Source organism: Macaca fascicularis, chromosome 1, assembly GCF_037993035.2.
Source record: "Macaca fascicularis isolate 582-1 chromosome 1, T2T-MFA8v1.1".
Taxonomy (NCBI): domain Eukaryota; kingdom Metazoa; phylum Chordata; class Mammalia; order Primates; family Cercopithecidae; genus Macaca; species Macaca fascicularis.
This window is the reverse complement of record NC_088375.1, coordinates 77,690,655-77,756,257: the sequence shown is the minus strand read 5'-3', so window position 1 is coordinate 77,756,257 and position 65,603 is coordinate 77,690,655. Positions and strand designations below refer to the sequence as shown.

The following is a 65,603-nucleotide window of genomic DNA, read 5'->3' as shown; positions in this document are numbered from 1 at the left end:
TAGATAATTCCCTTTCAAAATGTTCCTGAACTTCAGTTGTCTGTGAAAGTGTTTGCTGGTAATCTGTTTAGAAAATTGACTTGGCTATTCTTGAATCTTTATACTATCAAATACATTTTTGTATCTGTTTACAGGTTTTCATACGCAAAGATATCCTGTGGGATTTTGATAGAAATGGCATTGAATTTTCATGTGAGTGGGAGATGGAAGATTGGCTTTCTGAAAACATGGCGGAGACAGAGATCGCTTTGTAGCAAGGTTCTATGCTGCAGTTTTGGTAGATTTTCATGGAAGCCCAGTCTAGGGCTGTTTCTTGAGCCCTTCTATTGATTCTATGAACAGCTTTCACTGTTTTTTGTTTTGCATATTTGTATATTTACCTTTTATTCCTATGAAATAAGAAAGAAATAAAAATTATTTAAATTACCATATCAATTTAGATTAAAAATTCTTATCTGTTAGTATAAATACATGTCACCCAACTATTATTGCTTATGTGGAAATCATTTTAATTTTTCAAATTGTAGTAAGAATACTTAACATGACATCTACCCTCTCAACAAATATTTAAGTGTACAATACCGTATAGATAACTATAGGCATGATGCTGTACAACAGATATCCAGAACTCAATCATCTTGCATAACAAACTTTATACCTGTTACAGAGCAACTCTATTTCTCTCTCACCCAGTCCTTGAGAACTACCATTCTATTCTCTGTTTCGATGTGTTTGACTATTTTTAGATACCTCATGTTAGTGGAATCATGAAGTATTTGTTCTACTGTGACTGGTTTATTTCACTTAGCATATATAATGTCCTCAAGGTTCATCCATGTTGTTGCACATGGCAGAATTTCTTTCCTTTTTAAGGGTGAATACTATGACCTTGTATGTCTATACCACATTTAAAAAACCCACATTCATTCATCCATTTACATTTAGGTTGTTTCCACATCTTGACCATTCTGAATAATGCTGCGATAAACATGGGAGTGCAAATATCTCTTCAAGATCTTGATTTCATTTCTTTTGGATAAATACCCAGAAATGATTGCTGAATCATATAGTAGTTGTATTTTTATTTTTTTTGAGAAACCTCTATACTATTTTCCATGGCAGCAGCATCATTTTGTATTCCCACCAACAAAATGCAAGGGTCCCAGTTTCTCTATGCCCTCATCAATGCATGTTATTTATTTATTTTTAAATAGCCATTCTAATGGATGTGAGGAGATACCTGCTGTGCTTTGAATTTGCCTGATGATTAGTGGTGTTGAGTGCCCTTTCATATACATATTGGTCATTTGTATGTCTTTTTTTGGAGAAATGTTCATTTTTAAATTGTTTTTTTTTTTTTTTTTTTTGCTAGAATTGAAGGAGTTCCTTATATATTTTGAAATTAAACCCTCATCGGATATATAGCTTACAGATATTTTCTCCCATTCCGTAGACTGTATTTCACTCTGTTAAATTGTCCCCTTTGCTGTGCAGAAACTTTTTAGTTCAATACGACTCATCTTGTCCATTCTTGCTTTTGTTGTGTGTACTTTTAATGTCACATCCAAGAAATCATTGCCAAGATCACTGTCATAAGGTTTTCGCCTATATTTTCTTATAGGGGTTTTACATTTTTAGATATTACATGTAATTTTTTAGTCTACTTTGAATTGATTCTTGTGTATGGTATAAATTAAGGTTCCAATTTTATTCTTTTGCATGTGGATATCCAGTTTTCCCAACACTATTTATTTATTTATTTATTTGAGACAGGCTCTTGCTCTATCACCCAGGCTGAAGTGCGGTGGTGCAAACATGGCTCACTGCAGCCTTTACTTCCCAGGCTCAAGTCAATCCTCCCACCTCAGCCTCCTCGGTAGCTTGGATCACTGGCCTGGGCCACCACATCCGGCTAACTTCTGCATTTTTTGTAGAGACAGGGTCTCATCATGTTGCCTAGGCTGGTCTTGAACTCATGGGCTCAAGTGATCCATCAGTCTCAGTCTCCCAAAGTCCTGGGAATACAGGCATGAGCCATTGTGCCTGGCCCCAATACCATTTGTTGAAGATACTGTTCTTTCCCCATTGTGTATTCTTGGCATGGTCAATTGATCATAAATGAATGGATTTTTTCTAGGCTTTGTATTTATTTCTAGGCTCTGTATTCTGTTTCATTATTCTATGTGCCTGTGTTTATGCCACTATTATCTCTTTTAAATTACTGTAGCTTTATAATATATTTTTGGGAAAAAAAAGCATGATGCTTCCAGCTTTGCTCTTTTTCAAGATTGTTTTGGCTATCTGGAGTCCTTTGTGGTTCCGTAGGAGTTAGGATTGTTTTTTCTATTTCAAAATGCCACTGGCATTTTGATAGGGATTGCATTGAATCTGTAGGTCAGTTTGGATAGTATGGCCATTTTAACAACAAGTTTCCAGTCCATGAACTAGGCATGTTTTTCCATTTATTTGTGTCTTCTCTAATTTCTTTTATTATTGTTTTGTGGTTTTCAGTGTACAAATCTTTCACTTTGTTAAGCTGTTAAGCATTTTTTTCCCTTTTGATGCTATTATAAATAGGATTATTTTCTTAATTTCCTTTTTACATAGTTCATTATTAGTGTGTAGAATGCAACTGACTTTTATATATTGATATTGTATCTTGCAACTTTACTGAATTTGTCTTAGTTCTAACAGTTTCTGTGTGTGTGTGTCTATATTCTTTAGAGTTTTCTATGTATAAGATCAAGTCATCAGCAAACAGAGATAATTTTACTTCTTTCTCTCTGATTTGGATGCTTGTTTCTTTCTCTTGTCCAATTTCTCTGGCTGGAACTTCCAGTACTGTGTTGAAAAGAAATAGTTAGACTGGGCATCCTTGTCTTGTTCCTAATCTTAGGGGGAAAATTTTTCAATTTTTCACCATTGAGTGTAAGGTTAACTGACTTTTCATATATAATTTTTTTTTATGTTGAAGTCTCCTTCTATTCTAGTTTGTTGAGAGTTTTTATCATGAAAGGGTGTTGAATTTTGCAGAATGCTCTTTCTATATCTATTGACATGATCGTGTGGTTTTTACCCCTCATTCTGTTTATGTGGTATATTACACTAATTTTTGTATGTTGAAATACTTTGCATTTCAGGGAAAAATTGGAATTGATTATGGTGTAGGATCCTTTTAATGTGCTGTTTAGTGTAGTTTGCTAATATTTTGTTTTGTTTCCTTTTGTTTGAGACAGGGTCTTGCCTGTTGCCCAGGCTGGAGCATAGGGGTGTGATCATAGCTCACTGTCACCTCAAACTTCTGGGCTCAAGTGATCCTCCTGCCTCAGCCTCCTCAGTAGCTGGGACTACAGGTACATGCCACCAAGACTTGCTAATTTTTAATTTTTTTGTGTGGAGACAGGGTCTTGTTATGTTGCCAGGGCTGGTTTCAAATTCCTGGTCTCAAGCAATCCTTCAGCTTCAGCCTCCCAAAGTGCTGGGATTACAAGCATGAGCCACCACAACTGGCCTTTGCTAATATTTTGTTGAGGATTTTTGTATTTATGTTTATCAGGGGTATTGGTCTGTAGGTTCCTTTTTTTTTTTTTGTAATATCTTTGGCTGGCTTTGGCATTAGGGTAATACTGACTTCAAAAGAGTTCGAAAGTTTTCTCCCCTCTTCAATTTTTTTACAAGAGATTGAGAAGAATTGGTGTTAAATTTTCTTTAAATGTCTGGTACAATTTACCAGTGAAGTCATCTGGTCTTGGACTTTCCTTTGTTGAGAGGTTTTTGATTATTGATTCAATCTCCTGACTGGTTATAGGTCTGTTCAAATTTTCAGTTTCTTCGTTATTCAGTCTTGTTAGGGTGTATGTTTCTAAGAATTTATCAATTTCTTGTAAGTTATCCAATTTGTTGGTGTATAATTGCTCATAGTAGTCTCTTACTCTTTTTAATTCTGTGGCATTAGTTGTAATGACTGCTCTTCCATTTTTTATCTGAGTTTTCTCTTTTTTTTTTCTTAGCCTAGCTAAAGGTTTGTCAATTTTATTGATGTTTTTCAAAAAAGTGTTGCTGATTTTTAAAAATTATCTATTTTATTTATGCTCTAATCTTTATTTTTCCCTTTCTTCTGCTGAAATTGAGCTTAGTCTGTTCTCCTAGTTCTTTGAGGTTGGTTTGTTAGTTTGAGACTTTTCCTCTTTATTAATGTAGGGGTTTATTGCCAAAACTTTCCTCTTGGTAATGCGTTTTTTGCTGCATCCTGTAAGTTTTGGTACATTTTGTTTTATGTCCATTTGTTTCAAGATGTTTTCTAATTTCCCTTTGATTTCTCTTTTGACCCACTGGATATTCAAGAATGTGTTGCTTAATTTCCACATATCTGTGGAGCTTCTAGCTTTCCTTTTGCTGTTGTTTCTAGTTTCATTCATTGTGGTTGAAGAAGATACTTGGTATGATTACAGTCTTCTTAAGTTTGTTCTACATATGTCTGTTAGGTCCATTTTATCTATAATGTTCTTCAAATTTGCTGTTTCCTTATTGTTTTTCTGCCTGGATGCTCTATCCATTATTGAAAGTGGGGTATTTAAGTCTCCTATTATTACTGCATTTGTGTCTATTTCTCTTTCAGTTCTGTCAATGTTTGCTTTATATATTTAGGTGCTGTGATGTTGGGGATGGATATAGTTATAATTGTCATATCTTCCTGGGTCAATTGACCCTTTTATGATGAAATAATGTCTTTCTATATCTCTTGTGATAGTTTTTGACATTATGTAATAATAAATGTCAACTGACCAGGAAGACATGACAATTATAAATTATAGTTTATGAAATATCGGTTGCTTGAGTTTGGTTAGATTCATTTGTAAAATTGTCTAGGGCCTATACCCTTTTGGTGTGGGATAGGAGCAGATTTTTGAATGACTTTTTAGTTTCCTTAATGGCTATTGGTATGTTCAGGTTTTCTATTTATTTTTACTTTTCAGTCAATTATGGTAATTTATATTTTTTAGGCATTTGTATATTTCATTTTCCAAATTTATTTTAGTAAACTTGTTCATAGTGTACTCATGTTTTTAAATCTCTACCGATGTATAGTTACCAGCGCCTTTGTTCTCATATTGCTTATTTTGCCTTTTCTTTTTTGCTGTTGTGATTTGGTGCAGATTGTTTTATGAGACTTTTCAAAGAATAAACTTCTATTTTTATTGTTTGACTCTTCTTTTTTGTTTATTTAATAGTTCTGCTTTGGCCATGTTAAGGTTTGTATGCCTGCTTGACATCCAAGTGGAGATTTTAAGTAGGCAGTTGGATATCCAAGTCTGGAGCTTACAGAAGAGGTCAGAGATGGTGACATAAATTATGAGAATGATCAGCATAGAAATATTATTAAAAACTATTGGGCTAGATGAGATCACCCAGGAAATAATGTGGATCAGTGCTTCTCAAAACTGTCTGTGGGGAAGGACCAGTTTTATTTTTCTAATCCAATCTGATGCAAACCAATACTTTGTAAAATACAATGGTATAAATCATTATAAAAATGAAATATAAACTATTAAAAAAACTATCAAATTCAAGCCTAATTTTTTATTCTTAGATACAAGACTATAAACATATACTGTCAAATTGTGATTAGAACTTTCTAAAGGCTTAGTCAGTTTCTGTATTTCTGTCATTGCAGTCTGGTAACAAACAGTTAATGGACTGACACTGGCATGCATACCAAGGCTTTGAGTGACACTGTGTGCATGGAAAAGAGAAGAGAATCAAGGACGGAGCCCTGGGGCACTCTGACCTTTGGCGATCTGGTAGTTGGGGGAGGAGCCAACAAAAAAGCTGGAGGAAGAGCAGCCATGAGGTAGGAGGAGAACCAGGCAAGTTTACAGTCAGGGAGGGATGGAGAGCATAGTGTTTCTAGGAGGAGGCAGTGGTCAGACGTTTCAAATGCTACTGAGTGGATTGGGTTGGGTAATACAAGGACAAAGCATTGATCATTGACTTTGTCAATATTTGACAAATATTAGGGATGAAAGTCCCTTTAGAATGACTTGGAGAGAGGATGAGAAGGGAGAAAGTAGAGCCAAGTACAGACAGCTTTTTCTAAAAGTTTTACTCTGGTGGAGATTAGAAAAATAGGGCTACGATTGGAAGAAGATATGGGGTCAAGAGAAGGCATTTTGTTTAAAAAACACAAGGGATAAATATTGTATGATTCCATTTATGTGAGGTCCTTAGATTGGTGAAATTCATAGAGGCAGAAAGTAGTATGGTGGTTGCCAGGGGCTGGGAAAGGAGGGAATGAAGAGTTAGTGTTTAAAGGGTCTTCAGTTTTGGTTTAGGAAGATGAAAAACAAAATGGATAGTGGTGGTGATTGTGCAACAATGTGAATGTGCTTAATGCCACAGAACTGTGCATCTAAAAATGGTTAAAGGGTTAAAATGGTAATATCGTAAATTTTATGTTACATATACTTTACTACAATAAAAGACATATTATATATGAAATATTAAGTGATACTTTTATGTGGATGGAAATAATTCAGTAGAAAAGAAACTGATGGTGCAGGTGACCCCCATTCAGAAGCAGTTTTACTTCAGTGGCTTTCATGTTGGGAAATTACAGTCTGAGTCCCAGTCTGTGAGCAGGGTCTGGTGGTGGGTGCGTCCTCATCTGTTTTCCAAAAAAGCAGCTTGTTTCTCGTGGTAACTCCGGCCTTCATTCTTGTGTGTGCAAACAAGGCTGGTGGCTTTGTGTAAAAAACCTGGTTTGGGTTAGTTCCTTTCTTCCTGAGAAAGTTGAAATTCCACTACCCATTGTCTGCTGTGTGTATTGAATTGAGGCTTGAGTCTTTGCAGACTTATTATGCAGAGCTAAAGGTAATAAAAGGTAATAATTAATATTAGTTGAGTAAACTGTATACCAGGTACCTTACACTTACCCCCCATAAGCTTCACAAGAGCCCTATGAAGTAGGTGTTTTTATTAGTATGACCAGTTTACAGATGTGGAAACTGAGGCACAGCGATGTTAAGTAATTTGCCTATCGTCATACATTCAGAACATAGGAAGTGGCAGCTTTGGGATTTGAACTAAGGCAGCCTTACTTCAGAACTCCAGTTTACATAGAGGGTAGATACAGAAGTGTGAATTCATCATAACATCAGCACTATGTTTACATTGTGGGTAGTGGATTTTGTTTTAGCAAAATATGATTTATCACATTAAAGTAATGTCATTCACTTAATTTTTTTGTTGGCATTACATTTCTATATGTGTTTCTTTTTAGAGCTATAAATGATCTAAAATATATAACCTAATTTTATGTTTTTGCATATTTGCTTAATATTATAATAAAATATTATTTTAACCAACAATGGAAGTCTTAAAAACTTTTTGTCCTTAGAGTTTAAGTTAAAAAACCATAATGGTGTAGTTTTTTTAAGAAAAAAATTTTTCTGGAAGAAAGAGGATCTTTGTTTTTTTTTCTTAGTTCCCTGAGAATTAACCAGACTTCTGTTTGTAGAGAGGAATTAGTGTATGACTTAACAGAACTGTTCTCATTTGACCTGAAAAGACTGTATTTGAGGGACTTTCTGAGACCTGTTCAAAGGCTTCAGCTGCCTGGGTAACCGAGCAATGTAGAAGCAGAATTCCAGTTTTGAATTGCTTCCCAAGGCAGGCTTTATTTAGTTCAGGGAGAGATGGAATGCACTGTGATTCTTAAAGAAACTTGGTGTGATCTTGCATTGCGATAACAGATTTGTGAGACACTTTTCCATGGGCATTTTCTTAGAGGAAAAAAACCCACCAACAACAAACAAACCAGTAGATTGCGATGATCTGTTCTGTTTCACGAAGGTTGCAGAAGATGTTAAAAACAGGAGCAACTAGATGACAGACTGTGAAGTTGACCAGGGACCTTTGTATTGCTCCATTATGTATTCATTCCTATTCCTAACCAACTTAGTGCAACAATGTGCCTTACTTTTTGGTGTGGGGGTCAGGAGTCATAGCTGTTACTGTAGCCCTATAACAACCTTGTAAGTGTTGAATACAAAATGAACATCATTTTCACAGGCTTTTAGGTTGACTCCTTGGTGACAATGAAAAGGTTTAATCTGAGCTCACAAAATTTCTCCTAGACACTATAATAAAGTTTTACCACTCCTATAAGGTCTGCTTTGAATTCCAGTTTACCCTGTCAAATAATGGGAAATCATTAAATATTTCCTGAATGAATTAACGAATGATACTTTCATTCCTATCTGATACTTTCCAATATTATTTTGGAATATTATTTGACAGGGGAGTATATACTTTTTAATTTTGATCCTTTACTGTCAGATATTTCATGCCTTGAAAAACCCTAATTCTGAGCTAGAATTCTTCATAGCATGTGAATAAGATAATAGAAAAAAAAAATATTACATGTCTTAACAGTAACCACATTTGTTAATAACATGTCTGGGTTAAGCACTTTTTTTTTTTTTAAATCGTAAATCATGGTCATCTTATCTCCAACCCAGCTGCTAAAAGCAAAAGCACAAGTGAGTTATTACTTGCTGGTTTTTCACAATAAGACTTAAACAGGTAATCAGTTGCAAAGGAAAGAGGAAAATCTGAAAGAAAAGTTGGAGTTCCTGCTTATTGCCTTTTGCTGTGATAAAGTATTAAAGACTAGTGATAACAAAGGCAGAGTGATGACACCCAGCATCTGCAAGATTGGGATAATAAAACTACCGCTCTGATAAGATTAAGTGCAAATTCACAAAAAGCATATAATTATTTAAAAACCAGTAAACACATACAGAGTGCTTAGTACATTCCAGACATTCCTTGTCTTAAGGTGTTCACAGTTTAAACTCATTCAGTTCCTACAATGATTCAGTGAGGCAGGTCATTGAATGATGAGGTCATCATCATTTATTCCTCTTTGATAGATGAGGATGACTGAACCATAGGGAAATGAATTTGCCTGAATTAATCAGCTAGTAGGTGACAGAGCCAGGACTTGAACCTAGGTGGTCTTGCTCCAGAGCTCACACTCTTGACTATGAGGCTAACACTGCTTCTCAAAAGATGGCAGCAAATGTATGAAATGTTGGTTATCCTCAAATATCATTGATGACCCAGATCTCACAATCTATGCTTTGGAAAAAATTGAAACACTTTTATTGTGATAAAGTCCTTCTTATTATCCTTAATCCCAAGGAGTTAGAAAGGATGCAGGCATTAATGCCAGTAAATTACCTTTAGATTTCTGTTTGGAATTTGCCATTTAAATGTGGAAAGGCAATCATTATCTATAAATTTTAGCAGCTAATATTTACTGTAAGTGCACATAGAAAAGTGCACATAATAAGTCAGATAAAAATCTGGCATCAGACAGAGAGAAAAGCAAAATAACTTAAAAGAGACCTAGAGTTCATCATGCACTTTTTGCTACATTATTTAATCTTAGGGCATTGTTTCATTCATGTTTTCTTCTGTTAAAGATCAGCTAGAGCAATAGCTATAAAGAATTTCGAATATTAAGGTAATAATTTTTATGGTACTTTTATTCTAGAAAGACTACAAAAAGTTTCCAAGAGATAGACTGAAATCTTGAGTATTAAGATCTCTTCATGTTTCAGAATATAGAAAATTTGCATTCAGCTTTAACTAGTCCCTGAACAAATATAATTTTGTTTGGGAGACATAATTTAATTCACAGACAAAACAGGGTGAAGATGCAGATGCCATTAAAAAAATCACCCAAATAATGAACATGGTAAATAAGGCAGGTATTTCATTATATAAGAGAAAAATGAATTCATTTTATGTGGTTATTGGTTTCCCAGTAACAGCATTGAGATAAATGTAATGCTATATAGATATTTACTTTTGATTTGCAAGGCAGCTGAGAACATCATCCAAACATTTTGCTGCAGTGGCTAAAAGAAAATAAATCATTGATAGTGGTTATTGCTTGTAGGAGTATTATGTTAGGCAAATAAACTTTTAATTACAATTTTTTTACGGACATCATAATCTCATTACATTTCTCAAAACTTTTAGATTAGTCATGGTTGCCTGATGCTACTTAAAGGAGGCAATTTTCAATTTGTAGTTAATAAATAAGAGACTCACTACTCAATTTCAAACTTGAAATATATTTAAAAGAAAACATTTCATTGCCAAACTGTCAATGTACTTTTTCAGTGATTTAACTTTCTCTTGTAGAACCAGTAACATATTTGGTATAATATTAATGAGAATGTTACAGATTAAATATTTAACTTGAGCACATTTATTTACTTTCATAGTATCAATTTTGTGTCATATAACATACATCAAATTATACATCAAATTAACATGAAAGTGACGTGGAATTTGTGAGTTCAATAATTTTTTTCTAAATGTATAAAATGAATTAGAAACAAATTAAAGAATATAAAATTCAATGTCTTCTTAAACACCTGTTTATTTCCTTAGAAATCTAGTATTTCTCATGAGAAATATCGTATCATCTGGAATAGGTTAGCATGACATTAAAAGCTAAAAATATGTAATCCTCAGAACAATTTTCTCTTAGTTCAGGAATGGTCAGTTGTAATAGCCTTGTCAACATCTCTCCATTTACGCTTTTCAGGATAATTTTCTATGTATTCTCTTTATTCCTGAAGTCCTGAATTTATACATTCTACAAAACTGAATAGAGTCCTTTAAAATTTTTTGAACATATTCCTCATTTTCTCATCTAATGCCCTTAAGCTGAATAGTGGAGTTATACTTAGTTTTGTTTTGAATATCCTTAGCTAGAGCGAAATGTCTTTACAATGACTATGACTGAATGGCTCAACATTTTAAATTGTGAACAACTCATCAGCTTACCTAATTAGTTGTATTGTAATTCAATATTTATATTCCCTTAATATTTTTCCCTTTAGTTGTCTTCCAAAAATCGGAATAGTTATTTGATAATTTTTATACATAAATAAAATAATCTTTCTGATTATAGTTTAGATTGTAAGTTATAAAAACATATTTATAACATAATACATTAGTATGTTAATGGATTCAGTCACAAGGAGTTAACTTTTTAATTCTTGCAGGAAAAAAAATGAAGACTTTTTAATATCAAATGTTAACTTTTCAAACTCTAGTCGTTAGTAATTAGAATACTTCTGTTTTTATAAGTGGCACAAGAACTTTGTAAATTCTCAAGATGCAGAGAAACATTTCTGGAAAAGATCGATTTGGAAGGTATTTTTGAAGAGCCTATTCCTTAATTAAGTGCCAACATAGTGACTACAGACTCTGAAATTTGGTCTAGAATTATGTCCCATGTGAGCTAATGTCATGTTTTCTATTTTACAGGTTTGTCAAAGGAATAATCTAAGCAAAACTGGCATTTCCAAGGTTGAATTTAAAAGGAGTGGGCTATTTTACACATATATAAGTGTGGAGCTTGAATTTGTCTGAGCAGTCATTCACGTTTATTAACGTATAGTGTAAGAACAAAGAAAGGAAGCATTTGAATGAACAACTGATTAGCAATTATCTTAGTAATTTTTTGACATGAAAATGTTTAGTATATGGCAATATGAAACCAGCTAAGTTGCTGACATAAAGAAAGCATAAGAGATGATCTAAAAATCAACAAAAAAATTGTCCAAGGTCTTCTCAAATTTTGAATTTCATAGTGCTTATCCCCCTCCATTAAATAATTTCTAGGAAATTCTTTTCCTGGAGTTTTGACAGCCTATAATTTTTAAAAGAGTTTGCCTATTAGTGTATTACATTTATTGATATTTGTTAAGCACCTTAATTTCATCTTCATCAGCCTGAAACATCCTCTTCATTTCACGTAATTTCTACTGTAAGAAAAGTATATATTATATACACATACATGTTGCCTCTATTTCCTTAAGGACACCAAAGTCAAAACATGGATGTGTAAATTAATTTCTCTCAACATAGATAGGGACACTCATCAATCCTTTTATCTCTTGAATTTGTTTTCATATTTTGTTCTGCATCATTTTATGTTTTTATATGAAGTCTTATATCATATGCAAATCATATTGTGTCTAAAAGTTTAGTTTTGTAGGATTGTAAATGATCAGTATGAGCTCTTCTTTCCTTGATGTATGGTCATGGATTGCATTCCTACTGGCATGACCTGACCTTACTCATTTCACTTTGGGGATAGTCTACGAATTTTCCAGAGTTGAGTTAAACATTTATCTCTCTCCTAGGAAAATAGCTTTGCTTCCATTTAAGCATCAAAGCTTAAAATTAGCCTTAACTTTCAGATGATCTGTATTTAATATGTTCTTTGTAAATTTCTTTTGTAGGATCAGGAAAAATAAAAACAGAAAAGGTTAAGAAACGAACACCACGTTCATTCATCTTTAGACACTTTGAAAGGAGAAAAATCTCCAGTCAAGAGATTATTTGATATTTTTAACATATAAACTTGTACTGAATTTAATTTAAAAATAAACAATCTTTTTTTTTGTTTGTTTGAGGGAGAGAGAATATGTCTTTAGAGATAGAAGAGGAAATCTCATTGAAGCAACAGAGATGATTTTTATAAAAAACATTTTTGAACAAAATTTATTAAAAAAATTTTTATTTGTTGTACAATTTTTGGTATTGGTGGTCTGAGTCACTGCTTACAATTGCTTTTAAAAGTAATCTATTGGATGTTTAAAATAAGCATGTTTATCATTTTAAGGAACTGCAGATTCAGATAAAATACTATAACTCATCCAATAAATTATGAAGTTGTTTGCAAGTGATAGCCATGGCGAAAAATAACTGGTAGCCTTATTATTATCATCATCATATTTTTTTATGACTGCATAGTCTTCACCTTGTAGTGCAATGAAAGTTTTTGTAGGTCCTCTTGAATTGGATGCGTTTTTACAAATCCTCCACAGTTAGATAAATACACGGCAGCTGCCAAACCTATAAGGGCTGAATATATCTGCTGAGAAAAATTCTACGCTTTTCTCCTTGGGGCTGCAACAGAGTCTAATGACTTTTGGAAGTTAAAAAAGCAGAAATTCATTCCAAACCTTATCTGTGGCCTGGAGGCCCCCCCATATGTCCAGGATCTAGAATATACAGCAAATGAAATCTTGTTTGAGTATGAAACAGCAATGGTGCCTTTATTCTTGGACAAATCAGCAACAGAAAGGGCTTTAACTTGCTGCTGCCCCATTTGTTGTACCCCAAAGACAGAGAACCAGTAATCCCTTGTTTTTTTCCAGCCCCCCAATATCTGTTTTCTAGAAGGCACTTGGTAGGCTAATAAACACTAGCATATAATGTTATAATATATTATATTGTTTATAATTTGCTGAGATTTAATACGCTGCTTCCTCTCAGAAATTTGCAGGCTCATTATAGACAATGATGTAAAAAGAGGGGCTTCTGAAGTGTGAAATTTCTGGGATCACTGGGTCAGTCCAGAAGGGCCAGCGTTAGGTGAGGAGAGTGAGGCTGAATCATGCAAGTGCAGGCTCTAATTCAGTTTTTATTAAAATTTTTGATATTTCCCTCATCATGATTTCTCTGTTAATTTTTTATTTTTGAAAAGATTGCATCAAAATGTTATTTATCTTGATTACTAAGTTTTTGGACACATCCTTAAATTCTGCACGCCAACCCCGCTACCCCCAAGTTCAGTGCCTTACTTGCTTCACCCCAGTCCTTGCCCATTCAGGAGGAAGTGATCTTTTTTGGGGGTGGTGGAAGGGAGGTATCCACCATTCCCAGTATTCTAGATATCACAGTGCAAAGTTGCCACCCAGTCCACCTTCCCAACTGAACTCGATGGTCACCGATAAATAGTTTCACCAAGTCTATCACAAGTACGCTGCGTAGGGCAACTGAACTGGAAACTTGCCACGAGTCCAGTGATGTTGGAAAGGTTTAATGGGTTCATGTAACAAGGGAGGAGGAGGTCCACGGGTTCAAAGGATCATAAAATAATAAAGTCATGTAACATTTTTGAATTACTCTAATAAAAAAATAAAAGACTTACCATATTGCCATGATATCTGTAGCCCCGGAATGATATTTCACTTTACATAGCTAAGTGCTCAGTAGTCATTATTTTTAACATTTTAATTCGCTGGCTTTTTCTGGTAGGATGAAATAGATGTAACCAGGTTGGAGATAATATGTCCTAAAAAGCATAGGATTTAATATTCACTTTCCAGAGAGACAAATGAGGGCTTCCAGTGTGTGCCTCAGTTGCCTTGGGTGAGAGCTGAAGGCTCAGTACTCCCAAGCCTGGAGTGTGATCAGATTTCAGCCTTCAAAGGTCAGCATCTGAGGCTTCTGAAGTGCAGTATTTGGAGTGCTTTTGAAGCTTATGACAGGCAAGAAGAATAGTTTACTTGTGTTCAGCAACCCTGAGGATTCATAAGCAGTGCTGTTTTGAGTTGAACCTATAATGTGTTTTGGTGGAGTTTGTTTTCCTTCTGTAGATCAGTTTCCTGGTTTTAACAAAATAGGAAACCTAAATAGGGAAGCTCTTAACTGCAGCTGGGCAAGAAGACAGGACTACAGAGGGGATAATCTGGGTAAAAACCAAAAGTTTAAATTCATTGATAACTTTGCTTTTATATATGAAAATAGATCCCCAACTAATATAGGCTTTTAGTTTCGTTTCAGTATGACTGAGACATCTTCATCATTGTGTTTATGAAGGATTAAAATCTTGAGGGGGAAGGGTCTAATAGATTCATTTAAGAGCTGCCTAGAACTCATTGTGGAAGGAACCTGGCTACAAATAATTAGCCAGTTTCATAGTGATTCGTGCTTGATTAACAATGGTGACGGCAGCCATGCATACTCTTTATTTTTCTACTTCCACAAAAGTCAGAGAAAAGGAATAAACTAACCCTATATTAGGAGATAACTTTCTGTCATGTTTATAAAAAGCATTAGGATATATTAGAAATAAAACTATGATAAATGTAGCTTTTCTTGATATCCTTTTCATGGGAAATTTTGTGTTTGTGTGTTTAAAGATTTCCCCCCGATACATAGGGTTTTAAAACAGATTTCATAATGACTTTTGAACCTTGAGTATACTGAAATTGGATAGAAATTCAGCTAAAATCCTCGTACTTTATTTAATAAGACCTTCAAATTCGTATTTTAAAATTAAGAAAATTATTTGTTTTAATACATATTAGCTGCCAAACACATAAATAAGAGTAACTGATATAATTGGAGTGTTTTCTTTTAATTGTGTCATTTAAGCAGCACTATTAGGCAACACTTCTGTCTAGGAAAAGCAAAGTCAAAACGCCTAGAGTTAATATGTGCAATGGAGAAACGTTCATTAATCTTGTAATCCCTTGCAAGTGTCCATAAGGTTGTAAAAATGTTTATACAAAAACTCCCCATTTGTTTTTTTATTTTTCTATATTTGAACTTTTCATTATTCCATACTGATTTGTTTGCTTTTTTCAAGATGGAGTCTCACTTTGTCTTTCAGGCTGCAGTGCAGTGGTATGATCTCGGTTCATTGCAACCTCTGCATCCCAGGTTCAAGTGATTCTTCTACCTCAGTCTCCCAAGTAGCTGGAATTACAGGTGCGTGCCACCATGCCTGGCTAATTTTTGTGTTTTTAGTAGAGATGAGGTTTCACCATGTTGCCCAGGCTGATCTTGAACTCCTGTCCTCACGTGATCTGCCTACCTTGGCCTCCCAAAGTGCTGGGACTACAGGAGTGAGACACCGTGCCCAGCCATGATGTTTAAGATGAATAGACATTTAAAAATGAAGTTTTATCCTTCTCAATATATTTAAGTACTAATATCAAAATAACAATACTTCTTTTTATGGCATGTACACTTTCCTTTTTTGGGCTTGTTTTCCATTAGGTAGGTTTTTGTGATTTAGCCTTGGAAACTAGCCACCACTACTATGGGAAGATGAAGCAAACTTTTAGAACGTAACATTTGCATTAGGAATGACTCTATTTGTTATAAGGAATCATGGACCCCAGGATAGTCAGGTTTTCTCACTGAAGTTGCAAAATGAGCTCAGTTTAAGGCCATTTTCCCCATGAGATGGTGGTACCTTGGTTGGTTGGACCTAGATGACATAGTTTGAGTGTATTAAATTCTCTGTCATTAACCATTAAGATACAGCAGAACGATTGATACACAGAACAGTTTTAAAATAGCTCAGAGAAACAGGGAAGTAGGGCAATAATCAGAATTTTAAAAGTCAACATTACGAATGGGATTAACTTTAATCATGTTAGGCTAGATGGTCAATTGATTTACAAAATGCAGTGACTCACTTAAGGTGTTAATTCAATATGTCAAATGGATTAAGCTGGCCTGAGATCCTGGGAGTCACAAAGGAAACTATGTTTTGAACAAGTTTAGTTTCACGAACTTTGTTTGCCTTTTGTTTTAAATAATTGAAAGGGTTAGTTAGAAATAGCTCTGTTTATTAGCCATTATTCATGATTAGTCATTAATGTCTTTACCTCATATACATATTGGGCATCGATATATTTGAGTTATGATGAATTATAGTATCAACCCCAAATGAGATTAGGGAGACTATAATTTTTAAGTTTTAGTAACACAGATTAATTTGGTATTGGTCATCCATAGGTTGATTAGAAAGCAGAGTCAACTGTATGTTATCTATAAGAAATACACTTTAAGATACAGATAGGGTGAAAATACAAGATGGAAGAAGATATACCATGCAGACACTTCTAAGAAAGCTAGAGTGGCTGCATTAGCACCAGACATATAGATTTCAAATAAAGAATATAACCAGGAATAAAAAAGAGACTTTGCATAATAGTATAGGGGGCAATTAATCAAAAAGACGTCACAATTCTAAATGTGTATGTGGCAAATAACAGAACTTCAAAATACACAGAGGAAAAACTGACAGAACTGAAAAAGTAAATAAATTCACACTGTAGTTGGAAACCTCAACATTTACTTTTTGACAAGTGATAGAAGAAATTGTCAGAAAGTCACCAAGTATATAGAAGACCTAAACAACACTGTCAGCCAACTTGACCTAATTGACATTTGTGGAACATTTCATCCCTTCAAAAATTTTATCTTATTTTCAACCACACGTAAATGTTGATCAAGATAAACCATATACTGGGCAAGAGAGCAAGTTTCTTTAAATTTAAAAAGCTTGATTTCATACGCAGTATGTTATCTGACTACTATGAGATTAAATTAGATAGTAGTAGTAGAAAATTATGTGAAAAACCTCTCCATATTTGAAAATTAAGCAACGCGGTTCTAACTAACCCAGGGAGGGAAAAAACCACATTGTTTTGTAACCTGCTGTATTTACTTAACAGTATGTTTTAATGTGTTGATGATTCTGTTGTATAGAGGTACCATAATTTACTTAGCTGATTCACAGAGGCTGCCCATTGAGGTTGTTTCTTAGTTTTTGCTTTTGTAAAGAAATGTTGCTATGAACATTATTTACACTATTGACTCCTTTCTTGATTATTTATTTAGGAAAAATTCTTAGGAGTCAACTTTTTTTTTTTTTTTTTGCCAGAGTCTCACTCTGTCGCCCAGGCTGGACTGCAGTGGCACGATCACACTTCATTGTAATCTCCACCTTGCAGGCTCAAGCGATCCTCTTACCTCAGACCCCCAAGTAGCTAGGAATCCAGGCACATGCCACCATACCAGCTAATTTTTTTTTTTTTTTTTGGAGAGACAGGGGTAGGGTTTTGCCATTGTTGCTTAGACTGGTCTGGAACTCCTGAGCTCAAGGTATCCTCCTGCCTCAGCCTCCCAAAGTGTTAGGATTACAGGCATGCGCCACTGCGCCCAGCCAAGTCAATTATTTTGACCAATTTCTGATCTAAGTGTCTTTGATACATATTGCCAAATATCTTTGGAAATTGTACCAATTTCCTCTCTCAGCGGCAGTTTATTAGCATTCTTGTTTCCCTGTATCCTGAATAACACTAAACATTATCTGTTTAGATGTAAGGTGTGAGGTAGCAATCTAACTAGTTAGCCAGTTCACTTACTGCATTTCAGGAAATACCTTTTTTATTTGAAAGAACGATTGACAGACAAACTATGGTTACTCATACTTCGGTATTTCACAGATACGTTCTTGAAATAAAAAAAGTGAGTATGTCACTTCAAGGAAAATAACTGACAGTATTTATTAGCAAAGATAAAATTCAACCTTTCAACTAAAAATTAATATTCTGAAGAACTTGTTTCGCCCATCTTGATCCCATATTTCTGTATTTTCCTAAGAGTGCTGGGGATATTAATGAATTTGATTTGTTGATATTGCATATTGAAATACATCAATATTTGAAATACCTGCATAGCTCAAAGAATCAATCTTTCCCAGTTTATTGGTATTCATAACATAAGTTTCCTTGATTCTCAGACCTTAGAATTCAGACTGGAATTATACCACTGGCTTTCCTGGCTCTTCGACTTGCAGACAGCAGACCGTGGGACTTCTCAGCCTCTACAATGGCATTAGCTAATTCCTCATAATAAATCTGTTTATATCTATCTATATCTATATCTATATCTATATATTGGTTCTGTTTCTCTAGAGAGCCCTGATTAATGCAACCAAGGTTATCACAAAATTTTACGTGGGTAAAAGGTTCGTTTAAAGTGCAAGATGGGCAAATGATTTTTAATATTTCAGAATATGGAAAGCTTGTTGTTTATGGTTTCAGATTCTGCATTGCAACTAACCATACAGAAATGATCATTTATTGTGTTTTGGTATGTTTTACCAATGAAGAATATTGACGATTGTCTGAAAAGTCTATTAAAAATCTCCTCCTCTTTCCAACTGCAAATCTGTGTGAGGCCACGTGTTTTTCATACACTTCAGACTTCAATCAAAACAACATATTGAATGCAGAAGCAGATAAAAGCGGTTTTCTATTAAGCCAGATATTAAATAGATTTCCAAAATGTAAAACAATGACACTTTCTTACAAATATTTTTTGGGTGTAAATATGGTCATCGCTCTTAAAATATGTTACTTACGCTAACATACATAGAGTTTATTATATCTAAAGAATTTAAAAACTATTTTAAAATACCTTAATTTAATTTCTAATATGGCAAATACCCACAAAAATAGAAAATCTTTGGTGTTTTTAGTCATTTTGTGTGTAAAGAGAGTTCTGATACCTGAAAAGTTTGAGACAACTGAAAATGATACTTTAGTATCTTTGTGCCAACTGTCTACCGTGAAGCAGGTCCAGTTGGTATAACATTATACATGTACTGGGTCAGGGCAAGGTTCTGTGAAGTGTTAAGAAGATCAAGATCCCTGTAGACTATATTATCACAGAAAGCAGGACAATTAACTTTACCCTGAAACAAGCTATGTAAAGATAAACTGATTTTGATCCTTGCTTTTGGCTATTGGTAAGTTTTCATCACATTGACAAATACATTCAAAGTGACAGGGTCTGTGTTGATTGTTCCTGTAAAGATGCAGATTCAACATGGCAGCCATGGTTTGGGCTATCATCTAGTTATGTTTATGGTAGTCCACCATTATCTGTCACCAGCCATCTCCTTTTTTACAGAGGTCAGATAGGTGAATTGAATGAGGCTATAATGAGGCTCACCACTCTTGCATCATTCGGGTTTTCGATGGTGATGACAATCTTGGCTGTCCCTCCAATAATTCAACATAGCTTCTGATTTGCTGCCTTTCAGTTTCAGGGGCTCTCATGTTGTTCCTCCTGCCATAATAACTCTTACTCTCTAGGTCAGGGAACCAGTGTGAGGATTCTGCCAGCTGAAAATTGCATAGTCCCAGTGGAGTCACTGTGAGACAGACTTGGGCCAGAACTCCATTTATTACTTGGCTTTCATTAAGTGTATGTTTTTTTGTTTTTGTTTTTTTTTCTGTGTGTGTATGTGTACATGTGTGTGTGCGTGTGTGTTTGAGATGGAGTCTCGCTCTGTCTCCCAGGCTGGAGCGCAGTGGCGCTATCTCAGCTCACTGCAACCCCCGGTCTCCCAGGTTCAAGTGATTCTCCTGCCTCAGCCTCCTGAGTAGCTGAAACTACAGGTGCGTGCCACCACATCTGGCTAATTTTTTTGTATTTTCAGTAGAGATGGAGTTTCAGCATGTTAGCCAGGCTGGTCTTGATCTCCTGACCTTGTGATACACCCTCCTTGGCCTCCCAAAGTGCTGGGATTACAGGCATGAGCTACCGAGCCTGGCCCCATAAGCCTATGTTATAACCAGAGGACCATAGTGCTCAAAGCAGCTGGTAGAAAAAACAACTGAGATCCTATGTATACTTGTCCTTAAAAAAATTCTGGCCTTTCCACTTTGTTTGGAAGTTTGTAGTTACTCTGTCAAATCATTACAGGTCTTCCTGGGGGAAGGATGGAAAGAATATTTAGAACATATCTGTGCAGTAGTTACAGGGTTGTTCTTCAAGGGCACCTGACTTTGTGCTCAATCAGTGGGCTCTAGGCCTGTGAAGAGATTTAGATCAGGACACTGGATGAGCAACTGTGATATTTCATTGTGAGCAACTGCTGTGAGCCTGTAGGTTGTCATCTCTTCATTTTTTCCTATTATATTACCAGAAATTTTCCAATGTCTTAGGAGCTGTCAGTCTTGTCCCTAAGAATACTGTGATCTATTCCTTTTACTCTAAATCCCTATGTCTTATGGAACTTGACTGCTGCTCTGAGCTTGCTGACCAATAAGGTACAATTATATCTATCTTGCTTCAGTGGTTAAGTGCTGCTACCTGGGATCCACTATTCTGAAATTTCATCTTCTTATTGGATACTAGGGAATCTTAGTTCACGTCAGTATGTCCTACCACCAATTCTGGCTTGCAGAGTCACTGCTGAACTTCTCACCAGTATACTCCTTACGGTGTTAGCAAGGGAAGTGTCTTTTGGGTTCTCCAAGAGAATGTGGAAATATGGTAGGTTCTCAGGTTTTAAATAACATTTCTACCTCTCCAAGGCTTCTAATCTCTCTATTTCAGTGCCCAAGAAATTCTCACATTTCAACTTCATTTACTGTCAGCTATTGTCAAATTCAGTCTTTAAAGAGCCATTCCAGCAAGCTCTCAGGACCAACTATTGTTCCCTGCTGAAGCTTTGAATCCTGAAGAACAGATGGGTGGTGCTTTATCAGAGAATTATCCCCAAACCACATTTATATTCTTCTTACCCAGTCCCCTCTTCTCCAGAATAACACCCTCAGTATCCGCTTCTATGTATGTTCCCTTCATTTCTGCTGATGCATTTTAACACTAGGATCAGTTATTTCCCCAATAATTCTACATAATGAACCACCAAAAAACCTCAGTGATAAACAATAATAAACATGTATTTTTTCCAACATGATTATGGTTGGCTAAGCAGTTCTGCTTATCTGGGCTCACTGGGGGCTTGCTCATGCACTGAGAGTCAGCAGCAAGTCAGTGCTGACTCTCAGTGCTGATAGCTTTGCTGATCTTAGCTGGGCTTGCTGACATATCTGGGGACTTAGTTGCTTGGCTGTGGTCCACATAGCCCCTCATCCTCCAGCAAGCCATCCTAGGATTATTCTCCTGGCAGAAGAGAGGTGCAAGAGTAGAAGTATAGATGGGTGCAAGAGTAGAAGTATAGATGTTGAGGCCTAGGCTCGGAACTGGCACGTGTCACTTATGCTGCATTCTGTTGGCCAAAGCAAGGCATGAGACAAGCCCAGTTTCAACGTCTGTGGGAGTAGACCACATTTTATGATGCGAGGGTCCTCAAAGTCACATGCAAAGGAGGTAGATACAGGAAAGGGAGAATGAGGGCCAATTTGGCAATCAATCATAGTATATCCTCTAGTCAGAATTATTTACATCTTATCCACATTTCTTGCCCTTTCAAGATTCCTCAAAGTCTTATATAATCATCCCCATCCAGGATGTTATGATCAATATCAGGTCTATGGTGGTTTCTTGGATGCATCTCCTTTTGGTCTGAAGCCCTTGGAATAAAAAGACATGTTATCTTCCCCTACATACCCAATGTGCAATGATGAATAGAAACAAAACAACCACAATAAACACTCCCATTCTATAAGAGGAGGCACATAGCAGCCACTGTTTCATGACAGTTCTCAAATCCCAATGGAAAAATGTTTACAGATTCTCTTGGAGTGAGGAGTGTGCCTTGATTTGGCCTTGCTTCTGCTCTTCAGAGTGGTTCGTGGCTGTACCCTCTGTCCCTTCATTCTGCACTCTGAGACATCCTTACTTTTCAATATTACTTGGTCACTTCTAATGAGGGCAGTGGAAATTACATCCTTGATATCCCTAATTGGTCTGAGGCTTCTTTCTGTCTAGGGGAGAAGGAATATTCAACTTCTGGCGTAATAATGATATTTCTAAATTCTTTTATAACTGATTAATTTGTCAAGGCCCAGGCTCCTAGGATTAATGTATTATAAAGAAGAGACAGTTTCCCCCTATGGCCACTGGCCTTGCTCTAATGATAATAGAGGACTTTCAGGTTCTGGGGGCTGTGGAAAGAGGGAAGGGAAGAGAGCAAGGAGAGGAGTTAGATTTGTGGGTTTTTATTCATCCTTTCTGGATGATGCTCTGGAAAGGAGAGGTGTGTAAGATAAGCTAAAGGGAACACCAGTAAACGAGGGGGTTCCTTCCTCACTCTCTGAAAGAAGAAAGTCTCATGGGCTGCTCCTGCATCAAACTTTGGAAAGGCAACATCAGCTTAGTAGCTCAGTGTTGTGAGACAGAGGAGCAGCCTTAAGTCATAGCTTTCTGGAGATTCCCTTGCTTATAGAGGCATGAATTGGACCCACATGTAGCTGAGGTGTGCTGGGCACTTGGGCTAGAGGGGCTTAGTGTACCAGGGCAAGGGGTTCTGTAGCAATGAACTGCAGGGTAGATGGTTCAGGCTAGGGCAGAGTGGGAGTCACAGCTAGACCTCCAGAGGGCCTGTAGTGCCAGGGAGCATGTAGGTGTAACTAAATCATGAAGGGAAGATGGCCCTGGCTTCCAGAGAGCAGTGCCTGTCTCTAAACCAATGGAATGATTATGAGTTCATCTGTTGCAAATGCCAGCATTGTGTCCAACAGGGCTTCTGGCAACTGAGCAGAAGACAAATCTCCCTGGAGGTGGGAAGAGGTGGAGAACATCATGCCTTAGGACTCTGATTCTTTCTCTCTGTCACCAGGCTCCGTGAGCCACACTCCTTCACGATGTTGCCTTGGAGAAGAAAGGTGGGAATGGTATGGAAGACTAAAATCTGAGTGACTGGTCAGTTTTTTCCAAAGAGATTGACATGTACTTAAAGTGTTTTTGAATCATATGGACATTAAGTTATTTTATTCCCATTAACTAGTAGAAGAGGAGTCAGAAGGAAAGTGTGGATTACATAAAGAATAATAACGATGCTTACTAACAGTTACTGAACACTTACTATGCATGAGGAATGTGCCAGACTGAATCACAGTAACCCTCTGCAGTAGTCACTATGGCTGTCCCTATTTTGGTTATGAGGAAATTAAGGCACAGAAAGGCTAGGAAATTTCCCCCAAAGCACACAGATATGAAATGATAGAACCAGAATTCAAAACCAGGCAGTTTGAAACTCAAGCCTATGTTCTTAAATATTTCGTTTGCACCATCAAATTGTAGAATGAGATAAATTTGCAATTCCACTTCATAAATGATCAGTAAGTATTTTGGGATAAATGAATGGTGTGTTGACTACTGGAGGTGGTAGTGGGGATGTGTGTGTGGACATTACAATGAACCCCAGTTATTACCTTCCTGGGTCTTAAAGTAGGGATGAACTTTAACTGTGAATAGTGAATTCAGCCTTGCTTAATATATATAAAACGTATATTTTGATTGTGTGTAAGTAGTTTAGCCTTACAACCAAGGTATTGCCAAAGCAAATACTGAGGATAATAAGAGACAGACTCGTTGACCTTAGGTGTGAGACTCCAATGTAATAACAGCCCATAAAAGCTGCTGAATTGGAATTACCCAGGAGATAGAGCTGTCAGCCAATTTACTCAGCTTAAAGTGATCCCTAAAAGCAATTCTCCAAGGAAGGAGGGGTCAACCTGGGATACTGAGGTGGAAGGGACTGATGAAAAAGACATACTTTGTGTGTGAATTTAGTTTTTGTTGGAAGACTCTCAAATACTTTCAAAGAGCAATCTATATGTGAACAGCTTCCTGCGTAAAACCCATATAACAGCTGAGCCAATTTGAAGAAGGTCCAAGTTTCCTCTTATATTTATTGGGAATTGGAGGAATGAAGTTTGCAAACCCAGCCTTTGCTCCTTAGGATCCCTCATTTCAGGCATATGTCAGCAGTGGGAAGTTTGTGATTTCCTGGAGACCTCCTCAAGGCCTCTGCTCCTAGGAGTGCATGGCAGTGTAGGATAGCAGGACTCCAGTTGAAAACCATGGCGTGAGAACTTCGTGACACATTCACAAGCTTCAATAGCTGATTTGATCAAGTGAAAGAAAGGGTATCAGTGATTGAAGATCAAATTAATGAAATAAAGTGAGAAGACAAGGTTAGAGAAAAAAGAGTAAAAAGAAATGAACAAAGCCTCCAAGAAATATGGGACTATGTGAAAAGACCATATGTACATTTGCTTGGTGTACATGAAAGTGATGGAGAATGGAACCACATTGGAAAACACTCTTCAGGATACTATCCAGGAGAACTTTCCCAACCTAGCAAGGCAGGCCAAGATTCAAATTTAGGAAATACAGAGAACACCACAAAGATGCTCCTTTAGAAGGGCAACCCCAAGACACATACTTGTCAGATTCACCAAAGTTGAAATGAAGGAAAAAGTGTTAAGGGCAGCCAGAGAGAAAGGTTGAGTTGCCCACAAAGGGAAGCCCATGAGACTAACAGTGGATCTCTCGGCAGAAACTCTACAAGCCAGAAGAGAGTGGGGGCCAATATTCAACATTCTTAAAGAAAAGAATTTTCAATCCAGAATTTCATATCCAGCCAAACTAACCTTCATAAGTGAAGGAGAAATAAAATCCTTTACAGATAAGCAAATGCTAAGAGATTTGGTCACCACCAGGCCTGCCTTACAAGAGCTCCTGAAGGAAGCACTAAACATGGAAAGAATCAACTGGTACCAGTCACTGCAAAAAACATGCCAAATTGTAAAGACTATCGATACAATGAAGGAACTGCATAAATTAATGGGCAAAATAACCCGCAAACATCATAATGCCAGGATCAAATTCACACATAACAATATTAACCTTAAATGTAAATTGGCTAAATGCCCCAAATTAAAAGACACAGACTGGCAAATTGGATAAAGAGTCAAGACCCATCAGTGTGTTGTGTTCAGGAGACCCATCTCAAGTGCAAACATGCACATAGGGATGCATAAAGGGATAGAGGAAGATCTACCAAGCAAATGGAAAGCAAAAAAAGGCAGGGGTTGCAATCCTAGTCTCTGATCAAACAAACTTTAAACCAACAAAGATCAAAAGAAACAAAGAAGGCCATTACATAATGGTAAAGGGATCAATTAATCAAGAGGAGCTAACTATCTTAAACATGCACCCAATACAGGAGCACCCAGATTCATAAAGCAAGTCCTTACAGACCTACCAAGAGACTTAGACTCCCACACAATAATAATGGGAGACTTTAACACCCCACTGTCAACATTAGACAGATCAACGAGACAGAAGGTTAACAAGAGTATCCAGGACCTGCATTCAGCTCTGCAACAAGCAGAACTAATAGAAATCTACAGAACTCTCCATCCCAAATCAATAGAATACCAATTCTTCTCAGCACCACATTGCACTTATTCTAAAATTGACCACGTAATTGGAAGTAAAGCATTCCAAAGCAAATGTAAAACAAGAGAAATCACAACAAACTGTCTCTCAGACCATGGTGCAATCAAATTAGAACCATGAAGAACAGAAAACCAAACACCACATGTTCTCACTCATAGGTGGGAACCGAACAATGAGATCACTTGGACTTGGGAAGGGGAACATCACACACCAGGGCCTATTATGGGGAGGGGGGGAGGAGGGAGAGATTGCATTGGGAGTTATATCTGATGTAAAGGATGAGTTGATGGGTGCTGACGAGTTGATGGGTGCAGCACACCAACATGGCACAAGTATACATATGTAACAAACCTGCACGTTATGCACATGTACCCTAGAACTTAAAGCATTAAAAAAAAAAAAAAAGGAAACTCACTCAAAACCACACAACTACATGGAAACTGAACAACTTGCTCCTGAATGACTACTAGGTAAATAACGAAATGAAGGCAGAAATTTCTTTGGTTCAAAAGAAACCAGTGAGAACAAAGACACAATGTACCAGAATCTCTGGAACACATTTAAAGCAGTGTGTAGAGGGAAATTTGTAGCACTGAATACCCATAAGAGAAAAGCAAGAAAGATCTAAAATTGACACCCTAACATCACAATAAAAAAACTAGAGAAGCAAGAGCAAACACATTCAAAAGCTAGCAGAAGGCAAGAAATAACTAAGATCAGAGCAGAACGGAAGGGGATGGAGACACAAAAAGACCTTCAAAAAATCAATGAATCCAGGAGCTGTTTTTTTGAAAAGATCAACTAAATTGATAGACTGCTAGCAAGACTAATAAACAAGAAAAGAGAGAAGAATCAAATAGATGCAATAAAAAATGATAAAGGGGATATCACCATCATTCCCACAGAAATGCAAACTACCATCAGAGAATACTGTAAACACCTCTACACAAATAAACTAGAAAATCTAGAAGAAATGGATAAATTCTTGAACATGTACACTCTCCTAAGACTAAACCAGGAAGAAGCTGAATCTCTGAATAGACCACTAACAGGCTCGCTCTGAAATTGAGGCAATAATTAATAGCTTATAAACCCAAAAAAAGTCCAGGACCAGAAGGATTCACAACTGAATTCTACCAGAGGTACAAAGAGGAGCTGGTACCATTCCTTCTGAAACTATTCTAGTCAACAGAAAAGGAGGGAATCCTCCCTAACTCATTTGATGAGGCCAACATAATTGTGATACCAAAGCCTGGCAGAGACACAACAAAAAAAGAGAATTTTAGACCGCTGATGTGAAAATCCTCAATAAAATACTGGGAAACTGAATCCAGCAGCACATCAAAAAGTTTATCCATCATGATCAAGTCAGCTTCATCCCTAGGGTGCAAGGCTGGTTCAACATATGCAAATCAATAAACGTAATCCATCACGTAAACAGAACCAACGACAAAAACCTCATGATTATCTCAACAGATGCAGAAAAGGCCTTTGACAAAATTCAAGAGCCCTTCATGCTAAAAACTCTCAATAAACTAGGTATTAGGTATTGATGGAAAGTATCTTGAAATAACAAGAGCTATTTATGAAAAACCCACAGCCAATATTATACTGTACAAGCAAAAAATGGAAGCATTTCCTTTGAAAACTGGCACAAGACGAGGATACCCTCTATCACCACTCCTGTTCAACATAGTGTTGGAAGTTCTGGCCAGGGTAATCAGGCAAGAGAAAGAAATAAAGGGTGTTCAATTAGTAAGTGAAGAAGTCAAATTGTCCCTGTTTGCAGATGACATGATTGTATATTTAGAAAACCCCATCGTGTCAGCCAAAAATTTCCTTAAGCTGATAAGCAACTTCAGCAAAGTCTCAGGATACAAAATCAATGTGCAAAAATCACAAGCATTCCAATATACCATTAACAGGCAAACAGAGAGCCAAATCATGAGTGAACTCCTATTCACAATTGCTACAAAGAGAATAAAATACCTAGGAATCCAACTTAAAAGGGATGTGAAGGACCTCTTCAAGGAGAACTACAAACCACTCCTCAACGAAATAAAGGAGGACACAAACAAATGGAAGAATATTCCATGCTCATAGATAGGAAGAATTAATATCATGCAAATGGCCATACTGCCCAAGGTAATTTATAGATTCAATGCTATCCCCATCAAGTTACCAATGACTTTCCTCACAGAATTGGAAAAAAACTACTTTAAAGTTCATACGGAACCAAAAAAGAGCCTGCATTGCCAAGACAATCCTAAGTCAAAAGAACAAAGCTGGAGGCATCACCCTACCTGACTTCAAACTATACTACAAGGCTACAGTAACCAAAACAGTGGGTTACTGCTACCAAAACAGATATATAGACCAACGGAATAGAACAGAGGCCTCAGAAATAATGCTACACATCTACAGCCATCTGATCCTTGGCAAACCTGACAAAAACAAGCAATGGAGAAAGGATTCCTTATTTAATAAATGGGGCTGGGAAAACTGGCTAGCCATAAGTAGAAAGCTGAAACTGGATCACTTCCTTACACCTTTTACAAAAATTAATTCAAGATGGATTAAAGACTTAAATGTTAGGCCTAAAATCATAAAAACCCTAGAAGAAAACCTATGCAATACCATTCGGGACATAGGCATGGGCAAGGACTTCATGACTAAAACACCAAAAGCAATGGCAACAAAAGCCAAAATTGACAAATGGGATCTCATTAAACTAAAGAGCTTCTGCACAGCAAAAGAAACTACCATCAGAGTGAACAGGCAACCTACAGAATGGGAGAAAAATTTTGCAATCTACCCATCTGACAAAGGGCTAAGATCCAGAATCTGCAAATAACTCAAACAAATTTACAAGAAAAAAACAAACAACCCCATCATAAAGTGGGCAAAGGATATGAACAGACACTTCTCAAAAGAAGACATTTATGCAGCCAACAGACACATGAAAAAATGCTCATCATTACTGGTCATCAGAGAAATGCAAATCAAAACCATAGTTAGATACCATCTCATGCCTGTTAGAATGGCAATCATTAAAAAGTCAGAGAACAACAGATGCTGGAGAGGATGTGGAGAAATAGGAACACTTTTACACTGTTGGTGGGAGTGTAAATTGGTTCAACCATTGTGGAAGACAGTGTGGCGATTCCTCGAGGATCTAGAACTAGAATCACCATTTGACCCAGCCATCCCATTACTGGGTATATACCCTAAGGATTATAAATCATGCTACTATACAGACACATGTACACGTATGTTTATTGGGGCACTATTCACAATAGCAAAGACTTGGAACCAACCCAAATGTGCATCAGTGATAGGCTGGATTAAGAAAATGTGGCACATAGAAAAAAAGCAGCAGAAACCTCTGCAGACGCAAACGACTCTGTCTGACAGCTTTGAAGAGAGCAGTGGATCTCCAAACACGGAGGTTGAGATCTGAGAAGGGACAGACTGCCTGCTCAAGTGGGTCCCTGACTCCTGAGTAGCCTAACTGGGAGATATCCCCTACTAGGGGCAGTCTGACACCCCACACTTCACAAGGTGGAGTACACCCCTGAGAGGAAGCTTCCAAAGTAAGAATCAGACAGGTACACTCGCTGTTCAGCAATATTCTATCTTCTGCAGCCTCTGCTGCTGATACCCAGGCAAACAGGGTCTGGAGTGGACCTCAAGCAATCTCCAACAGACCTACAGCTGAGGGTCCTGACTGTTACAAGGAAAACTATCAAACAGGAAGGACACCTACACCAAAACCCCATCAGTACGTCACCATCATCATCAAAGACCAGAGGCAGATGAAACCACAAAGATGGGGAAAAAGCAGGGCAGAAAAGCTGGAAATTCAAAAAATAAGAGTGCATCTCCCCCCGGCAATGGTGTGCAACTCATCGCCAGCAACGGATCAAAGCTGGATGGAGAATGACTTTGACGAGATGAGAGAAGAAGGCTTCAGTCCATCAAACTTCTCAGAGCTAAAGGAGGAATTACGTACCGAGCGCAAAGAAACTAAATATCTTGAAAAAAAAGTGGAAGAATTGATGGCTAGAGTAACTAATGCAGAGAAGTTCATAAACGAAATGAAAGAGATGAAAACCATGACACGAGAAATACGTGACAAATGCACAAGCTTCAGTAACCGACTCGATCAACTGGAAGAAAGAGTATCAGCGATTGAGGATCAAATGAACGAAATGAAGCGAGAAGAGAAACCAAAAGAAAAAAGAAGAAAAAGAAATGAACAAAGCCTGCAAGAAGTATGGGATTATGTAAAAAGACCAAATCTACGTCTGATTGGGGTGCCTGAAAGTGAGGGGGAAAATGGAACCAAGTTGGAAAACACTCTTCAGGATATCATCCAGGAGAACTTTCCCAACCTAGTAGGGCAGGCCAACATTCAAATCCAGGAAATACAGAGAAGGCCACAAAGATACTCCTCAAGAAGAGCAACTCCAAGACACATAATTGCCAGATTCTCCAAAGTTGAAATGAAGGGAAAAATCTTAAGGGCAGCCAGAGAGAAAGGTCAGGTTACCCACAAAGGGGAGCCCATCAGACTAACAGCAGATCTCTCGGCAGAAACTCTACAAGCCAGAAGAGAGTGGGGGCCAATATTCAACATTCTTAAAGAAAAGAATTTTAAACCCAGAATTTCATATCCAGCCAAAGTAAGTTTCATAAGTGAAGGAGAAATAAAATCCTTTACAGATAAGCAAATGCTTAGAGATTTTGTCACCACCAGACCTGCCTTACAAGAGACCCTGAAGGAAGCACTCAACATGGAAAGGAACAACCGGTACCAGCCATTGCAAAAACATGCCAAAATGTAAAGACCATCGAGGCTAGGAAGAAACTGCATTAACTAACGAGCAAAATAACCAGTTAATATCATAATGGCAGGATCAAGTTCATGCATAACAATGTTAACCTTAAATGTAAATTGACTAAATGCTCCAATTAAAAGACACAGAATGGCAAACTGGATGAAGAGTCAAGACCCATCAGTCTGCTGTATTCAGGACACCCATCTCACATGCAGAGACATACACAGGCTCAAAATAAAGGGATGGAGGAAGATCTACCAAGCAAAAGGAGAACAAAAAAAAGCAGGGGTTGCAATACTAGTCTCTGATAAAACAGACTTTAAACCATCAAAGATCAAAAGAGACAAAGAAGGCCATTACATATTGGTAAAGGGATCAATTCAACAGGAAGAGCTAACTATCCTAAATATATATGCACCCAATACAGGAGCACCCAGATTCATAAAGCAAGTCCTTAGAGACTTAAAAGGAGACTTAGACTCCCATACAATATTAATGGAAGACTTCAACACCCCACTGTCAATATTAGACAGATCAACGAGACAGAAAGTTAACAAGGATATCCAGGAATTGAACTCATCTCTGCAGCAAGCAGACCTAATAGACATCTATAGAACTCTCCACCCCAAATCAACAGAATATACATTTTCTCAGCACCACATCACACTTATTCCAAAATTGACCACATAATTGGAAGTAAAGCACTCCTCAGCAAATGTACAAGAACAGAAATTATAACAAACTGTCTCTCAGACCACAGTGCAATCAAACTAGAACCCAGGACTAAGAAACTCAATCAAAACTGCTCAACTACATGGAAACTGAACAACCTGCTCCTGAATGACTACTGGGCACATAATGAAATGAAGGCAGAAATAAAGATGTTCTTTGAAACCAATGAGAACAAAGATACAACATACCAGAATCTCTGGGACACATTTAAAGCAGTGTGTAGAGGGAAATTTATAGCACTAAATGCCCACAAGAGAAAGCTGGAAATCAAAAATTGACACTCTAACATCACAATTAAAAGAACTAGAGAAGCAAGAGCAAACACATTCAAAAACTAGCAGAAGGCAAGAAATAACTAAGATCAGAGCAGAACTGAAGGAGATAGAGACATAAAAAAACCTCCAAAAAATCAATGAATCCAGGAGTTGGTTTTTTGAAAAGATCAACAAAATTGATAGACCGCTAGCAAGACTAATAAAGAAGAAAAGAGAGAAGAATCAAACAGGTGCAATAAAAAATGATAAAGGGGATATCACCACCGACCCCACAGAAATACAAACTACCATCAGAGAATGCTATAAACACCTCTATGCAAATAAACTAGAAAATCTAGAAGAAATGGATAATTTCCTGGACACTTACACTCTTCCAAGACTAAACCAGGAAGAAGTTAATTCCCTGAATAGACCAATAGCAGGCTCTGAAATTGAGGCAATAATTAATAGCCTACCAACCAAAAAAAGTACAGGACCAGGTGGATTCACAGCTGAATTCTACCAGAGGTACAAGGAGGAGCTGGTACCATTCCTTCTGAAACTATTCCAATCAATAGAAAAAGAGGGAATCCTCCCTAACTCATTTTATGAGGCCAACATCATCCTGATACCAAAGCCTGGCAGAGACACAACAAAAAAAGAGATTTTTAGACCAATATCCCTGATGAACATCGATGCAAAAATCCTCAATAAAATACTGGCAAACCGGATTCAGCAGCACATCAAAAAGCTTATCCACTATGATCAAGTGGGCTTCATCCCTGGGATGCAAAGCTGGTTCAACATTCGCAAATCAATAAACATAATCCAGCATATAAACAGAACCAAAGACAAGAACCACATGATTGTCTCAATAGATGCAGAAAAGGCTTTTGACAACATTCAACAGCCCTTTATGCTAAAAACGCTCAATAAATTCGGTATTGATGGAACGTACCTCAAAATAATAAGAGCTGTTTATGACAAACCCACAGCCAATATCATTCTGAATGGGCAAAAACTGGAAAAATTCCCTTTGAAAACTGGCACAAGACAGGGATGTCCTCTCTCACCACTCCTATTCAACATAGTGTTGGAAGTTCTGGCTAGGGCAATCAGGCAAGAGAAAGAAATCAAGGGTATTCAGTTAGGAAAAGAAGAAGTCAAATTGTCCCTGTTTGCAGATGACATGATTGTATATTTAGAAAACCCCATTGTCTCACCCCAAAATCTCCTTAAGCTGATAAGCAACTTCAGCAAAGTCTCAGGATACAAAATTAATGTGCAAAAATCACAAGCATTCTTATACACCAGTAACAGACAAACAGAGTGCCAAATCAGGAATGAACTTCCATTCACAATTGCTTCAAAGAGAATAAAATACCCAGGAATCCAACTTACAAGGGATGTAAAGGACCTCTTCAAGGAGAACTACAAACCACTGCTCAGTGAAATAAAAGAGGACACAAACAAATGGAAGAACATACCATGCTCATGGATAGGAAGAATCAATATCGTGAAAATGGCCATACTGCCCAAGGTTATTTATAGATTCAATGCCATCCCCATCAAGCTACCAATGAGTTTCTTCACAGAATTGGAAAAAACTGCTTTAAAGTTCATATGGAACCAAAAAAGACCCCGCATTGCCAAGACAATCCTAAGTCAAAAGAACAAAGCTGGAGGCATCACGCTACCTGACTTCAAACTATACTACAAGGCTACAGTAACCAAAACAACATGGTACTGGTACCAAAACAGATATAGACCAATGGAACAGCACAGAGTCCTCAGAAATAATACCACACATCTACAGCCATCTGATCTTTGACAAACCTGAGAGAAACAAGAAATGGGAACAGGATTCCCTATTTAATAAATGGTGCTGGGAAAATTGGCTAGCCATAAGTAGAAAGCTGAAACTGGATCCTTTCCTTACTCCTTATACGAAAATTAATTCAAGATGGATTAGAGAATTAAATGTTAGACCTAATACCATAAAAACCCTAGAAGAAAACCTAGGGAATACCATTCAGGACATAGGCATGGGCAAAGACTTCATGTCTAAAACACCAAAAGCAACGGCAGCAAAAGCCAAAATTGACAAATGGGATCTCATTAAACTAAAGAGCTTCTGCACAGCAAAAGAGACTACCATCAGAGTGAACAGGCAACCTACAGAACGGGACAAAATTTTTGCAAATACTCATCTGACAAAGGGCTAATATCCAGAACCTACAAAGAACTCAAACAAATTTACAAGAAAAAAACAAACAATCCCATCAAAAAGTGGGCAAAGGATATGAACAGACATTTCTCAAAAGAAGACATTCATACAGCCAACAGACACATGAAAAAATGCTCATCATCACTGGCCATCAGAGAAATGCAAATCAAAACCACAATGAGATACAATCTCACACCAGTTAGAATGGCAATCATTAAAAAGTCAGGAAACAACAGGTGCTGGAGAGGATGTGGAGAAATAGGAAAACTTTTACACTGTTGGTGGGAGTGTAAACTAGTTCAACCATTATGGAAAACAGTATGGCGATTCCTCAAGGATCTAGAACTAGATGTACCATATGACCTAGCCATCCCATTACTGGGTATATACCCAAAGGATTATAAATTATGCTGCTATAAAGACACATGCACACATATGTTTATTGGGGCACTATTCACAATAGCAAAGACTTGGAATCAACCCAAATGTCCATCAGTGGCAGACTGGATTAAGAAAATGTGGCACATATACACCATGGAATACTATGCAGCCATAAAAAAGGATGAGTTTGTGTCCTTTGTAGGGACATGGATGCAGCTGGAAACCATCATTCTTAGCAAACTATCACAAGAACAGAAAACCAAACACCGCATGTTCTCGCTCATAGGTGGGAACTGAACAATGAGATCACTTGGACTCGGGAAGGGGAACATCATACACCGGGTCTATCATGGGGAAGGGATTGCATTGGGAGTTATACCTGATGTAAATGACGAGTTGATGGGTGCTGACGAGTTGATGGGTGCAGCACTGCAACATGGCACAAGTATACATATGTAACAAACCTGCAAGTTATGCACATGTACCCTAGAACTTAAAGTATAAGAATAAAAAAAAGAAAAAAAAACCACAATATTTTACAAATCAGCACATTTTAAATAAATAACTTGCACTGCATTTAAATACAGTTGTACCCTAAATGGAAAAAAAAAAAAAAAAAGAAAGAAAATGTGGCACATATACACCATGGAATACTATGCAGCCATAAAAATGGATGAGTTCATGTCCTTTGCAGGGACATGGATGAAGCCGGAAACCATCATTCTCAGCAAACTATCACAAGGACAGAAAACCAAACACTACATGTTCTCACTCATAGGTGGGAATTGAGCAATGAGATCACTTGGACATAGGGCGAGGAACATCACACACTGGGGCCTGTTGGGGGGTGGGATGGCTGGGGAGAAGTACCTAATGTAAATGATGAATTAATGGATGCAGGAAACCAACATGGCACATGTATGCCTATGTATCAAACCTGCACTTTGCTCACATGTACCCTAGAACTTAAAACATATATATAAAAAAAGATAATAAGGAGGGGGTCCAGTTTCAGTTTTCTGCATAAGGGTAGCCAGTTTTCCCAGCACCATTTATTAAATAGGGAATCCTTTCCCCATTGCTTGTTCTTGTAGGGTTTGTCAAAGATCCAATGGTTGTAGATGTGTGGTGTTATTTCTGAGGCCTCTGTTCTGCTCCATTGGTCTAAATATCTATTTTGGTACCAGTATCATGCTGTTTTGGTAGCCTTGTAGTATAGTTTGAAGTCAGGTTGCATGATGCCTCCAGCTTTGTTCTTTTTGCTTAGGATTGTCTTTGCTATTCAGGCTCTTTGTTGGTTCCGTATGACATTTAAAGTAGTTTTTTTTTTTTTTTTTCTTAATTCTGTAAAGAAAGTTCATAGTAGCTTGATGGGGATAGCACTGAATCTACACATTACTTTGGGCAGTGTGGCCATTTGCATGATATTGATTCTTCCTATCCATGAGCATGGAATTTTTTTCCATTTGTTTGTGTCTTCTCTTAGTTCCTTGAGCAGTGGTTTGTAGTTCTCCTTGAAGAGGTCCTTCCTGTCCCTTGTAAGTTGGATTCCTAGGTATTTTATTCTCTTTGTAGCAATTATGAATGGGATTTCACTCATGATTTGGCTATTATTGGTGTAAAGGAATGTTTGTGAGTTTTGTACATTGATTTTGTATCCTGATACTTTCCAGTTTTATTAATTTCTTCCCATCACTTCTTTCTTCCACACTCTCCTCACCCCTTAACATTAATTTTTCCAATCCATCAACACCCAAAAGGATGTAACTTAAAACAAACAAACAAACCCATGCATTACTTATCAGTATGAATGTTTTTGGTCTGCTTCTGAAAGTGTAGAGAAAAAATATGCATTGCCTCTAAATAAGAAACAAAAATATAAAGTTAATCCGAGGTCTGAGTATGAGTTTTTATATTATTTTAATGGGTTTTTGGAAACAGGTGGTTTTTAGTTACGTGGATAAGTTTTTAGCGGCAATATCTGAGATATTGGTGGTCCCCATCACCCAAGCAGTGTATACTGTACCAAATATGTAGTCTTTTATCCCTCATCCACCCTCCACCCTTCTCCCTGAGTCCCCAAAATCCATTATATTATTCTTATGCTTTTGTGTCCTTACAGCTTAGCTCCCACTTACAAATGAGAACATACGATATTTGGTTTTACATTCCTGGGTTGCTTTACTTAGAATAATGGTCTCTGACTCCATCCAGGTTGCTGCAAATGCCATTATGTCATTTCTTTTTATGGCTGAGTAGTTTTTCATGGTGCGTATATATATATTATATATGTATATATTATATATGTGTATGTATGTATATATTATATGTGTATATATGTCTATATTATATATGTATATATATTATATATGTGTATATATATATATCACATTTTCTTTATCTACTTGTTGGTTGATGGGCATTTAGGCTGAGTCTATATTTGTGAATTATGCTGCTATAAACATGCATATCCATGTGTCTTTTTCATATAACGACTTCTTCTCTGGGTAGATACTCAGTAGTGGTATTGCTGGATCAAATGGTAATTCTACTTTTAGTTCTTTAAGGAATCTCCATACTGTTTTCCATAGTGATTATATTAGTTTACATTCCTACCAGCAGTGTAAAAGTGTTCCCTTTTCACCACATCCACACCAACATCTATTATTTTTTGATTTTTAAATTATGGCCATTCTTGCAGGAGTAAGGTGGTATCTCAATGTGATTTTAATTTGCATTTCCTGATAATTAGTGATGTTGAGTATTTTTTCTTATTTTGCTGGCTACTTGTATATTTTCTTTTGAGAATTGTCTTTTCATGTCATTTGCCCACATTTTGATGAGATTTTTTTTTTAAATGCTGATTTGTTTGAGTTCCTTATAGGTTATTGATATTAGTCCTTTGTCCGGTGCATAGTTTGTGAATATTTTCTCCCAGTCTGTGGATTGTCTTTTTACTCTGCTGATTATTTCTTTTGCTGTACAGAAGCTTTTTAGTTTAATTAGGTGCCATCTATTTATTTGTTTTTGTTGCATTTGCCTTTTGGTTCTTGGTCATAAACTCTTTGCCTAAGCCAATGTCTACAAGAGTTTTTCTGATATTATCTCTGGAATTTTTATGGTTTCAGGTCTTAGATTTAAGTCTTTGATCCATCTTGAGTTGATTTTTGCATTAGGTGAAAGATGAGGATCCAGTTTCATTCTTTTACATGTGGCTTGCCAATTATCCCAGTACCATTTGTTGTATAGGATGTTCTTTCCCCACTTTATGTTTGTGTTTGCTTTGTTGAAGATCAGTTGGTTGTAAGTATTTGGCTTTATTTCTGGGTTCTCTATTATGTTCCATTGGTCTACATTCCTATTTTTATACCCTTGTAGTATAGTTTGAAATGGGGTAATGTGATGCCTCCAGATTTGTTCTTTTTGCTTAGTCTTGCTTTGGCTATGTAGGCTCTTTTTTTGTTCCATAGGAATTTTATGATTGTTTTTTTCTAGTTCTCTGAAGAATGATGATGGTATTTTGATGGGAATTGCACTGAATCTGTAGGTTGCTTTGGGCAGTATAGTCATTTTCACAATACTGAGTCTACCCATCCATGAATGTGGTATGTGTTTCCATTTGTTTGTGTTGACTATGATTTCTTTCAGCAGCATTTTGTAGTTTTCCATGTAGAGATGTTTCATCTCCTTGGTTAGGTATATTCCCAAATATTTTATTTTATTTTCACAGCTGTTGTAATGGGGATTGAGTTCTTGATTTGATTCTCAGCTTGGTTGATGTTGGTATATAGCAGTGCTACTTATTTGTGTACATGGAGATTTTATATTCTGAAACTTTGCTGAATTCATTTATCAGACCTAGGAGCTGTTTGCACAAGTCTTTAGGGTTTTCTAGGTATATAATCATAACATCTATGAACAGCGACAGTTTGACTTCCTCTTTACTGATTTATTTCCGATTTACTTCCTCTTTACCATTTATTTCTTCCTCTTGTCTGTTTGGTCTGGCTGGGACTTCCAGTTTTATGTTGAATAGAAGTAGTGAAAGTGGGCATTCTGGTTTTGTTCTAGTTCTCAGGGGGAATGCTTTCAACTTTTCCCCATTCAATATAATGTTGGCTATGAATTTGTCATAGATGTCTTTTATTACCTTGAGGTATGTCCCTTCCATGCCAATTTTGCTGTGGATTTTAATTGTAAAGTGATGCTGGATTTTGTCAAATGCTTTTTTGTGTGTCTACTGAGATGATCATATGATTTTTGTTTTAAATTCTGCTTATGTGATGTATCACATTTATTTACTTGCATATGTTAAACCATACCTGCATCCCTGGTATGAAACCCACTTGATCATGGTGGATTATCTTTTTGATATGCTGTTGGATGCAGCTAGCTAGTGTTTTGTTGAGGATTTTTGCATCTATGTTCATGCAGGATATTGGTCTGTAGTTTTCTTTTTCTGTTATGTCCTTTCCTGGCTTTGGTATTAGGGTGATACTGGTTGCATAGAATGATTTAGGGAGGATTCACTCTTTCTCTATCTTTTGGAATAGTTTGAGTAAGATTGGTACTAATTCTTTGAATGCCTGGTAGAATTCAACTGTGAATCCATCTGGTCCTGGACTCTTTTTTTGTTGGCAATTTTAAAAATTACTGTTTCAATCTTGCTACATGTTATTGGTCTGTTCAGAGTTTTTATTTCTTCCTGACTAATCTCCGAGGGTTGTATATTTCCAGGAATCTATCCATCTCCTCTAGATTTTCTAGTTTGTGCACATGAAGGTGTACATAATAGCCTTGAATGATCTTTTGTATTTCTGTGATATTGGTTGTAATATCTCCCTTTTTATTTCTAGTTGAGCTTATTTGGATCTTCTCTCTCCTTTTTTTGGTTAATCTCACTAATGGTATCAATTTTGTTTACCTTTTCAAGGAACCAGCTTTTGTTTCATTTATCTTTTGTATTTTTGTTTGTTTCAATTTCATTTAGTTCTGCTGTGACCTTTGTTATTTCTTTTCTTCTGCTGGGTTTAGGTTTGGTTTGTTCTTGTTGCTCTTGAGGTGTGACCTTAGGTTGTATGTTCTGTGCTCTTTCAGACTTTTTGATGTAGACATTTAATGCTATGAACTTTCCTCTTAGCACCATCTTTGCTGTATCCCAGAGGTTTTGTATCACTATTATCATTTAGTTCAAAGAATTATTTAATTTCCATCTTAATTTCATTGTTGACACAAAGATCATTCAAGAGCTGATTATTTAATTTTCATGTGTTTGTATATTTTTGAGGGTTCCTTTTGGAGCTAATTTTCAGTTTTATTCCATTGTGGTCTCAGAGGATACTTGATATAATTTTGATTTTCTTACATGTATTGAGATTCGTGACCTATCATACGGTCTATCTTGGAGGATGTTTCATGTGCTGATGAAAAGAATGTAAATTTTGAAGTTGTTGGGTAGAATGTTCTGTAAATATCTGTTAAGTCCATTTGTTCTAGGGTATAGTTTAAGTCCATTGTTTATTTTTTGACTTTCTGTCTTTGTGACCTGTAGTGCTGTCTGTGGAGTATTGAAGTCTCCTAGTATTATCGTGTTGCCATCTATCTCACTTCTTAGGTCTAGTAGTAATTGTTTTATAAATCTGGGACTCTAGTGTTAGAGCATATATATTTAAGATTGTGATATTTTCCTATTGGACTAATCCTTTCATTATTATATAAAGTCCCTCTTTGTATTTCTTTAATTGTTTTTTTTTTTTAAGTCTATTTTGTCCAATATAAGAATAGCTACTCCTGCTTGCTTTTCATTTCCATTTGTGTGGAATATCTTTTTCACCCCTTTATCTTAAGTTTATGTGAGTTCTTATGTTTTAGGTGAGCTTCTTGAAGACAGCAGATGCTTGTTGGATTTTTATCCATTCTGCCATTCTGTATCTTTTAAGTGGAACATTTAGGCCACTTACGTTCAACATTGGTGTTGAGATGTAAGGTACTGGTCTCTTTATCATGCTAGTTGTTGCCTAAATACCTTTTTTAAAAAAATTTTTCGTTGTGTTATTGTTGTATAGGCCCTGTGAGATTTATGTTTTAAAAAGGTTCTGTTCGGGTGCATTTTAAGATTTCATTTCAAGATTTAGAAATCCTTTTAACATTTCTTATAGTGGTAGCTTGGATGTGGCAAAATCTCTCAACATTTGTTTGTCTGTCTGAAAAAGATCATATCTCTGCTTCATTTATGAAGCTTAGTTTTGTTGGATACAAAATTCTTGGCTAAGAGTTATTTTGTTTGAGGAGGCTAAATATAGGATCCAAATCCCTTTTGGCTTGTAAGGTTTCTGCTGATAAATCTATCATTAATCTGATAGGTTTTCCCTTATAGGTTATCTGATGCTTTTGTCTCACAGCTCTTAAGATTCTTTCCTCCATCTTGACATTAGATAACCTGTGCCTAGCTGATGATCTTTTTGCAATGAATTTCCCAGATGTTCTTTAAATTTCTTGTATTTGGATGTCTAGGTCCTAGCAAGGCTGGGTAAGTTTTCCTCAATTATTCCCTCAAAATTTTTCCAAACTTTTAGATTTCTCTTTTTCCTTAGGAACACCAATTGTTAGCTTTGGCCATTTAACATAATCCCAAATTTCTTGGAGGCTTTTGTTATTTTCAAAAATTCTTTTTTCTTTGTCTTTGGCTGATTGGGTTAATTTGAAAGCCTTGTCTTCGAGTTCTGAGGTTCTTTCTTCTACTTGTTATAGTCTATTGTTAAACCTTTCCAGTGCATTTTGTATTTCTCTAAGTATCTTTCATTTCCAGAAATTGTGATTGTTTTTTCTTTATGGTATCTATTTCTGAGGAGAATTTTTCATCCACATCCTCTATTGTTTTTTAAAACTTCTTTAAGGTGGTTTTCACCTTTCTCTGGTATCTCTATGAATAGCTTAATAATCAAGTGTCTGAATTCTTTTTCTGGCAATTCAAAGATTTCTTCTTGGTTTGGATTTATTTCTGTGGAGCTAATGTGATCTTTCAGGGGTGTTATAGAGCCCTATTTTGTCATATTAACAGAATTACTTTTCTGATTCCTTCTCATTTGGGTAGACTATTTCAGTGGAAAAGTCTGGAACTCAAGGCCTTCTGTTCAGATTCTTTTGCCCCACAAACTGATCCCTTAATATGATACTCTCTTCCTTCCCCCAGGGATGGGGCTTCCTGAGAGCCAGACAGCAGTGATTGTTATTGCTCTTCTAGGTTTAGCCACTAAGTAAGGCTACCAGGCTTTGGGCTGGTGCTGGGGAATGTCTGCAAAGAGTCCTGTGATGTGATCCATCTTCAGGTTTCCCAGCTATGGATACTAGCACCTGCTCTGGTGGAGGTGACAGGAGAGTGAAGTAGACTGTGAAAGTCCTTGGTTTTGATGTGTTTATATCTGTGTGCTGGCTTGCTCTAATGCTGGTTATGCTAGTAGTGAAGTCAGGTGGACACACTCAGGACCACTGTTAGCTAGGGTGTTGCAGGCATTGGATTTAGTCCTGGGAGTAGAGTTATTCTGTCATGAGTTGCTATAATGGCCAAAGTTGGTTGTCCTCCAGCCAGGAGGTGGCACTTTCAAGAGAGCACCACCTACAATGGTAGTAGAGGGATCTAAGCTTGCCCTAAGTTGGCCAGGGCAAGTATTTTGGTTTCTCAGGTGATGGGTGGGGTCACAAACCTCCCAAGAGTTTATGTCTTTTGTGTTTGGCTACAAGGGCAGGTAGAGAAATACCATCAGATGGGGGCAGGCTTAGATGGGTCTAGGCTCAGGCTCTCCTTGGGTGGGACTTGCCACAACCACTGTCAGGGATAGGGGTGTGCTTCTAAGGTCAATGGGGTTATGTTCCAGAGGGGATTAAAGCTGCCTCTGCTGTGTCATATAGTTTGCCAGAAAACTAGGAGATAGCTGGTAGTGAAAGACTTCACCCAGTTGCCACACAGTTGGTGGGTGCCCTGCTCAGACCTTGTTCCAGGCCTTACGTTTCTTTGCTGAGAAAGCAAGCATGGCTTTCAGGCCTTGCCCCTCCCTGTCTGCCCACAATGTTGGCAGCACCTCCTGTGCTTGTATATGCAGCAGTCTCTGTTCACACCTCGGATTCTGCTCAAGAAAATGTGTGCCTGGTCAAAAGTATTACAAATTTCATTTGGAAGCTCATTTCACCCTGTGACCTCTCCATCCCCCAGTTCAGCTGGCTGTCTTTCCCAAGGACCTCTGTGAGTTATAGTCAGGGATGGCTTCCTTGGGCTCAAGCTGGAGACTAGGAGTCCCTACAGGGCTCTTCCTGCTGCTGCTTCTACTTTTATATTTTGTGAGGCCCCCTAAATCCATTTCAGCTCCAGGTAAGGTTAAGTCCTTCCCCTGTGATCTGGATTTTCAGATTCCCCCATGGGGATGTATGTTTGGAGGAAGATTTTTCCCTTCTCACACTTTGGGAACTCACAGTTTTTTGCCTGTCTCATGAAATTTGCTATGTCATGCTGTTTCCTTCAAAGGATCCATGAATTCTTTCAGTTTTCCTGGTGCATTCCTGTGGTGGTTCTTGGAGAAAAATGGTGTGAGTCTCCACACACTGTTCTGTTGGTCCAAGTGGGAACTGCACGTTAGCCCTGTCTCTTATTTGCCATCTCCCTCCTAATACCCCCGAGAACTTTTGTGTGATCTATTTTTTTTTTTTTTTAGTCTTGGTCTTAATTTGAGGCATCAAGTTTATTTTATTTTGTTAAGACTTGGATAACCTGGGTATTGAAGTACCTTGTAAGTAATGATGTTGCTTGCAAGGTCTGGCTAGTATTTCAGTTCTAAACTGTATTCCTATTCACCATAGAAACTTGAGTGCAGGGAAAAAGAAAAAAAAAAAGGAAAGAAAGAAATTAATTTGGCACTGGAGTCAGAAAATCTGGGATTGAAACAGCGTTGTCAAAGCTGAGTGACAGTGGCAGCAAACACTGATTGAGCACTTACCATATGTCAAGTGCCTTTTTTCTAATTTTCTCACAGAATTACTAGCTGTATGATTGTGGGAAAGTCCCATTATCTTTCTGAAATCTAGTTGTAAATGAAAATAATACTGTGTACCCATCTTACTTCATAAGGTTGTTATGTGACTCAAATGAGATGTTAAGTAACATAAATAGAGTTAAAATTTACAGTTCACTTATTAGATATCAGGTATGGTTTTAACTGCTTTACATACACTAATTCATTTACTTTTTAAAAAATTATCCTACAAGTTAGACAGTTCTATTTTATAGACAAGGGAACTGAGGGAAGAAGACTGCAAGTATCTTATCCCAGGGTTAAATAGCTAGCAAGAAGCAGAGCATGCATTTGAATGAATGATATGTTAAGGTGATTTGAATATATATAACATTTCTTATTTTTCAACAGAAAGATCTCAAGTTCAGTAGACTGGGAAGTCTAGGGTCCTTAGTTAGGAACATACCAAGAATTTGCATTCGGTAGTGCTGAAAGAACAGCTCTTGAGAATTTCAGATCCATATACTTCCTATTTATATGTAGTTATTTGGGCAGCTCAGTGACAGTTCAACTCATAAGGGGTTCCTCTCTCCTTTCTCTTACTGTTAGGTTCCTGTAATTCACTCTATCTCAATACATTATGGATTTAATGTTAATTAGACAGCCCAGCCTTCAAGGAGAAAAGTGACCTGAACACTTTGCAATGAGATGCACATGAAAATACAAATGAAAAAATGACAAAATACACTGTTACCTCAAAAAAAAAAAAATGCTATGCACTAGACTTTTCCCCTCTCCACCTCCAATTTGTCCTTGTTCCTGTAAGAAGTCAAGATGTGGCTATGTTAAAAAAAAATGGGTGGTAAACCCGGGAGGCGGAGCTTGCTGTGAGCTGAGATCCGGCCACTGCACTCTAGCCTGGGTGACAGAGCGAGACTCCGTCTCAAAAAAAAAAAAAAAAAAAAAAAAAATGGGTGGATGGGTGAGCAGATATGGAGCCAACGCTACCTCTCATACATAGAGGAAACAGTGAAGGAACCTTTCACCTTGATTTTAAGCCTGACAAACAAAGGTTGATTTAGTTATAAGGAAAAGATGAGGTCTTAGGAGAAAATGACCTTGACTTTCATTTTCGACTATATAATAACCATTCTGAAAAGTTGTAAAAGGGAATCCCATGTTGATTGGTCCAAATGACTTCAGTGGTTTAAATGATGTATACGCTGTTGTCACCTTAAATTCAGGGTGGGAAAGGCCGGACTGTCATCTTGCTCTCTTTCCTAATCGTCCATTTAGTGGATGTTATTGTTTGATGATTTGTTCAATGTTATTGCTGTTTGCCATGGAGGCTATAAAATATGAAGCCATTTTAGTGCAGGTCACCAGAGCACACACTCCGGAGCCTACTGCTTAGACGGGAATCTCAGCTTCAGTCCGTGTATGAGCTGAGTGACTCTCAGCAACTGACACAACTTCAGTTTACTCTATAATATGGGCATAATAACAATTCCTCCTTCATAGCTTTATTGTGAACATTAAATAGGAAACTTTATGTAAAGAGATTAGAACAGTGCTTCATAATAATAATTATTGTGGATATTATTAAATTATTAAAAATTAATATTACTTAAATTATTATTTTATACATTTTATTACTTATCTATAGACTCTGGAAACTCAAGGTCCTTCTGTCTTTTCACTCTTGAACAGGTCACTGTCTTCTACATCCTATCCTTTGGTTTTCTACCAAATTAACTTTTCCAATTAATGCCTTTCATCATTGTTTTTTTTGGCTCACACTGAGGACTGACCTCACATTGAGTAGACAATAACTCAAACATTCTTTGCCAGTCAAGGCTCTCCATCGACTGGCCTCAACTGTATTCTCCAAACTTTTTAGTAGGGAAGGTGAAGTTGCTTTGGTTTCTCAGTCCATTTTCAGAGACAGCAGCACCATCTACTGGACAATCTTTATTTTAAGTAACACGGAGCATTAACATTCTCCACTGTTAGAACTTAAAAGAGCGAGAAAGCAGAGGTGGATGTTGGTGTTGTCTTTGGTTCATTTGTTCTAAGATCACATTCCAAGGCTGAATAGATGAAAGACCATGGAAGAGTTAAGGGAATGCCATGGACAGTATTTCATGTTGAAAGACTTTGAAATCATGATTTTAGAATGTAAAGGGAACTTAGAAGACAATGGTAAAGCAGCAAGAGTTGGAATAAAGCTGTATGTTTACATATCGTTGAAAAGTTTTTAAAGAACTCTCACATGATTTGACCCTGAAAGTAGCCCTATAAAATAGACAACACAGATCTTATTATCTCCATTTTAAATGAAATGAGAGTAAGGCAAAGGAAGGTTAAATTATGTGGTTTAGTTTTCACACCAGGAATTGTGACTCGGTGTTGTGGACTTTCCATTACACTATACTTACCTGCTCCAGACTCGCATTCTATAGATGGGAAAACTGACTCCCAAAGAATCTAAGCAACATCCCTCAAATCCAATGGTAAGTTGTACTAGTATCAGAACAAGAGTCTCCTAATTATCAGTCGGCACTCATTGACAACTCTGCTTCTTCACTTTCTTATAAAATTTGTATAGATTTAAAGGGTACAAGTGCAGTTTTTTTTTTAACATGGATATATTACACAGTGGTGAAGTCTGGGCTTTTAGTGTAACCATCATCCAAATAACATACGTCGTGCCCGTCAAATAATTAATTTCTCATTCCTCACCCCTCCCACCTCTCCACCTTTTTGAGTCTCCAGTGACTATTATTGCACACTCTACGTCCATGTGTACATATTATTTAGCATCCACTTTTAAGTGAGAACATGAGGTATTTGGCTTTCTGTTTCTGAGATGTTTTTACTTACGGTAATGACCTCCAGGTCCATCCATGTTGCTGCAAAAGATGTGATTTCGTTCTCTTCTATGGCTACATATATTCTTTTGTGTATATACACTATGTTTTCTCTATCCAATCCTCTGTCGATGGACACTTAAGTTGAATTCATATCTTTGCTATTGTGCCCCACTTTGCCCTAACCCCAACAATGACAACACTATCAGTGAAAAATAGAGAGGTGATGATGAAACTCTCTTTGGAATTATTGCTCTGAATTGTGAATGCAGGCAGGTGAAGCATGAAAAGTCTTTTCAATTGACTCTGATACCTGACATTGGTACAGTCACTCCAGGGTAGAGCCTGGCCCTGAGGTTGAAGAAAGGGGCTGGGTAAGATGGCTCATGCCTGTAATCCCAGCACTTTGGGAGGCTGAAGTGGGAGGACTACTTGAGCCCAGGAGTTGGAGACCAGTTTGGGCAACATAGCAAGACCACATCTCTACAAAAAATAAAAAAAATTAGCAGGCATGGTGACGCATGCCTGTAGTCCCAGCTGCTCGGGATTCTGAGGTGGGAGAATCACCTGAGCCCAAGAGGTCGAGGCTCCAGTGAGCTATGATTGTGCCACTGCACTCAGCCTGGGTATCAGAGCAAGACCCTGCTTCCTGAAACTGCCCCCCTGACCACGGGCCCCCAAAAGAAGGAGTTGGTGAGAGGAAGGGACTGTACTTTGAATCTCAGATGTGCTCTCCAGATTTTTCCAGGCTTGGCTCTGAGCCACATTCTCAGGACGCCCCAGGTTGAGGAGGTCACTTGAGCAGGGCTGCTCCGCAGCTACCTTCTGACCTCTGGCTCTGGGCAGGTCCTTGCCTCTTTCTGCAGGAAACGGGGCAGGTTGCTATGGGTTTTTACATATGGGGGCTGTGGGTTTTTATAACACATCCTTTTGCCAGATCTGAGACCTTTTCCTGAGCAGCTCTCAGTTTGAGCTCTGGCACTAGACACACTGGTGGAGTGAGAATGTCTTATTTCTTGGTCTCAATTCCTACTTTTGGGAGTTTTAATGAAGATTTGATCATTCTCTAAGGGCTAACCTGGCACAAGAGTTTCCTGGAAATATAAAAATGTCACCTGGGCTTGCTTGCACTTAGGTAACCCTTGCTGGTGCAACTTTGAAAGAAACCAGGAGACCCTTTTAGTCAAATATTTAAAACCATTTAATTGTCAAGCCTTCACAAACTCTAGTGGTTCTTTTGCAGTTGATTAAATTTTCTAGGACCACACTTTCTAGAGCAAGCATTGCTTCATAAAATCTATTTAAAAGTGAGTGTTCACCTAGATTCCAAATTAGCCACTATGTATGTTCACCAAATTTCTGTCATTGCCAAGAAATTCTGGACTCCTTTTTCTGGTTGGGTGGACAGCTGGAGTTTTCAAATTACACCGTATAGTTTGCTCTGCATTTTAAAATCTAAGATGAAAACTTTATTTTTTTTCTGGCTGCATAAACAGTAGTGGTTTCAAATGTCAAAATTTGAACTCTAGATCCTTGTTTGAAGCTTACTTCCCTCTCTGCCTGTGTCCTTCAAGATGGTGTGTTGAAGCGAAGCGAGGACACACAGTGGAGGAAGGTGTGGACATAAGGTTAAGATGTTACCCAAGATACAAGTTAGGCTGAAAGAGGATTGGGTAAGTGAGAAAAGATGGTTAGAAGGTAAATTTCTTGGCCGGGCGCTGTGGCTCACGCCTGTAATCCCAACACTTTGGGATGGCAAGGTGGGCAGATCACGAGGCCAGGAGATCGAGACCATCCTGGCCAACATGGTGAAACCCCGTCTCTACTAAAATACAAAAAAATTATCTGAGTGTTGTGGTGTGCACCTGTAGTCACAGCTACTTCGGAGGCTGAGGCAGGGGACTCGCTTGAACCTGGGAGGGGGAGGTTGCAGTGAGCCGAGATCGTGCCACTGCACTCCAGCTTGGCGACAGAGCAAGACTCCATCTCAAGAAGGAAAAAAAAAAAAAAAAAAAAAAGAAGGTAAATTTCTAAATTTCTTTCCTCCTATTTGTCCAAAAAGGCCTCAGGTAGAAAAAGTTCAGAGATTATAAACTGAACAAAACTGATGAGGTTAGTTGACTATAGAAACAATGCAAAGCGACATCGTTCATCTGGAGTAATGCCCAAGGTTCACCATCCCATGCCAAATAAATCAAGGATATGGACACACAAGGAGTGAGGTTAAGAGCAGAGGTTTAATATGTGAAAGAAAGAGAAGAGCTCTATCCTGCAGAGAGAGGGGTCCCGAGTAGATTTTCTGGTCCATGGCAAAATGCAGTGGGTTTTATAGATGAGCTTGAGGAGGTGGTGTTCAATTTACATAGGGCACAAAAGATTGGTTGGACCAGGTGTGTCATTTGCATAGGGTGCGAAAAACTGGTTAGGGCTAGATGTGCCATTTGCATAGGGCGTGAAAAAGCTGGCCACTCCACTCTAATCTTTTATTATGCAGAAGAGTTCTCTATTTGGCTCGTGCCATGTTGCCTGTTTCCTTACTGTACACGTGGTGACAAAGAAAAGGGAAGATGGAGCCTCCATGTGGAACATGCCTGGCCCTCAGGTAGGTAGCCCTTTCCTGTTGGCACAGCTGGCAACATTCACCTGTGCAAGCTTCTAGCTTGCTTATATCTATGTCTGCAGCTTGACTTTTCAGGCTGTTCTTTGTTAGAAAAGAAATTATTTTGAGGTTGTTTTTTGTTAAAAGGGAAATTCTGCTGAGGACTTTGTTACTCATACTATCTGCCTAAATAATTCCTTTCTATCTCTTGTAGCAGGTGGATTTTTCAGTTGGAGTTCTTTTCCTCTTTGGTGGGAGGCCTTACCCTGGGGAGGACAGTTAGGTGCCAAAAAGAAAAGAAGTACATTTAACAGAGAGACATTTGAAATCCAAGAAACACTGAAATACGGTTTAAATCTTTATAAAATTTCTATAAAATGTGCAAAGGAATGATTACATTGTTTGACACAGCAAAACACTGTAATATTCTTAATCAGTGGCTCCTCTATCACAAATCTCATCCTCAAGGCAGTTTCTAAGTTGAGCAGGTAATTTATTGTCCAAATGGGGACACTTGGGTGTGAAGAGCATGCGATTTATAATTTCACTGGGCACAGGCATACACCAGGCCTGTCCTTGCACACTCCTTTTTCATCTCGTTCTCTCAATTCTGGCATGCACTCCGTCACCTATGTTCACGTTTTTCTCCCAACTAAATCATCTGTGGGATTTATTCTGTTTTCCCAGAGGATCTAGAATGTAAATTACTGCTTTGGCCCTTGCTGAGATCAGCACAACAAAAACCCAGTGGGTGTTCAAGCCTCATCTCTCACCACCATCCCTTTCTCGCTTCTGGTTTAAAAGGAAGTTTCTTGGCGTAGAGCCAGTGCCACTCCAGGAGCAATGAGCATGCCCAACACTCAGATCTTGCTTTCTAAATATTGTTTTTCAGTGAAAGGGGCCAGGGCTTTTTGGAGATATGGCTGATTCTAGGGCAAGAGCGTGAAAAATACAAGATGAGCCTGGAGAGTCTTGTAGTGTCAGGAAATAAGGAAGTGCTCAAAAAGTGAAAGCATGGAGGCATGTGCACGGGACAGAGGTACCAACCTGAAAGAGCTCCTGGGGGCCAAAACTGGAAGAATTTGAACAGTAACTTTTTAAAAAAATGTAGCATTGAATAATAATAACAAACACAAGTATAAAATAAATGTACATGAGCCTATGTTGCTATACATAAATAATTGAATAACCAAATAAATAAATTAATGAAGGACGAGAGATAAATTTTCCTTACAGAAGAATTTCAAATAGTATGTGTGGATAATCTACCCTCTCCTCACTCCTCAAAAGTGTGAACTGGACATAGTAACTGATTTCCAGTGAGTAGAAATAGAAAGGGGAAAATAGTAACTTTACAGTGGAGAAAACTGGCAAACACTACTTTAACCAAAATGATCAAGTTTAACATCACCAGTAGTAAGTCATGTTGCTACCACACTACTTCCCGTTTTGATATAATGACAAAAGGACCTTGTCTCTGTGGTATTCTTTCCCAAATCTCATAGCCCATGTCGAATCATGATGCAAAAGTATGATGAAACTGTATTGAGGTATACTAATTACATGACCAGTACTTCTCAGAACTGTTGAGGTCATGAAATACAAGGAAAGACTGAACAACTGTGAGAGTAGAGTAGACTAAGATGACATGAGGACAAAATGCAACATGGCACGCTGCCTTGGATCCTGGAGCAGAGAAAGGGCCTTAGTGGAAAAAGGGGTAAACCTTAATAAAGTCTGGAGTGTAGTTAATAGTAATGTACCACTGCTGGTTTCCTAGTTTTGAGAACAGTGCCACGGTAATGTAAAATGGTTATAGTGGGGGAAGTTGGGTAAGAGATATATGTAAGCTCTCTACCATCTTTGTAACTTTTCTATACATATAAAATTATTCCAAAATAAAAAATTCATTTTTTTTTTTGGAAAAACAGGACATAGTTTCCAGCTTCATCCATGTCCCTGCAAAGGACATGAACCCATCCTTTTTTATGGCTGCATAGTATTCCATGGTGTATATGTGCCACATTTTCTTTATCCAGTCTATCATGGATAGGCATTTGGGTTGGTTCCAAGTCTTTGTTGTTGTGAATAGTGCTGCAGTAAACATACGTGTGCATGTGTCCTAATAGTAGAATGATTTATAATCCTTTGGGTGTATACCCAGTAATGGGATGGCTGGGTCAAATGGTATTTCTGGTTTAGATCCTTGAGGAATCGCCACACTGTCTTCCACAACTTTTACACTACCACCAACAGTGTAAAAGCTTTCCTATTTCTCCACATCCTCTCCAGCATCGGTTGTTTCCTGACCTTTTAACGATCACCATTCTAACTGGCATGAGATGGTATCTCATTGTAGTTTTGATTTGCATTTCTCTAATGACCAGTGATGATGAGCTTTTTTTCATGTTTGTTGGCCGCATAAATGACTTCTTTTGAGAAGTGTCTGTTCATATCCTTCACCCACTTTTGATGGGGTTGTTTTTTTCTTGTAAATTCGATTAATTCCTTGTTGATTCTGAATATTAGCCCTTTGTCAAATGGATAGATTGAAAAAAACTTCTCCCATTCTGTAGGTTGTCTGTTCACTCTGATGATAGTTTCTTTTGCTGTGCAGAAGTTCTTTAGTTTAATTAGATCCCATTTGTCAATTTTGGCTTTTGTTGCCATTGCTTTTGGTGTTTTAGTCATGAAGTCTTTGCCCACGCCTATGTCCTGAATGGTATTGCCTAGGTTTTCTTCTAGGGTTCTTATGGTTTTAGGCCTGTCTGGGGTTGGGGACTAGGGGAGGGATAGCATTAGGAGAAATGCCTAATGTAGATGATGGGTTGATGGGTGCAGCAAACCACCATGACATGTGTATAGCTATGTAACAAACCTGCACATTCTGCACATGTATCCCAGAGCTTAAAGTAGAATAATAATAATAATAATAATAGAAAAACAGGACATAACAACTAGCTTAAAGAGGTTTTATTTACCAAATATGAACCAATTTTAGCATAAAATTTGGATTATAAACCAATAAATTCAGTTAAGGTTCATGAGTTTGTACTAAGGTAAATGAATGAATGGGTGAATAAATAAATAAATTGGAGGCACAAAAATTTTTTTCTTTACATTATATTGCCAATTCATAAATGTAGAAGGGACAGTGAATTTAGAAAATTATCAATGGATGCTAAAACTAGTGACTGAAAGTTTGATGATGAACATTTATTTGCATAATCTTAAGGTAAAGGTATTTACCTGCAAAGGAAGTACAGAGGGGAAAGCAGGAACCTACTTATGATTGAAGAAAATTGTCAGATGTTCATAAAGAATCATCATTAATATGACCAAAAATAGACAAACTGGTGTTGTGTGCTTCTGGAAATGATGCATTGAGGGCACCACATCACTTTCATGGTTTTCCCGCCCTGCAGAATGCACTACCTGAATCCTAATCATGGAGAAATATCAGAAAAACTCAAACTGAGAGGCCTTTTCCAAAATAACCAGTTTATATATATATTTTAATAAACATTCAGGCTAAGAAACAAAAGAATTGGCTAAGGAATTGTTTCAGATTAAAAGGGAACAGAGAGCCATAACAGATAAATAGCTGATGTGATATAGAATTGGATCTTGCACTGGGGTGGGTGGGAGCTATTAAAGGACATTATCAGTGCTAATTTTCTTGATTTTGATAATTGTGCTGAGATTATGTAAGGCCATATGTTTCTATAAAATACACACCCAAGTATTTTATTTAAAAAAGAGATACCTCTTGCTGCTTTGTGGAGAAAGGACTGCAGGGGAGATAAGAAGGAAGCAGGAAGCCATTAGGAGGCTATTTAATAATACAAGCAAGAGACAAATGAGGCCTGGTGCAGTGGCTCATGCCTGTAATCCCAGCGCTTTGGGAGGCTGGGGCAGAAAGATCCATTGAGGTCAGGAGTTCAAGACCAGCCTGGGCAATATTGTGAGACCCAGTCTCTACACACAAAAATAAAAATATTAGCTGGGCATGGTGGCACGCACCTGTAGTCCTAGCTACTCAGGAAGATTGCTTGAGCCTGGAAGTTTGAGGTTGCAGTGAACTATGATTGCACCACTGCACTCCAGCCTTAGTGACAGAGTGAGACCCTGCTCCTAAAAAATAAAAAATTAAAAAATTAAAAAGATGATGCTTTTCTGTAGTTAGTGGTACCTGTAGAAATGGTGAGAAAAGGCTGGTTCTATTTGGAAAGTAAAACCAAAAGGGTTTGCTGATGGATGGGCTGTGAATGACTGAGAAAAAGAGACAAGGATTTTAGCCTGAGCAACTGGGAGAATGGAGGCAGGGAGGGACTGTCACTTAACTGAAAGGGGAAGATCCTGAGAGGAGCGTATTTTGGGGGTGGGGGACGATCAAGATTTCAGCTATTACACCTTGCAACTCAATTGCTTTCCCTCAAGTGTAGCTCTGATAATTCCATTTCCCTGGCTGATAATTTCCTTTCTTCAGTAGTTGAGATGTTACCACCAAAGGACTTGGCATTCGAGGTCTTCCTCAGCTTGGTCCCATCATACTTTATAAAGGCAGTATTTGCTCCTCTCCTCAGTGTTTCTTTTGTTTCAGTCTAATTGAAAGACTTGTGACTGTTAACTTTTTTTCTATTGGTGTTTCCCAAAATAGGGTCTGTATATAGCTGTTGATCTGAATAGTTGCTATAAATCGTACTGGCAGAAATATTTTTCTTTTGATAGTTATACACTGATCTTAATGTATATTAGAAAATGACAACACTAGTTCATCAAACCTGTGATAACATTAGTATTATCATTAGTGTAAATCTTGGTAAAATAGTGGACCAGTTTAAAGTCAATATAAAGAAAAATATTATATAATATATTATAAAATAATAATATGATGAAGGTGGAACATGAAAACCTGGAGCTGGAGAAATACTGTACTGTTAGGGGATAATTTTTAAAAGTATATTTCATTTTGTAAAATTTAAATATACCAAAAATAGAGAGAATAAACCTGTCATTCAGCTTAGAGTTGCCTTATGTCTAGGTTGAAGGTCCCTCTGACTCACCAGTCTACTCCAGCTTAGTCAACCAGGAGAACCCACAGGAATTCAGTGCCCCCAAGCCCCTGTTTAAAAATGAAGGGCTTTTGAAGAGCCAAGGCAATTCTAAGCAAAAAGAACAAAGCTGGAGGCATCACGTCACCCAACTTCAGACTATATGCTACAGGGCTACAGTAACCAAAACAGCATGGTACTGGTACAAATACAGACACATAGACCAATGGAACAGAATAGAGAGCCCAGAAACAAGGCTGCACATCTAGGACCATCTGATCTTCAACAAGGCTGACAAAAACAAGCAATAAGGAAAGGACTTCCTACTCAATAAGTAGTACTGGGATAACTGACTAGCCATATGCAGAAGATTGAAACTGGACCCCTTCCTCATACCACATAAAACATCAAAGCAAGATGGATTAAAGATTCGATGTAAGATCTCAAACTATAAAAACTCTGGAAGACGACCTAGGCAATACCGTCCTGGACACAGGAATGGGCAAAGATTTCACGACAAAGATGCCAAAAGCAATCACAACAAAAGCGAAAATTGACAAATGGGATCTAATTAAACTAAAGAGCTTCTGCACAGCAAAAGAAACCATCAATTAACAGAATAAACAGCCTACAGAATGGGATAAAATATTTGCAACTATGCATCTGACAAAGGTCTAATATCCAGCATCTACAAGGAACTTAAAGAAATTTACAAGAAAAAACAAATAACCTCATTAAAAAGCGGGCAAAAGACACGAAAAGACACTTTTCTAAAGAAGACATACACGTGATCAACAAACATATGAAAAACAATATCACTGATCATTGGAGAAATGCAAGTGGCAAAACCACAATGAGATACCATCGCACACCAGTCAGAATATCTATTATTAAAAAGTCAAAAAATAACAAATGCCGGTGAGATTGTAGAGAAAAGGGAACACTTACACACTGTTGGTGGAAGTGTAAATTGGCTCCACCATTGTGGAAAGCAGTATGGCGATTCCTCAAAGAGTTAAAAACAAAACCACCATTAGACCCAGCAATCCCATTACTGGTTATGTACTCAGAGGAATATAAATCATTCTACCATAAAGATACATGCACGTGAATGTTTATTATGGCACTGTTTACAATAGCAAAGACATGGAATCAACCTAAATGCCCATCAATGACAGACTGGATAAAGAAAATGTGGTACATATACACCATGGAACACTCTGCAGTTATAAAAAACAATAGGGTCATGTCTTCATGTGAACATGGATGGAGCTGGAAGCCATTATCCTTAGCAAACTAACAGACACAGAAAATCAAATACTGCATGTTCTCACTTATAAGTGGGAGCTAAATGATGAGAAACCATGAACACAAAGAAGAGAACAACAGATACTGGGGCCTACTTGAGGGTGGAGGGTGGGAGGAGGGGGGAGCAGCAGAAAAAGTAACTGTTGGGTACTAGGCTTAGTACCTGGGTAATGAAGTAATCTGTACAACAAACTCCAATGACTGGAGTTTACCTGTGTATCAAACCTGTACACGTACACCCAAACCTAAAATAAAGTTAAAGAAAGCAAACAAATATAAATGAAAGGCTTTGAAGCCAGGAGTGGTGACTCACACCCGTAATCCCAGAACTTTGGGAGGCCAAGGCAGGAGAATCCTGTGAGGCCAGGTGTTTGAGACCAGCCTGGGCAACATATTGAGACTCTGTCTCTCCAAGAAAAAAAAAAATTAGCCAGGCATGGTGGTATGCACCTGCAGTCCCAGCTACTGGGGAGGCTGAGATGGGAGGATTGCTTGAGCCTGGGAGTTCAAGGATGCAGTGAGCTATGATTGAGCCACTACATTCCAGCCTGGGTGAGAGAGTGAGACCCTGTCTCTAATAATAATAATAATAAATAAAAATTAAAAAATGAAGGGCTTTAAATACTCACCAAAGAATTTGAACTTGATCATATAATAATGGGACATTATAGTGAAATTATTTGAATAGAGAAATGACAAAAGGGTTACATTTCAGTTTACAAAGGACTTAGTGATAGAGTAGTATCATAACATATAATGACTGAGATGGTTGTTGTAAATCTGGGGTATTAATTTAAATGGCACTAATTATTAAGAGCCGTATTTTGCTATAATGTAACCATGGGTCCAATCAGAACTTAGCAGAGGGAATGCTCACTACCTCTTTACTATGGTGAACACGCTGGGGAGAACACTGGATGTGGAGTCAGGCAGCCTCAAGCCTATAAGACACTATACCCATATTTTGCTATTTTCTAGCTATGTGGCCATGGGGAAGTCATTTTAATTATCTGAGTTTTTCTTTCATTTTCTAAGCTTGGTGTTTTCTATACACATCTATTGAGATAATAGTTGTTGTAACGATGGCAATAGTCTAGAAGCATTCTGCTCTCTGCAGATGCACCACTTTGGTGATTTAGTACTTTTTTAGAGTGCCTCCAACCACCATCCCCCTGCCCCAAGCCTATGTTTCTTTACTTTGGTGGGTGAGGAGATAGAGATAACTGTGGGGATGTACTTTATCATCAGTGAAAGAAAGGATAAATAACAGAAATTTAAACCTTTGGTCTGTGAGCCTCTTGCTTCAAGGGAATCAGCAGGTTACCCTCTGTGGGTTCCCATTACGCATTTGGAAAGAAGTAAAGCCTGATGAGGGAGGGGAGGACATTGTTGAAGTTTCTGCTTTTAGCTGGCAAAAATAAGAATGCATTTAAAGGTATAGCAATAATTCTCCTGGCACGTTTCTCACAGAGAAGCAGTGGGATCTTGTTGGGAATATTACGTCTTTGGAAAGGGAGAACTTCCTCAATCAGAGGACATAAAACAGTAATGAGAATAAACACTTGGTAAATCTAGGAAATCAATTTCAGCTTGGGAATCCCAAAAGGGAGCTCGTTTTGTGGGCTAGAAAGATATTTTTCCAGGGCTGACCCTTAGTAAAAGGAAACTTACGATTTTAAGTTTAAAAGCTCCAAAAGACTAATTCAAAGTGGAGAAGGGAAAATTATTTTCATGAGAATTCCTGCTAAGACATTTGCGTGGTGTAAACTAATTGCCTGTTGGCTAATAGGATTTGAAGTTTTGAATCTGTGCACTTTTTTTCATTTCTACCACTGAGTGAAATTATTCTCTAAATCAATTTCTGTGGAATAGATGAAAGCAGGAAAGAGACTTAGACAGACCTAGGTGTGAAGCATTTTCATCTTAGATCAATTACTAAACCATTCAAACCCCAGCTTCCTAATCACTAACTGGAGATAATAAAATCTACACCTCGGATTTGTTGTGAGAATTAAATGAGATATTTGTTAAGGGTTCAGCAGGGTGTCTGCAGGTTGAAGTGCTTCGTAAATGGGAGCTATTGCTGTTTTCATCCGAATCAACTGGCCTCTCCCCAGCTCTCTGGCCTTCTCCCTCATGTATTTGAAACCAACTGGATGGGCCTCTAATGAGTACAGTCTAAATACTATCTTTATTGTTAGATGATTCTATGGTGAAAGAAACGTAAAAAAGCAAGATTTTTAAAAGTAAACTAAGGAGTAGTGCATGACATCATTCTTAATAAAACAGAGTTAAGGAGTCCAACTGGAAAGGTTTATGACTTTGTAGTAACTTTGTGTGTGTGTGTGTGTGTGTGAATATACCAGTGAGATTAGGGTGGGTCAAAGACATTTATATTTTGTAGAAGGGAGTGATTTCACTTTTCCTTTGTGTATGATGTCCCTGAAGCTAATTATAGCTGAGATTTATAACAGCTGATCAATTTAGTGAAATGGAAAGACACTCGAAAGAATTAAAGAGTAAAAATGTGGTTATTATTTAGTATTCTTTCATCAGATAATCTTTAACTGCTCCTGCCAACCTGATACATGAGAGTTGTTTTTTCCAGAGGTAATTCCGAGGCCCTTGATGATAACATTTTTGTTTTCTATTGTGATCAGTGAAAATCTTACCTCTCCAACAGATTGCTTTGGTCTTCAGGACAAAGATTATTTTCTCTCCCTCTCCCTCTCCCTCTCCACTTCCCCCTCCCCCTCCCCCTCCCCCTCTCCCCTTTCTTCTTTCTTCTTTCTTCTTCTTCTTTTGTTTTTAGTATTCCATGGCAATATGGTTTGGCTGTGTCCCCAGCCAACTCTCAACTTCAAGTGTATCTCCCAGAATTCCCACATGTTGTGGGAGGGACCAGGGGGAGGTAATTGAATCATGGGGTTGGTCTTTCCTATGCTATTCTCGTGACAGTAAGTCTCACGAGATCTGATGGGTTTACTGGGGGTTTCTGCTTTTGCTTCTTCCTCATTTTCTCTTGCCTCTGCCATGTAAGAAGTGCCTTTTGCCTCCCACCATGATTCTGAGATCTCCTCAGTCATGTGGAACTGTAAGTCCAATTAAACCCTGTTTTGTCCCCAGTTTCTGGTATGTCTTTATCAGCACCATGAAAATGAACTAATAATATGGTAATTAGATTATTTAATAACTCCTCATTTACTTTGTCTTGTGAGTCTTGAATGATCAAAACTAGTTTAAAATAAGGTCATGGAGCTTAGTGTTAATCCTCTTTTACATGTTCTTTGAACATAACTATTTAAAAATTGGCAATCTGTGTATTTATTAACCAGAACAGTCCATTCTCAAGTCCTGCCATGTAACAGGGAGTTCCCTGCGTTCTTTTTATTGTTATGGCCCATATGAGACCTGATGAGTAAATGGGATCCATCCTCAGACACATCTTAGCATTTGGATTTACACAGATTCTGAAATGCAGAATTAATACTTAATGCTAAATTCTGATGTGGAAATATGTGCCCACTGAGAATTCTACTGGGTTTGTTTATAGAAAATAAATATTAATTTTGTTAAACTGAATGCATTTGCATTTCTTTCCCCAAATTACCACCAGCTTGCTTAACAAAAGACACACAGAGGCAAATCCCTCAGTTAGTGACTTTTCTATTTTCTCCGGGATGCTTTTCATAGACCCTTGTGTGTGTGTATGTGCGTGTATGTGTGCATGTGTGTGTATGTGTGCACGTGTGTGCTATTTATACATATATAAAAATTTTTTGGTATCATTTTACAGTGTCACTTGAAATGAGGGAGCTCTTATTTATATATTCCTTTTGGCTAATTTTCATTGCATTGTCCTTGTAGGTGACCGACTTGATGGGACAATTCTTCAAACACACACAAAATGCTATATAAGGCCAAGGCTTGAGTGATTTGACTTATAAAGCAGAACAAGTCACTTTTACATTCAGGCCATTACTTACATAGACAGCAAAAGGAAAAGTAGCTGAAGATAGTTGGCTCCCTGAAGTCCTTATCCTACACACCAGAAAGGAACACCACAGAAACAAAACGGACTGGACAATGGCAACACAACTTAAGGGATTCCCCTTTGCTAAGGAGCCAGTTCTGAATTACAGTACAATGGATTTATATCCTGCATCTCTGCTTTGAAGGAGGCAGCCCCAAATTCTTCATACCTCATCAGAACCTCTGAGGCAATGAGAAACAACCTTGTGACAGCTCCCAGTAGAGAGAGGGAGGTAGGTGGGTCTCCCAGCAGCTCATCGCAAGCCTCCCCTGCACTCATGTTCAGGGACGATTGTGAGACATTCATTGAAGACATAGATAAGCTGCAGTCTAAGCCTTTGCCTGCACGGCCCATCTGGACACATGCAAGGCCACCAGGGCACCACAGTGGAGCTATCTGTTACACCATCCTTCTGAAGTAGCCATCTCCTACAATGGACAAGTGAGATAGATTGTAGCAGCATCTCTCACTCTATTTTGAAGACTGGCTTGTCTTGCTGGCCCAAATTTCTTGTAGCTGCTTGGAATCCACAGAGAAGATTTCTTATGGGCAGATCTCAGTTACTAAGATAGCTTAGGTCCACTGGATCACATTTTACACTTGACTCCAAGAGGATGCCCAATGTATTAAGAAGTAAAGCACAAAAATTTGGTGCAGATTTTGCCATAAAAGGCTTTAGTTGGTGACCTCAGTCTAGTGGTTAAGAACTTAGACTCTGCAGTTGGATGTTTCTGCCATTTACTAGGAGGGTGAACTTGAGCCAGATATTTAACCTCCTTAAGTCTCCATTCTGTCATCCCCAGAATGAAGACAACAGCATAAGAAAACTTGTACGAAATAGTACAGGTAACAGGCTCAGAATGGTGCCTGAAACAGGGTAATACCCAATAAAAGTAGCCCTATATGTTATTGGGAACCTATTGGTGCTGAGCTTTTTACTGAGCACATGGGATTGGGGAGAAAGACAAGGGAAAAAACCCCAAACATTGTTAACTTACCATATAGTTGAATGAACTGAACATGGACAGTCATAAAATAGCCTACCGATGAATATCAACCACGGTCTTTGCAAAGGAGAGGTCAGTAGTCATAAAATTCATCCTTTGGTTGAACTGTTTAATTACAGTTCTAAGTTGGCCCAGTGACTTGTGGATAAAGGCAGAGAGCAGTGGGTCACTCCGTAAAGGCCACCACCAGAGTGCTGTCCACAAAATCTCTTTGTATAGTGGTCTTGGCCAGGCACCGCTCGCTTACCTTCATTTTCCTTTCACAGTCCAGGCTGAGGAATGCCTGCTCAACCAGTTTGATCATTTTGACTGAAACAAGTGGTCATTTCATGTCCTATGGGATGCTTGCTGAGGACATTAAACACAGGTGTGTGGGGATAGAGGGTGAAAGCACAGCCATTTTCCAATTAGGAGCCCCTTGGTTCCCTGAAATCCAATCACATGGAGTGAACCAGACGCCCCTGTCTGGAGCTCTGTGTTCAACTCAGGATCCAACTCTCAGTGGAAAATTAAAAACAAAGTCATTATTATATATTAGATTTATTAAAAATGCAACTATTACCAAGAGCCTGTGGGCATGTGTGGAAAATGCTGTAATTAAATTAAATTAAATTAAATCCAGCAGTTAGAAGTAACATTTTCCACTAAGGAGGAGGAGGAAGAAAAAAATAAGCCCATCAGAGAATTCCAAACCAGAAAAGTGCAAGAAGTGGCCAGGATTCTTCTAGGAGAAGGAAGATGTTATAACTGTTATTATTATTATTATTGCTGCCCTGAGATAATGGAAAAGTAATATATAAATTTGGAACAAGGTTGGAACTTTCCAGGCATTGGGAAATGATGTTTATTTGGAAGAAGGTGAATAACATTAAAACCAGAAATGGAATGGCTACTATTATGTAGAGAAAGTTTATTTGTAGTGATTATCTGGAATCATTATTCCAATAGTGACTATCAAATCAGTGGGAAAGCAGTGCTCTTTCAATGTTGCCAAGGTCAGGCAAGGGTAAAATTGTCTGCTGGCAGTTGCAGCTGTCATACTTTGTTGCTAGAAGAATTGGGTTGTGTTAAGATGATAGGTGATGGTTAAAGCTGGAGCTTTAGTCCTAGCTTTAAGACAGGCTACATTTTTTGTTTTCATCCCCATGTGGTAGAAGGAAGACAGGAAGGAAGGCAGAGAGTTAGTGTGATGACCCTACATGTATCTACACTCGGTTTTTTTTTTTTTCTTTTGTGAAATGTGTTGCTACAAAGAGAGTTGCAAGGTCCCTGCAAAGGCCTCTAAGCATGTCTCCACGTCCCTTTGAGGGCAGAAGCTCTTTAATTAGTTGGATTGCTGGATTAGTACTTGTATAGCCTGATTTGTTGGCCTCTTCTGCAAGATCAACATTGGCTACAATTATGCTGCTTTTTCAGAAGTAAGGATAGTTCTGGGGTATATTTAACAAATGAAGTGGTCTAGGCAGCTTGGGAGTGAGGTCAGAGCATAGCCACTACTTTGGCGATGGCAGCTTCCTAAAATGCCTGGTCAGAGGAATTCCCTGGCAGCAGCAACTGAAGCAATGACTGTTCTCGTGGTTGGTGGTCATGTACTCTCTGGCTACCAGAAATGCTCCAGTAGTATTTGGTATCAAAAACTTTTATTTTTTCCCATACCTGGAAAATTTGTTATCCTTCTGGATTTTACCAAGGGTGTGTTTTTACTCCCAACTGACTTTTTCTGATTTGGTTGAACTTATTGATCAATTTGAACATCAGATTTGATTGATTTGATTTATACTTGGTCAAATAGTCTCATTCATGTCAGTTATAATGATTTAACCATTTGCTTGAAGGTGACTCTAGCTTGTCACCAGGCCACTTAGAGAGTTTGATGGAAAGCGCTGAGGTCCAGAAAGAATCCTACCCTCTCAATATGGCATTTTGGGGGCATTCTGCACATGAACTGGTTTCACTTTGCTCAGGAAGGAAGCCTGTGAGGACTTGTAATGATTTTAGGATTCTTTTTCTCTTTTTATTATACTTTAAGTTCTAGGGTACATGTGCACAACGTGCAGGTTTGTTACATATGTATACATGTGCCATGTTGGTGTACTGCACCCATTAACTCGTCATTTACATTAGGTGTATCTCCTAATGCTATCCCTCCCCTCCCCTCCCCACAATAGGACCCGGTGTGTGATGATCCCCTTCCTGTGTCCAAGTGATCTCATTGTTCAATTCCCACTTATGAGTGAGAACATGCGGTATTTGGTTTTCTGTTCTTGTGATAGTTTGCTGAGAATCATGGTTTCCAGCTGCATCCATGTCCCTACAAAGGACATGAACTCATCCTTTTTTTATGGCTGCATAGTATTCCATGGTGTATATGTGCCACATTTTCTTAATCCAGTCTGTCACTGATGGACATTTGGGTTGATTCCAAGTCTTTGCTATTGTGAATAGTGCCACAATAAACATAATGTGCATGTGTCTTTATAGCAGCATGGCTTATAATCCTTTGGGTATATCCCCAGTAGTGGGATGGCTGGGTCAAATGGTATTTCTAGTTCTAGATCCTTGAGGAATTGCCACACTGTTTTCCATAATGATTGAACTAGTTTACAGTCCCACCAACAGTGTAAAAGTGTTCCTATATCTCCACATCCTCTCCAGCACCTGTTGTTTCCTGATTTTTTAATGATTGCCATTCTAACTGGTATGAGATGGTATCTCATTGTGGTTTTGATTTGCATTTCTCTGATGGCGAGTGATGATGAACATTTTTTCATGTGTCTGTTGGCTGCATAAATGTCTTCTTTTGAGAAATGTCTGTTCATATCCTTTGCCCACTTTATGATGCGGTTGTTCGTTTTTTTCTTGTAAATTTGATTGAGTTCTTTATAGGTTCTGGATATTAGCCCTTTGTCAGATGAGTAGATTGCAAAAATTTTCTCCCATTCTGTAGGTTGCCTGTTCACTCTGATGGTAGTCTCTTTTGCTGTGCAGAAGCTCTTTAGTTTAATTAGATCCCATTTGTCAATTTTGGCTTTTGTTGCTGTTGCTTTTGGTGTTTTAAACATGAAGTCCTTGCCCATGCTTATGTCCTGAATGGTATTACCTAGGTTTCCTTCTAGGATTTTTATGGTTTTAGGTCTAACGTTTACGTCTCTAATCCATCTTGAATTAATTTTCGTATAAGGAGTAAGGAAAGGATCCAGTTTCAGCTTTCTACTTATGGCTAGCCAATTTTCCCAGCACCATTTATTAAATAGGGAATCCTTTCCCCATTTCTTGTTTTTGTCAGGTTTGTCAAAGATCAGATGGCTGTAGATGTGTGGTATTATTCCTGAGGGCTCTGTTCTGTTCCATTGGTCCATATCTCTGTTTTGGTACCAGTACCATGCTGTTTTGTTTAGGATTCTTTTTTCTATGGTGAGCTCATTGATTACAGTTCTGAAACTCTTGAGGGATGAAGGAGATGGTGTATTTTGGCATTGAGGCTGGCCAACCTTGTAGTCAGTGAGGCTCTTTGGCTCTGAAGTGGGGCTAAGTTTGTCTCTGGCTGTGAATAAAGACTTCCTGAGTTTACATAAAAGGGGTTTGCTCATCCCCTGAAACCCCCATGAGAAGCACTGGAGAAATCAGAGCTGTATTTAACATAATATAACTTAAATGCCACAAACGCTCTACCCCTTTTACATGCATAGAACTCAAGTGCCAATCGCTGAGCCTTAAACAGGTCTGCTTTTATTCTTGTGCAGGTTTTCCCAGGGTATTACTGTCAGGGTGAGGTGGTCTGGCTGCTTACCGTGATCCGAGCCCTGGTTGCACAGTAAAATTTTAGTTTTTCTTGAATTCTAACCAAGTGGCAGAAGTCAAATGTTGGAGTGCAAGGGGAATCAGATACTTAAAATCATTTTTATCTGCTTGGATCTGATCTGTAAAACCACTAAAAAAGCCAACCACTCGTTCCGTTTGCCACATAGTGCAGGGAAAAGAACTGATTTTGCTTCTACAGAAAAACTATATTATTTTCAGAGACTTTGGAAAATTGTGAACTATTCTCAGACGTTTCTTTGTAATATGTCCTCCACTTCTCTCCACAAAAACATAGGAAAGATAGGACGATGATATCAGGACATATAAATCACATTCCCTTATAATATTTTTTTTCTGTGTATGTTTCGTTTTTTTTTTGAGACGGAGTCTCACTCTGTCGCCCAGGCTGGAATGCAGTGGTGTGATCTCGTCTCACTGCAAGCTCCACCTCCCAGGTTCACGCCATTCTCCTGCCTTAGCCTCCAGAGTAGCTGGGACTACAGGCTCCCACCACCATGCCCGGCAAATTTTTTTTATTTTTAGTAGAGACGGGGTTTCACCATGTTAGCCAGGATGGTCTCGATCTCCTGACCCAGTGATCCACCCTCCTCAGTCTCCCAAAGTGCTGGGATTAAAGGCGTGAGCTGCCGTGCACACCTTTTCTGTGTATGTTTCTAATGCCAATATTAGGAATGATGAGGAAGAAATGTTAATGCGGCATAATGACTCCATGTGAATGATTTGCACCCTGATGGCCTCATGAACTCAGATTGCCAGAAGCAAACTGGGACATGAAATGTAGGACATAGAGAGGAATATCAGAAAATTTCATGCTGTTTCTAAGGAATTGCGCAATTTGCAAAATATGCTGATAATATTTTGGATTGCAGTGTCTCCATGTTCACTGCTGTGTGTGTGGTTGAATTGGAGTCTGTAGGAGCACAGCTTGAAAATGGCCAGGTGGCTGACCACTGGAAAAAGCACACGGCTCTACAAACTAGCTGCTGAGCAGCCTTCCGGATAGGTTGGAGGAAGGGTTTAGGGAGTGCAGTGTGGTTTGAGAAAAATCAACATAGCAGTGGAAGGGTGAGATGAAGAATAAAGAAGAAGCCCAAATAACATTTGATACAGATAGTCACTCCATATAAGCCGTAAATGAAACGATGGGAAAATATATTGTTGCTAATTCATTGGCTTTGCTGTCATTACCGGATATCCAATTTCAGCAAAGGCTTTGGAGTAAAATGGTAACAGAACACATAAATATCACCAACCAACCTTCATCCTAAACATGATTGCATGTGAAATGACTCTGATAAGGCAAAAGGCAGAGCTGATCTATGTTAGCATGAACATAGTAGGCTTAAACATTTATATATGGCCGGGCGCGGTGGCTCATGCTTGTAATCCCCACCCTTTGGGAGGCTGAGGCGGGCGGATCACTTGAGGGCAGGATTTCAAAACCAGCCTGGCCAACATGGTGAAACCACGATTCTACTAAAAATATAAAACAATTAGCTGGGCGTGGTAGTGGGCACCTGCAATCCCAGCTACTCAGGAGGCTGAGGCAGGAAAATCACTCAAACCCAGGAGGCGGAGGTTGCAGTGATCCGAGATCATGCCATTGCAATCCAGCCTGGGTG

The 65,603-nt window shown here is 38.0% G+C and overlaps 1 long non-coding RNA gene across 1 annotated transcript; it reads left to right on the top strand.

The window, feature by feature from the left end:
• Positions 1–5,729: 5,729 nt before the first annotated feature.
• LOC123572417 (uncharacterized) lies at positions 5,730–18,853 on the top strand. Its single transcript, XR_006696974.2, has 3 exons — positions 5,730–5,851; positions 15,497–15,594; positions 18,425–18,853. It is a non-coding gene; the product is annotated as an uncharacterized lncRNA (long non-coding RNA).
• Positions 18,854–65,603: the final 46,750 nt, after the last annotated feature.